We start from the raw sequence: 72,089 nt of genomic DNA, 5'->3' as shown, positions 1-72,089 counted from the left end.
AGCCACAAGAACAGAATGCCAACTTTAACAACAAAAATAACAGGAAGCAACAATTACTTTTCCTTAATATCTCTTAACATCAATGGTCTCAACTCCCCAATAAAAAGACATAGACTAACAAACTGGCTACACAAACAAGACCCAACATTTTGCTGCTTAAAGGAGACACATCTCAGAGAAAAAGATAGACACTACCTCAGAATAAAAGGCTGGAAAACAATTTTCCAAGCAAATGGTATGAAGAAACAAGCTGGAGTAGCCATCCTAATATCTGATAAGATTGACTTCCAACCCAAAGTCATCAAAAAAGACAAGGAGGGGCACTTTGTTCTCATCAAAGGTAAAATCCTCCAAGAGGAACTCTCAATTCTGAATATCTATGCTCCAAATACAAGGGCAGCCACATTCATTAAAGAAACTTTAGTAAAGCTCAAAGCACACATTGCACCTCACACAATAATAGTGGGAGACTTCAACACACCACTTTCACCAATGGACAGATCATGGAAACAGAAACTAAACAGGGACACACTGAAACTAACAGAAGTGATGAAACAAATGGATCTGACAGATATCTACAGAACATTTTTATCCTAAAACAAAAGGATATACCTTCTTCGCAGCACCTCATGGTACCTTCTCCAAAATTGACCACATAATAGGTCACAAAACAGGCCTCAACAGATTCAAAAATATTGAAATTGTCCCATGTATCCTATCAGATCACCATGCACTAAGGCTGATCTTCAATAACAAAAAAAATAACAGAAAGCCAACACTCACGTGGAAACTGAACAACACTCTTCTCAATGATACCTTGGTCAAGGAAGGAATAAAGAAAGAAATTAAAGACTTTTTAGAGTTTAATGAAAATGAAGCCACAACGTACCCAAACCTATGGGACACATAGAAAGCATTTCTAAGAGGGAAACTCATAGCTCTGAGTGCCTCCAAGAAGAAACGGGAGACAGCACATACTAGCAGCTTGACAACACATCTAAAAGCCCTAGAAAAAAAGGAAGCAAATTCACCCAAGAGGAGTAGACGGCAGGAAATAATCAAACTCAGGGGTGAAATCAACCAAGTGGAAACAAGAACTATTCAAAGAATTAACCAAAGGAGGAGTTGGTTCTTTGAGAAAATCAACAAGATAGATAAACCCTTAGCTAGACTCACTAGAGGGCACAGAGACAAAATCCTAATTAACAAAATCAGAACTGAAAAGGGAGACATAACAACAGATCCTGAAGAAATCCAAAACACCATCAGATCCTTCTACAAAAGGCTATACTCAACAAAACTGGAAAATCTGGACGAAATGGACAAATTTCTGGACAGATACCAGGTACCAAAGTTGAATCAGGATCAAGTTGACCTTCTAAACAGTCCCATATCCCCTAAAGAAATAGAAGCAGTTATAAAAAGTCTCCCAGCCAAAAAAAAAGCCCAGGACCAGATGGGTTTAGTGCCGAGTTCTATCAGACCTTCAAATAAGATCTAATTCCAGTTCTGCACAAACTTTTTCACAAGATAGAAGTAGAAGGTACTCTACCCAACTCATTTTATGAAGCCACTATTACTCTGATACCTAAACCACAGAAAGATCCAACAAAGATAGAGAACTCAGACCAATTTCTCTTATGAATAATGATGCAAAAATCCTCAATAAAATTCTCGCTAACCGAATCCAAGAACACATTAAAGCAATCATCCATCCTGACCAAGTAGGTTTTATTCCAGGGATGCAGGGATGGTTTAATAAACGAAAATCCATCAATGCAATCCATTATATAAACAAACTCAAAGACAAAAACCACATGATCATCTCGTTAGATGCAGAAAAAGCATTTGACAAGATCCAACACCCATTCATGATAAAAGTTCTGGAAAGATCAGGAATTCAAGGCCCATACCTAAACATGATAAAAGCAATCTACAGCAAACCAGTAGCCAACATCAAAGTAAATGGAGAGAAGCTGGAAGCAATCCCACTAAAATCAGGGACTAGACAAGGCTGCCCACTTTCTCCCTACCTTTTTAACATAGTACTTGAAGTATTAGCCAGAGCAATTCGACAACAAAAGGAGATCAAGGGGATACAAATTGGAAAGGGGGAAGTCAAAATATCACTTTTTGCAGATGATATATGATAGTATATATAAGTGACCCTAAAAATTCCACCAGAGAACTCCTAAACCTGATAAACAGTTTTGGTGAAGTAGCTGGATATAAAATTAACTCAAACAAGTCAATGGCCTTTCTCTACACAAAGAATAAACAGGCTGAGAAAGAAATTAGGGAAACAACACCCTTCTCAATAGTCACAAATAATATAAAATATCTCGGCGTGACTCTAACTAAGGAAGTGAAAGATCTGTATGATAAAAACTTCAAGTCTCTGAAGAAAGAAATTAAAGAAGATCTCAGAAGATGGAAAGATCTCCCATGCTCATGGATTGGCAGGATCAACATTGTAAAAATGGCTATCTTGCCAAAAGCAATCTACAGATTCAATGCAATCCCCATCAAAATTCCAACTCAATTCTTCAACAAATTAGAAGGAGCAATTTGCAAATTCATCTGGAATAACAAAAAACCTAGGATAGCAAAAACTCTTCTCAAGGATAAAAGAACCTCTGGTGGAATCACCATGCCTGACCTAAAGCTTTACTACAGAGCAATTGTGGTAAAAACTGCATGGTACTGGTATAGAGACAGACAAGTAGACCAATGGAATAGAATTGAAGACCCAGAAATGAACCCACACACCTATGGTCACTTGATCTTCGACAAGGGAGCTAAAACCATCCAGTGGAAGAAAGACAGCATTTTCAACAATTGGTGCTGGCACAACTGGTTGTTATCATGTAGAAGAATGCGAATCGATCCATACTTATCTCCTTGTACTAAGGTCAAATCTAAATGGATCAAAGAACTTCACATAAAACCAGAGACACTGAAACTTATAGAGGAGAAAGTGGGGAAAAGCCTTGAAGATATGGGCACAGGGGAAAAATTCCTGAACAGAACAGCAATGGCTTGTGCTGTAAGATCCAGAATTGACAAATGGGACCTAATGAAACTCCAAAGTTTCTGCAAGGCAAAAGACACCGTCAATAAGACAAAAAGACCACCAACAGATTGGGAAAGGATCTTTACCTATCCTAAATCAGATAGGGGACTAATATCCAACATATATAAAGAACTCAAGAAGGTGGACTTCAGAAAATCAAATAACCCCATTAAAAAATGGGGCTCAGGTCCTCTGGCATTACGATTCCAAAGCCTCCAAAGCCACCAGATAAGCCGCTGATGCCCTACATGAGGTACAGCAGAAAGGTCTGGGACCAAGTAAAGGCTTCCAACCCTGACCTAAAGTTGTGGGAAATTGGCAAGATTATTGGTGGCTTGTGGCGAGATCTCAGTGATGAAGAGAAGCAAGAATATTTAAACGAATACGAAGCAGAAAAGATAGAGTACAATGAGTCTATGAAGGCCTACCATAATTCCCCTGCGTACCTTGCCTATATTAATGCAAAAAGTCGTGCGGAAGCTGCATTAGAGGAAGAAAGTCGACAGAGACAGTCTCGCATGGAGAAAGGAGAACCTTACATGAGCATTCAGCCTGCTGAGGATCCAGACGACTATGATGATGGCTTTTCAATGAAGCACACAGCCACTGCCCGTTTCCAGAGAAACCACCGTCTCATCAGTGAGATCCTCAGTGAGAGTGTGGTACCTGATGTGCGGTCGGTTGTCACAACAGCTAGAATGCAGGTCCTCAAGCGACAGGTCCAGTCTTTAATGGTTCATCAGCGGAAACTAGAAGCTGAGCTCCTTCAGATAGAGGAACGACACCAGGAAAAGAAGAGGAAATTCCTGGAAAGCACGGACTCCTTTAACAATGAACTTAAAAGGTTATGTGGTCTGAAGGTGGAAGTAGACATGGAGAAGATTGCGGCTGAGATCGCTCAGGCAGAGGAACAGGCCCGAAAGAGGCAGGAGGAGAGGGAGAAGGAGGCAGCAGAGCAGGCTGAGCGCACTCAGAGCAGCATCGCCCCCGAGGAAGAGCAAGTGGCGAACAAAGCCGAGGAGAAGAAGGATGAGGAGAGCATCCCAATGGAGACAGAGGAGACACACCTTGAAGACACAGCAGAGAGCCAGCAGAATGGTGAAGAAGGCACGTCTACTCCAGAGGACAAGGAGAGTGGGCAGGAGGAGGTTGACAGCATGGAGGTGAAAGGGACCAGTGACAGTAACATGGGCTCAGAGAGCAACAGCGCCACAGTGGAGGAGCCGCCCACAGACCCAGTGCCAGAAGACGAGAAGAAGGAGTAAATGTTGCCTTGTTTTATGTGACCTAAAACTTTTTTAAATGAAAAAAAATGTGGTTTTTTTTGGGGGGGTTTTAATGGTGAAAAAAAAATGGGGCTCAGAACTGAACAAAGAATTCTCACCTGAGGAATACCGAATGGCAGAGAAGCACCTGAAAAAATGTTCAACATCAGGGAAATGCAAATCAAAACAACCCTGAGATTCCACCTCACACCAGTCAGAATGGCTAAGATCAAAAATTCAGGTGACAGCAGATGCTGGCGAGGATGTGGAGAAAGAGGAACACTCCTCCATTGTTGGTGGGATTGCAGGCTTGTACAACCACTCTGGAAATCCGTCTGGCGGTTCCTCAGAAAATTGGACATAGTGCTACCGGAGGATCCAGCAATACCTCTCCTGGGCATATATCCAGAAGATGCCCCAACTGGTAAGAAGGACACATGCTCCACTATGTTCATAGCAGCCTTATTTATAATAGCCAGAAGCTGGAAAGAACCCAGATGCCCCTCAACAGAGGAATGGATACAGAAAATGTGGTACATCTACACAATGGAGTACTACTCAGCTATTAAAAAGAATGAATTTATGAAATTCCTAGCCAAATGGATGGACCTGGAGGGCATCATCCTGAGTGAGGTAACACATTCACAAAGGAACTCACACAATATGTACTCACTGATAAGTGGATATTAGCCCAAAACCTAGGATACCCAAGATATAAGATAGAATTTCCTAAACACATGAAACTCAAGAAAAATGAAGACTGAAGTGTGGACACTATGCCCCTCCTTAGAAGTGGGAACAAAACACCCTTGGAAGGAGTTACAGAGACAAAGTTTGGAGCTGAGATGAAAGGATGGACCATGTAGAGACTGCCATATCCAGGGATCCACCCCATAATCAGCATCCAAACGCTGACACCATTGCATACACTAGCAAGATTTTATCGAAAAGACCCAGATGTAGCTGTCTCTTGTGAGACTATGCCAGGGCCTAGCAAACACAGAAGTGGATGCTCACAGTCAGCTAATGGATGGATCACAGGGCTCCCAATGGAGGAGCTAGAGAAAGTACCCAAGGAGCTAAAGGGATCTGCAACCCTATAGGTGGATCAACATTATGAACTAACCAGTACCCCGGAGCTCTTGACTCTAGCTGCATATGTATCAAAAGATGGCCTAGTCGGCCATCACTGGAAAGAGAGGCCCATTGGACACGCAAACTTTATATGCCCCAGTACAGGGGAACGCCAGGGCCAAAAAGGGGGAGTGGGTGGGTAGGGGAGTGGGGGTGGATGGGTATGGGGGACTTTTGGTATAGCATTGGAAATGTAAATGAGCTAAATACCTAATAAAAATGGAGAAAAAAAAGCATGTATTTCAAAAACAAATAGGACTTTAATCAAGTAATTATGAAAGCAAATGGGAAGAGGGTAGTAACAAAACTAGACACCCTTGTCTCAGTAGGAATGCTTTGAGTTTTCCTCCACTTAACATGATGATGGCTATCACTTTATCATATATAGCCTTTATTATATTAAGATATGTTCCCTCCAACCCTAGTCTCTCCAAGGTTTTCATCATTAAGGGACATTGAATTTTGTAAAAGGTCTTTTCTAGATCAATTAAGGTGCTCATAACATATCCAACCTAAGATCCATTTGTGTGTGGAATTGCACTTATTGATTTACATACAGTGAACTATCCTTATATTCATGGAATGAAGCCAATTTAATCATGCTGAATGATCTTTAAAATGTGTTCTTTACTTCAGTTTTAAGTATTTATTGAAAATCTCTACCTCGGTGTTCATTGGGGTGTTTGTCCTATAATTTTCTTGATGTTGTCGACTTTTATCTAGTTTGGGATTCAGAGTAATGTTGGCTTATAAAAAGTTTAGAAGTACTCTTTCCTTTTCTATTTTATGGAATAATTCTTTAATGGTCTGGTAGAATAACCCTGGGCTGTGTGTGTGTGTGTGTGTGTGTGTGTGTGTGTGTACATTTAAAATTTCCACCTCATCCTTGTTGCTTGTTTTTAATATCATTTTAAATTATTATTAAATTGTAGATGTGACTTTGATTGCTAATATTGATAGTCCTTGTTAATCTGAGACTTTATATGGTTTTTAAATGGAAATAAATATTTAAGTATACATTCATTACTTGTACATTTTCCAATTTAGTGTAATATGAATTTTTAAAACATGTTTTTATGAATCTCTATGTTTCCTTGGTACCTGTCATAATATCTCCCTTTTATCTAAAATTTTACTTATATGGGTCTACTTCATCCTTTGGTTAATTTTGGCTAAGAGTTAGTTACCTTTTCAAAGAATAAACTCTTTGTTTCATTGATTTTTCACATATTTTTCCTTTCTATTTCATTCCTTTCTGCATTGCTCTTCATTACTTATATCTACCTGCTGCTTTTTGGGTTACACATGGGACAATTGTCCCACAAGGAGCCATAGGTTGCCAAATAACAAGCACCCTAGAGATATGAGAACTGTCCTTTCAGTTGTTGGCAAAGGGAGTTGCAGAGATCCCTCCCCAATCCCCAACCCCCAACCCCAAAATACAGTCTAATGTAATTACTCTTGATTGACTACCCAAACCTGATGGTAAGATCCCATGCCTAAAGCTGACACGCATGTTGAACATGGAAAAATAAAGCTTACTTTAACCTGTAAATTTGCCCCCTGCTGGGTAACTTTTATCACACAACAAAGCTCTGTTCAAGCTACTGGGAGAGAAAGTCATCAGCAGTTTCACCCAGGTGTGAATGCTGTGAATGCTACAAGTTATAATAATAACCAGAATAGCAAGACATGCCATGGGTACAGTAGTGACTTGAACATTATTGGAATAACCACCTACTTTCTAATTGGATTTAATGCATGCTAAGTAGGAGAAAATTCATTCCTGGCACTGCAAATATGGCCAATGACCCATGACAAAAGAACTCAGACACTAAGGGAGAGCCTCCTACTACTGTTTTGCTAAATGAATATAGCATCAAATTGTCTTCTAAATAAATAGGTCTATACTCATACATTAGTGCAACTCTCAATTTTTATAGTGTAAATTTCTTTGTGCAGTGGACAGTGATTACTACAGACACTCACTAGTCAAAGTACAGCCAATAACTATCTTTAGAGTCCTCAGCTATAAAGGGGACATATATATCATGTGCTTCCCACATTGTCTCTGGAAACTTTGTGGAAGAGGAGATGGAAAGAGTGTAAGAGCCAAAGATTGAGAACTAGGTCAGGACACTGTCCTCTGGTTGTGATAAGATCACTGTCCTCATGAACTTAGAACAAATGTACTAGTGCCTGAGACTGCACAAGACCTAGCCAAGTCATCATTCTAGCATGGATAGGGGTGAGATATGTGAGCTCACCCCCTAGATGAGGAGTTATTGACAACTGATGGCCACAAAGGGAGGAAGACTGAACTTTCTTTAGCACCATGGTACCTGTTAGATTGTCCGTAATACAGCAGATGGCTCTGTGCCCACATGTTTATGGGTCATACTATTAGACCATAGCCAACAGCTTCAGAACTGGGTCTCTAGATTTTCATGGAAAAACAAAAAAGAGTCTATTGGATCTAATCTCAGTGTTAGTGTTTGTGTGCTGCATTGCAAGCAGTCTATCTAAACATTCATCATAATGGCTTTAATAAATAATTAAATCTAGTATTTGGCAGCTGGAGGCTACTAAACTTCGTTAAATAATTCTGAAGCTTATTCTACCAGTGTATGGAGATAAAATGCTAATGACTTAACAGATATAAAGCCTATTAGCAACTATCAGGGCTCTGTTATCTCAGAAGACTGTAAGGTGCACACTAAGAACTGGATAGTGTGAAACTGCTTTTCCTCCCAAGCTGTACTAAAGTAATTGACTATTCAATCCATGGAAACTCTCTGCTTTCAAACATTAAAGCACTTTGCCATAACCTGCAGTTTTTAGGATGGCACGTTTCAGATATATACATGCATTAACTACAATCTTCATTTGACAAAGCATTATGAGTAATAGCAGCCTTACAGTCCATTGCAACTCTTTTGCAACACATTTACCTTTTGATTATGTTGGCTTCAATGCACCAACCAAAAAATTCAAGGAAAAAAACCATATACTATAGCATTAACTTATAGCATATTCGATATAATCAAAAGCTTAAAAAGGCAATCTATTAACCTATGATACTGCTATTAAAAGACAAGTTTAGCATCATTGCATTAATAAAAATCATAGTTCTTAGACAGCTGCTAAACTTTGAAGTTATGTTGTTTACCTCCAAGATATAAGCTTACTCACTGATAGAAACAATAATCACATGGACATCTCTGCTAAACTCTGTGTGACCTCCACGTGAAAGAAAACAGAAAGGAGTGGTGGTGTCAAGACGAGGGCATTTTCAATATGATGTCTGGAGTAGGCAAGGGAACACAATTATGGCCCCACCACAGTTCTCATCCACCTATATTGATCATCCAAGAAGACCTATAGTGAAGCAAACTGAAAGTCCTAACAGTGTTTCCTTGGTTGTGTTTTTCTTAGTTTCACACAGAGACACACATCATCACACTGCTGCAGGCAGCACTGCCCAACCGAAGATTTCACATTCTCATGCCATTGGCTCTAAAAGCAAAAGGCAATGCAAGACAACTACTAAAACTGCAAGTACCAAACAAAAGACACATGCTACCTAGGCTGCAAGGACAGTGCCATCCACGACTCTGAGTATCAAAGGCTATATTTGATTCTCCTGAGTTCTCTATGGACTCCATGTTGATTCTCATGTGACTCTAGGCAGAGCAAAAGACAGGACAACCTATAGACTCACTATCAGCCCAGGAGATAGCCTAACATAAAAGGTTCCACACAAACAGAAATAAAATGGACCCCTGGAATGCTCTTCCTTGGCCATTTAAATACAAGTGTATAGAAATACAGCATCTGATGACTGTTGCAACAATATCAGTTAGAGGGAGACTACCAAGGACAACAAGTAAACCACAGTTAAGGCAAGGACATAGTGTTGTTCCAAGTCTAGTGACTGAACAAAACATTCATGGATATAAGCTGTGAATACACTTTACAACTCAGATTAGACATAATATTTTTAATTGTCAACTTCAGAACTATAGATTCCTCTCTCAGACAGAATCTATCAGGGTCAGAGAGAATCCATTTAGAAAATTCACCCCACACACAGATATACATGTATGTACACACACACACACATATATACACACATATCATATACACACTCATATACCACACACACACACATTATACACACAGACATATATATATATATATATATATATATATATATACATCATACACACACAGAGTCATATACCATACACACACACACATATATATACACACACATCTATATAGGCATGCAGTGAAGCAGCACCCAGCTACCTTTTCAGAATGAGAATATCCTTTACAAATTGGCTAACTAACCATTTACATTTAATAATGCACATTAATTATAACTGTGATAAAGAGAAGTGAAGTATGCACATTAGGCAGATACAAAATTACCACATACTCATCAGACCAATGTAGGTCAAAGACAATGGGCAAATAGACTTACACTGATAAAAGAAGATCATGTAGATTAGAGCTTCGTTGTGAACGTAACACTAAAAACTAAAAATGAGCATTTTTTTTCAATCAACAAAATTCTGACAAATAGGCAGACCTACAATTTAGGGAGGGTTAAAAATTGTTCTTCCAGATGAAAGCTAATTTTAAGAGCAGAAATGTGGGTCTTTGCTAGAACATAAAGACCCTGGGATATGGTGAATATTAAATTAATATGATGCTGCTTTCTCACATATATTTGTGTGTACATGTATGTGGGTTACAGGTCAACTCCAGGGCTATATATGCCTGGTAGACAAGCTTCTTACCACTGAGCACAAGCCTTGTTGTCATATACTTTAATTTATTAAAAAGGCAGTTTTTACAAGCAAAAACAATACCTTAAGAAATAAAATAGACAGAGTGTCAGGCATTAGAACAAAGGCTGGGAGAAGCATTGGGAGAACAGAAAAGGGCCTTGCTTTGCACAGTTCTATGATCTCTGAAACAAACTTCTAGATTCTAGAACTGTGGGAAATTAAATTTCTATTGTTTACAAGCCAGCTAGTTCATGGCCTTGTGCTTTAGTGACCCATAGTCTGAATAAAAACAGGACACAAGAAGCCAAACACATAGCAGTTTGAGTCACTCAGCTAACTACGTGAGTCAAAACTGGCACCAATTTATTCTTTGATATTGATTTCATAGTACAGGCTCATTCAAGTCTCCATCAGTAGATGAGGCACTTGAGAGAACACTACAAGTGATGTACAATGAGTATCCTAAAGAAAAACATTTAAATCACAGTAGAGGTGATAATATTATTGTCTCAGAGTACCTGCCTTTGGGGTGTTTAATGTATGAAAGCTTGAATGAAAATGGCTACCACAGGCTCATATGCTCGGTGCCCACCCCCTACCTCCCCTACCCACCCACCCCACCATGGTGGAACTATTTGGGAAGGATTAGGAGGTGTTGCCTTGTTGGAGGATGTGTGTCACTGGATAGAGGGGCTTTGAAGTTTCAAAAATCCCAGGCCATTCAGAGTTAGCTCTCTCCACCTCTCTGTCTGCCTCCTGCTTGTGGATTAGCTGTAAAACTCTCAGCTACTCGTCCAGCACCGTGCCTGTATACCTGTCTCCATGCTCCCCATTAGGATGGCCGTGAGAGATCTTACCTCTCTGGAACTGTGATCTTCTGGTGATGGTATTTTGTCACAGCAATACAAAAAGGAGCTAAGACACAATGTAAGCTGGAAACTACACCATGAAGCCAAGGCAAGGGGAGCCTTTTGCATATTGAAACAATTGCAATTCCCTGAATAGATTTCCAAGAGGGTCAGAAAGCAAATTATCCTACAGATATTAGCTTTATGCTTTGTTAGCTTATGTGTATTCTCAAAAGAGGAGCGATACACAAGAGCTGGGGAAGGGTAAGTTGAGTTATGGTTTTTGCTTGTCTGTCTGCTTGTTTTTCTTTTTGTAATTAATCTTAGAAAAATGAGATGGAGATACAGGAAAAGTAAATTTAAAGGTGCATTACCCAAGAGATCACTATTTATGGGCACTGACATCAATCACACTAAAATACTCAGAAGAGTAGTGTAAAGTAGACTTGATCATTTTCCAACTTGGAGATGTATCTATCCACCAGCTCTCTCCACCACTGGCAAAACACCCAGCTGGGCAGCAATACTCAACCTTGGCTGTTCATTAGAGTCATCTGGGAAGCTTTTAAAAAGCTAATTCAGGCTGCAAAGCAAACCAATTAAATCAGACTATCTGCAGGTGGGACCCAGGATGCGGTATCATTTAGCCATGCCTTGGGGATTGCAATGTTTCATCATTCTTGAGAAGCTGTCCGAGAGAATAAAGTCCGAACACTTTGGGATACAAGTATGTAAGAGTACCAGGAAGGACCCACTATACCAGATTATCAAGAAGCCCTGGGCCCAGTGGGGAAAAAATACCTGTATGCAGCTAGAATATTCTCTGACTATGTGTAGAGGAGAGGCATGAGAGAAGTTTTACACACTGTGTACACATGGCGCTATATACCTAATCCTGTTCTAAATATAACAGAAGCTTAATTGAGGCAAGTTGCTACCAAGGGAGGTCACGGTGAGCAACCTAGAATGTAGACCTGTCCTAATTTGTTCCTGATTTCCCTAGGACTCTTATTATTATAGATATTTCTGCATAATCTTTGAAAAAACTTTACCCAAGAATATTTTAAATATCAGTGTATCTATTGAGGATAATTTATTGTTGCTCTTAATTAGTAGCTCAATTAATGAGGTCTTTTCAAAATTCTGGCTGGATATCAAAGAGTTTAGCAAAGTACATATATATTACTGGCATAGATTCTAAATTTTCTCTCCTCTAGGATTCCAGTGACTTCATAGTCTGTTTGTTCCAACCTTCACATTTTTTTTTCGAAAATTGGTCTGAAGCCACCTGAGTGTAGAGAGCTGAGTCTTGAACAACTTCCCTGCACTCTGTAATGCAGAGATGCACCCAATTGCATTCAAATAGGTTGATGTAAATCATTCAATTGACTGTGACTGAAAGTGACTGACTGTCCTAAGACATAAGGCAAATTAATAGAGATGACTTACTGTAAGGTATGTCTGAGGATGCACACCTGTATCTGCAGCTACTTCCTACATTAAGGAAGGAAGATCACAGGTTCAGATCCTGCCTTGGTTACACCGTGAGTTCCAGATCAAGCTGGGGATGGGTTCAGTGGTATAAGGCTTGCCTGACATGTGCCAGGCCCTGAGTTCAATTCCTAGAGCCACAAAATAAAAGCTTTATTCTTTGTCCAATTCTACATGCCATTCAGCCTACCTCGTAAACAATGTTAGATTCTCAGCATTAAAAGGATCCTCACTACAGAGGCAGATTTTTTTTTTCGCTGAGAAATTTTCAAAAAGAGACATAACAAACATGTCATTAAAATTATCACTTTCCATATTTTGATTATTCTTTGGCTTAAATGAATAGAAAACTATTCGATGCTGTGATGTGGGGTGAGAACATTTGAAATGGGTTAATTATATTAACCACAATGACTTCATTTCAAGTCATTTCAAAGGGATTGTAGTTCTCACCCAAATAAAAAGAGAGGAGGCTGAGCCTGTTTATGTTCAGGTGATCTCAGACAACCAACAACTGAAGATCAGCGATCAGGAAGATTCCCTTAAACCTGTATATGCTCTATTTTAAAATATAACTACAGTTTTTTCTTGTTTACTTACATCTAAGGAGAAAAGAATGCTGCTTGTTTGTTACGACTATTGTTTTCTTACATCATTATCTTTTTTTTCTTTTCATGTTTTTGTTGTTGTTATTGTTTATTTTGTTTTCATTCCCCAGGAAAGAAAGCAAGTCCTGTAAAATTGAGCATGGGGACCCTATAACATGGTTCTGAGATGACCATAAACTTGAGAGCAGATGCTTGTCAAGGGAAATTGTATTTGTTCATTGGGCCATAGAATATGTGTGTAATAAGTAATTGAATTTTCTTCCTTAAGCTGTTAATCAATTTGTCAGCTTCCTTGTGACTCATTCTGCAAACAAATTTACTCTGTACTAATTAATTTAGCCAGTCTTTTCACTTAAGAAACTTTTTATGAATATTTATTCCAACAGACCTACTTACCATTAAGGTTCCTTTAGCTGATCCGGTTTTAACCAAAACTACACAGCTTTCTTTCTTTTATAAAAAGAGAGAGCTTAAGTTTTGTATTAGAAATGCTGACACTATTGCATACACTAGCAAGATTTTACTGAAAGGACCCTGATATAGCTGTCTCTTGTGAGACTATGTCGGGGCCTAGCAAACACAGAAGTGGATGCTTACAGTCAGCTATTGGATGGATCACAGGGCCCCCAATGGAGGAGCTAGAGAAAGTACCCAAGGAGCTAAAGGGATCAGCAACCCTAAAGGTGGAACAACAATATGAACTAACCAATACCCCCCAGAGCTCATGTCTCTAGCTGCATATGTATCAGAAGATGGCCTAGTCGGCCATCAGTGGAAAGAGAGGCCCATTGGTCATGCAAACTTTATATGCCCCAGTACAGGGGAACACCAGGGCCAAGAAGTGGGAGTGGGTGGGTGGGGGAGCGTGTGGGGGTCTTTTGGGATAGCGTTGGAAATGTAAATGAAATAAATACCTAATTAAAAAAGGGAAAAAAGTTTTGTATTAGAGTTCATCTCTGCTATTACAATATTTTTAGGAGCAAAATTAAGCACCATAGGCACCCACTTCATGTGATTTTGTTATTATCAATATTTTATCTTGGAATCTCAAAGTGCTATGAAATTTTCATCTCATCTGACTTTCATAATCATGTGAGTGAAGACTTAGTATTCTAAGCTTACTGATGCAGAAACTGTGACACCCTGAAGTCAATAACATACTGAATTTTCCTCAACTTGCACGTTAAGGGTGACCAAGCAAGTCTTCCTTGTTTGGAACCTCAGTCTGAAACTCTGGACTCTAAGGATTCAGGGCCACTGATGATGGCCACTCCTCTGGCCCCGGATCCATCTCCACCCATGGATCTTGCTTTTCAGTCTCTTTGCCCAATCCTCACCTCAGAGCACCAAACACAACAGAACCTGATCATACAAACCTTACCATCCCCCAGTTCTGCCTCACGTACACTCAGCAGGAGTTTACGCATTGTCTACCCCCAGCTCATTCTTAGGTGCTGCTGATAGACTTCTTTCAAAAAAAGACAAGGTCCACATAACTCTGCCAAGCTAATATTTGACCCCTTGTTCTCTATAACTGACTGAATTTGTTTCTGTCTTCTATAATAAATCCATCAGATCCTTTTGAAGTACAAGCAGTTGAAATAAAAGCTTAAATTGAAATCGTGATCACGCATTGACTTGGTTCTCTTGTAAATTCATACTAATCGTGGTGAATGGTTTTCTTGTATTTGGTTTGGGTTCCAAGTCAGGAGTGATTGTGGATTTTCCTACTCTTCTTTAATAGTGGCGATTTAAATCGCCTGTTTCATGATGTCAGATCCTTGAATGATCAACCCAGAAACATGTTTCACACTAGAATTAAAATGGTTCCCCAAGCTGGGCTTGGTGATGCTTGCCTATAATTTTGGCAATCGGGAGGCAGGTAGTGGGATCATGTATTTCTGTCCGCTTGTACTACGTAGTGAGACCTTGTCTCTAAACCCAAAACAATAAAATACCAATATTTTCCTTCTATTTTTAATGATCCCTCAGACAGAAGTGTGATCAGGCTATCATAGTCAGGGCCCCTTCCTCAGATTCAGAATCTTGAGCAAACAAAATGACTATGAGATCTGAGCTCCCTCAGTCTCCACGCATAAGTACTTATTATGCATCTCAAAGCCCCCATGCTAATCCCTGTATCCTCATGCACTCCTTCCTCCTGCACTGTCACCAGACTGTTCCAGAAATCCACTATCATTACTACAACAAGGACTCCCCACTATACCTGTTAGTCTCCCTTCTCTCTCAGATAAGCCTGGCCATGTCCAGTCTGCTTCTTTTCCCATCAGCTCTGGACTCTTTCAGATGCCTCTGGATGTTTTCTCTCTCCCATCCACACTAAAAACCTTCCTCCGGTCATGGAATGGACATTTTAGTCTTTACTGTGCCCCTAGCATGCAACTTCTGTTTCCAGTTGACTCTTTGAGCCACATTGGCTTCACTATCACCAGTCTTTCTAAAAATATGGTCTCTTCGTTCAGGTTGTCTTCAAATGGTTCCAACCAAAGAATACTAAATTACTCATTAGCAAAACTAAATTGGCCCCTGTGGTCACTCACTTCTTTCACTAGAATGAAAGCTTTGAGTTCTACAAAATATGAAGTTAAGTCTCCATTAGTTACTATTACACACTCAAAATATCACTTTTTAATTTTAGTCAAGTGTGAAAGTATAACACATATTACTTGACAACAGAATCAAAAGACCACATTTATGTGTAAACTATATACAATATACTTTTCATTGGCAAAAGTACAGAAATGTACTTAAGCAAGATACTTACAACAGGAGGGAAGGAGAGAGGGAAGAAGAGGGTGGACAAGATGGATGAATTAAAAGGAACCATACACAAAGAGTTATAGGCTTCTGAGGACTGAGGAAAGCTGGGAATAGAAAAGGTTTTCTTCCCTAGGGAACAGCAAACCAATGGGTTGTCCCAGGCCAAAAGGTCAACCCTGAAAAGATACAGGTAGTGTTATAAAAACTGAACAGGTTATATTTATGAATATATTTTATGCATATACGTGTGCAATAACAATTAATGAAAGGAGGGGTTCACATGAGGATTTGGAGAGAGGAAATGGAAAGCAGAAATGAAATTATAATATCAAAAACAGGTAAAAATTACAGTGGAAAAATGATAAACAATCACATGTGAACATCTCTAGTTAAAAATGAGTTGCAGGTGACCATCAGAACCACCTTGTTCCTATTAGGTAAATGTTAGCTCTTTGAGAACAAATTATAGTGTAGATATTTTATGGGGGAATTGAGGAATATTAGTATCTGAAGGAAATTGAGAGAAACATACGGAAATACAAAATTAGATATATAAATTCAGAAAAGCTGGTCTTAATGAAGTGAAAAATTAGACAAAGCAATAGAACCAGAGAGGGGAGTGTGACTTCAAAACCAGACATGAATAAAATAATTTAATTATCTGGCATTTAATTTAATGGCATATGTGGGATGGAACCTACAAAATTCTTGCATTTCTACTTAAACACTGATTGCTAGTAAAATACATAAAAGAGAAAAGGAGGGTTGAGGACACCAGGGATGACCTTCCGCTTTAAATGAAATTTTATCCAGAGCAGAAGGAAACTTTCTGTATGTGTCTTCTACTGCAGAAATATTTCTCAATAACTGCTTCATGTATCCTTTGATTATTTGCCTAGTTAGATTTCCATTACTTAAAATGAGTTTTCCTCTATTTTGCTATTTGCAAACCGAGATCTCTATTATAGGCAAGCTGCGTGCTTTCATTAGCAATTCCCCATTAATAGAAGGATTCCATCTCTTGACATTGTGACCCCCGGGTTTTATTGATGCTGCTTTTAGCACGCATCAGCTATATAACTTGGGCCTCTGATTTGCTCATCTGTTTTCATTTTGTGGCATAGCAACTTTACATGTTCAGCCACTGCCAAGCAGAAACATGGATAAGCAATTATCTGTTAAATCAATACTTCCCAGATGCAAGGTATTTAATGTTTCTGTTAACCCTTAGAAAGGCACCACTCCTCAGTTCCCACATGAAGTGACCATTCAATAGGAAATGCAGCTACTACACGTATACAAGATTTATTTAAAACTAAAGGAAAAAATATAACACTTTCCTGCAGAAAGCAAAACTTGACAATTTTACATATTATAAAATAAACACATTTGGGTCATTAATACAAAAATTTATCCTGAAATTAGGTATTCAAAATGAATTATTGAGCCATATCTATTCTCTAAACATAGTCAATCCTTCCCTTTACTCTATACAATAAAAGAATATAAATATTGCATTGAGAAATAATTCATCTTTTCTTTCTCAAAAACACACTTAAACACTTCATACTTAACATTCTATGCACAAACCAAAACAAGTACAAAAAAATCTTACTAATTATAAAAACAAGAATGAGTTTTAAGCCTTGATTCTAAAAACCATTCACCTCTTCTTGTTGATGGGAAATATAATTCCCCTCTGTTTTTTCGGTACAATTCACACTGCACTTATTTAAACTGTTTAATTTGTTCTGGATCTTGGAGATTGCTGCTTGCAGGCTAATGGAGGTGCCATGCAAGAAAAACTAGTCAACAATGCCACACTTTGGTAAATGTGGTCACATGGTCTTCCAGGCTCAGCCCCTGAGATGGCTAAACTTGCCTGTAGATATACCTGTGAAAAAGGAAACCTCAATTAATGAATTGCCTCTGTCAAATTGGCCTGTGAGCTTTTTCTTGATTGTCATCAAGAAATGGACTGTTTGGAGGTTTATGACACCTAAGTAGCTGGGTCTATGCTGGATAAGATATGTAGCTGAATATAAACTAGAGAGCAAGCCAACAAGAATCATTCCTCCATGATTTCTGTTTCAAGCTACTGCCTTAAGTTCTTTCCTTAGCTGCCCTCAGTGATGGACTGTAACCTGTAAGAAGAAATAAACCCTTTCCTTCCCAAGTTCCTTTGTTCATGGTGTTTATTGTCATGATAGAAAAGCAAAGAAGAACGGATCTTTGTTCAGCTTTTGGTGCAGAACGGGGTTTTCTTTCATATTCATCAGACTAAGAGACAACAATGCACTGGTTACTAACAGAAGAGTCAACTGACCAGACCCTAATGTTAAACAATGTCTCCACCAAGCCTCGGTACTCAAAACGAGCTCACATGTATCTGTGGAGCATAGGTTCTTACCCTGCTTTCCCCAGATGGCCTGGTAGCAACATGAGAAACCATGTACAGCATGAGAGCCCAGCAGTCATATTCAACTATAGATTCCATACAATAAGACTGCCACATGAGGAGAAATAATTTGTGCCTCTGCCTAATCAACAACAATTGTAGAGCCCAGTAAAGTCAGAGTACAGTTTGTGGTTTTACCAGGGAAGACAATCAACAGTGCTATTTTAACCTCAGAGCACAGAAGGCAATACAGTCTGAGTTGGCAACCCAACATTTAGTCTTCTGCCAATCTAAAGTTGTTATCAGTCGTACTACTCAGAATCCCAGGCCAGACTAAATGATAACCATAATTTAAAAAAATCTTCAAAGTGAGAAAAGGCATTCATCTATTCAAGTGAATACCTATCATTACCATGACACAGCACTATGAAAATTCAGGCAAATATGATATTATCAGAAGTACTAATGAATCAAAATAATAAATAGAAATCTATAAAATTACTAAAAAAAATCGGTTTAAGAATCCTCATCTTAAAGAGATATGGAGAGAGAGAAAAATATCACATTTGGCATTATATAAATTATTCTTACTAAGAGAATTTTAGACTGACTAGATGGCTCAGCAAGAAAAGGCTTTTGCCTCCAAGACTGATAACCTGAATCTGATACATAAGACACACATGGAAAAGGGAAGAATTGACTCTTACTAGTTGTCATCTTACCAATGGTATGTTCATTGGCCAACAAGCATATAAACGTATTCAAATAAATAAATCCAGTTTTTAAAGGCTGTTTCAAAATAAGAATAATTATGACACATTGATAGAGGATACAAATCACAAAAGCAAATAGAGATTTCAAAACCAAAATCAAAGAAGGTGGAGGAGAGGGGGAAATGAGTGTGTAGTTGCTATACTAAGGAGAAGTTGCAGTCCATTTAAAGCAGCCACTTCAGAGATAATATATTTTATGTAAACCTCATGACAATGAGGAAAGAGAATCATGTATCAGGAGTGCAAAATATGTAAAAATTATTCAAAGCTAATCACCATAGTAGATATCAAATAACAAAGGAAACAAAGAGGAACAAAGGAGTTGCAAAATGATTTTAAGGCAAAGTATATAGTGGCCATTACCTAGCTATAATGGTCATAAATATGAATGGGTCAAATTACCTAATAAAATGTCACAGAGTAAATGAACTTTCTAAAGGCCAATCATGCAATTCTGACAAGATACTTTGCTTGAAAAAGTACATACAGATTGGAAGTAAAGAGACAGAAAATGACATCTCAACTCCAGTGGAAAATGAAAGAAAGTAGAAATACCTGTACTTACATAAAAAAAAATAGACTTTAAGTGAAAAACAATAAAAACTGACAAAAAAGATCAGTACATAATGATACATGTGCAAATTCCCTGAGAATATATAAGAATTATAAATATATGCACCCCACATTGAAGCATCTACATATACAAAACCATTATGAAATGACCCGAAGAGGGAGATTGCAGGACCATCATAACAACAGGGGACCTCAAAAGCCTACTTTCAACAAGGGACAGAAAATCTATAAGGAATCATTGACCTTGAATTATACCTTAGGCAAGCAAATGCACCAAACAGATACATACAGAGCACTCAGGCCAACAGCAGCAATGTGCAAAATATCAGAGTGACTTAAAACCACTCAGACCAACAGCAGCAATGTGCAAAAGATCATTGGACTTGCAAACTTTATATGCCCCAGTACAGGGGAACGCCAGGGCCAAAAAGGGGGAGTGGGTGGGTAGGGGATTGGGGGGGTGGGTATGGGGGACCTTTGGGATAGCATTGAAAATGTAAACGAGGAAAATACCTAATTAAAAAAAAAAGGACTGCAAGGGAGAGGAGGAGAGGAAGTGCTGAAAAAAAAAACAGAAATCAATAATAAAAGAAATATTGAAGATACCCAACTACATGAAAATTAACACTATACTCCAGAAAACCTATGAGTCACCAAAGAAATCAAAATGGAAAATAAAAATAACTGGTATAAATCAAAATAGAGATGTAGTAGTCCTTAACTTTTGTGATGTGGCCAAAAGAGTCTTAAGAGAAAGAACTTATTGTGAAAAATGCTTACATCAAATATATCTTTTAAAGTAAGAGAGGTGAAGCAATTGAAACTAATTACTTAATTTTGAAAAAAGTTAAAGATAATAAGCTTTTAACTAAATTACCTACAAAAATAAAAATTTAAATAAAATTAGAAATAAATGAGACATGACTAAAAGCATCAGAATATAAAGGGTTATAAACAATATGCCCAAACTAATAATCTGAAATAAAATAATAAACTCTAGCTACAAACAACCAATCTGGGCTGAATTATAAAGAAATGGGAGTTTTTAATAGACCAAAGTTCAAACAAGTAAAAAATGGAACAATTCTTGCCAGAGTCTGAAAGAATGAAAAGCAGGGAATGGGAGCTATTGATCAACAGGTACAGAGTTTCAGATAATAGGAAGAGTTTTTTGAGAGACAATTACAATATGTTACAGATTTCAAAATAAATAAAAGAGAGTTCAAATGTCTTACTATGGGGGAAAAGCATAGGTAAGCAGCATGACAGATATTGTATTCAACTTGATTTAGTCATCCCATGCTGCATAAATATGTCACAGCATCACACTGCACCCTATAAATAATTACAATCTGCCAATCAAAAACAATGCTGATACTAATTTCTAAAAAAACCTCTGTTCTCTCTGCTGGTGTCTGAGATTTTGGCAAATCATTGTCATGATCACTGACATTTTCAAGGTCAAATATGAATATCTCAGCCCGGCTTCCAAGGTCCTTGTCCTACATGTCTATCATTCAGTCTCTAAGGCCCTCCCATCACGTATTGCATTCCAACTATACGAAAACACTTGCAGATCCCCTAAGAGGTAGGCCTTGCTCCAGACTCTTCTTTTCTGCACATACTATCTGTTCTACCCAGGAACCTTACCCAGGGGCCCATGCAATGTGTCCTTTTTTAAAATGTACAAACATCAAGGCACACATCTCCTCACAACGTACACTGTGACTAGAACAGAATTGTACATCATGGTTGGTGCCTCCTTCCTGCCTGACACGTAGCCTATAACACTTTAGCTTATACCTTGCTGTATCTATTTGCTCATGTATTATTGTAATCTCTTCCTCATTTGCATAGAAACCCTGACTCTGGATTCTCTATTTTGATATGTCTACAGTAAAGCATGGTAACTAGAAAATAGATAAAACTAAATAAAACTTTTTTCCTTTTTTTTTAATTTATTTTTTAATTAGGTATTTTCTTCATTTACATTTCAAATGCTATCCCAAAAGTCCCCCAGACTCCCCCCACTCCCCTACCCACCCACTCCCACTTCTTGGCCCTGGTGTTCCCCTGTACTGAGGCATATAAAGTTTGCAAGACCACGGGGCCTCTCTTCCCAATGATGGCTGACTAGGCCATCTTCTGATACATATTCAGCTAGAGACACGAGCTCCAGGGGTACTGGTTAGTTCATATTGTTGTTCCACCTATAGGGTTGCAGACCCCTTTAGCTCCTTGGGTGCTCAGTCTCATAAATAAAACTTTTTAAATGAGTGAGTTATTGTTCTAAGACAACAACATAATTATCAGCTAAACAAATCCTGTTAGCTCACTGAGTTACCTTTAAATTGTCTCTCTTCTATTGCCCTCTTTTCACCATAATTTGTAAAACAGAAGGATGTGTATTCTTTAAACCTTCCTAGCAAGGATCCTAGTCTTAGTGAGAGTATGACAAATTGATCTGTTTCAGAAATGAAAGAATGGAGACAGAGATAAGCTAAGTAACTCACTCAAATAAACTCTGTTTGTTAAAGTCTACATTCTAACATGCTCCAATACTAATCTAGACACTGAGAGGTCCAGGGGACAAGAGCAAGAAATACTGAACCATGGAAGCAAGAGGGGAACAGGCTGGGAATGGCGCGAGAGACAGCCTGTGTACTGAGCAGGCTGTGAGGCAAACCCTGTAAGATGTAAGGGCCCAGTACCAGGGAAGCAAGCATGGGAGAGGCATTCTGATAGCTGCTCAAGACTGAGTCACAAGTCAGCATGTTCCAGACAGGAACCTGTCAGAGAGGTACAGTGGAGGTTTTGCACGAACCTGGCACTACAACTATTATTCAGCTGATACTGGTATTACTGGATGTGGACTGGCTCTGGTCTATGGCATCTGCACCCGCCAAACGTTCCCTGGAGAGTGATGTTAAATAGTTTACTGAGTATCCACTGCAAGTAGATCCGTTTCCTATTCTTCCTGCTTCCCCAACTAGGTAAGGGCATTGCTGGGCTTTAGTCCTACCCCCAAAATAAAGAACAGACCCTATCAAAAACAACTACACTTAGATTCATTGGAATCAAAATTCCCTCTGAAGCAAGTATGTTAGTATGAAAAGTGGACTGTTTCTAACTAGGTCAACCCAATGGAAACAAAAGAAAAAACTATATTTGTTCTAATTTGTTTATCCAAAGGGCTTATCATTTCTTAAAAGTTAAAAGGAAGCTTTTACATAAAATTTCAATTAAAAAAAGGGCTATTCTACCAAGAAATTGGGTTCTATTAAATTGTTTGTGCATTTGCTTACAAAATTCTCTGGGATATATGCCATATACATCCCAATTTATAATATACATTCTCTTTATACAGATGTTTTGAAAGAAAAGTATGATTAGTATAATTTTTATAATTTTGAAAATCACAAATAATATCATATTAAAATGCGTAACTAAATACCAAGCCAATAGATTGTGCCATTTTTATATTTATAAAGCAAACACTTAACACTTACTATTTCTACATACCTCCAAATGATATATTGAATTTTCTCATTTTCCATCAATATTTCTTGAAAAAAAATGAACCCAAAAGAAACAAGTTATGTTTAAAGACATTTTATAGGCTCCAGAAAACTTACCTAATGCACAAAAAGTCTCAAAATCCATATGGGAAATTTATTGACTTGTAATAAAAGTTATGCTCCACTTTATGTTAATTACTATTAAAAATGAAAACATTAGTAACCATGTGTATGCATGTGTATGTGCATAAGAGTACATGTATATGAGTGAATTCCCATGTGTGAATATGCATGCATGTGTGTTAGTGTTCATCCACATGTGTGTGTGCATGCATATATGTACCTATGAATGTGGATACCAGAGAGCATCCAAGAGTATTAGTAGTAGGTTCAGAAATTCCATTCATTTCCTTTGAGACAAAGTCTCTTGCTGACCTGGAGTTCACCAATGAAGCCGGACAGGCTATAAGCCCTCCTGTCTCCACTTCCCCAGGACTGAGATTACAAATATCCTCCACAGTCCCAGACATTTTCATGGGTTCTTAGATCAAACTCCTGGTCTCTGAGCACTTTATTGACTGAGCTGTCTCTCTAGCCACCAAATATTATATTAACACAGAATCTCACTCCACGGTACAGGCAATCCTAGGTAGCCCAGGCTTTCCTCAAATTCACAAAATTCCTCCTGCCTTAGCCTCCCACAAACTGGGACTACAGCTCTATTGTCCCCAGGTCCTAACTATATTCCCTAATGTAAAACTGAATGACTGTGCAGTAGTTATGTTGACTATATCTTGAGTGTAGCCAGGAGACTGTTCAAATTCTCTTTTAATGAGGTGTGAGGGTAAAGAAAAAAGTTTCGCTGCAAAATAATTAGGATTTCAAGAGCAAGATGATTATTCCATTAGGTCAGAGATCCACAGCTAAATTTATCATTTTCACACATCTCTGTTCATCTGCCACATATAATTGCCTTCTTATTTGCCCTTTTTAAGCCACAGAATAAAGTTCAGCGCACAAATGACAATTCAGCCCAGCTAAACATGTAAAAGTTGTTTTTGCAGGAGTTCAAAGTCGAAGCCACCCTGCCTCACCTTGCTCTTCTCTAGAGCAGGTTTAGTTGGAGCAGAAGGAATGGAAATAGTTAATAAGCCTTCTGAATGAAATACCCATAAAGTGTGAGCTAGAAGGCACTCACCTCCAAAGATCTAATTACTCAGATGTCCAGCATACATGATTACACTTTTTACAATGTCAAGAGAATTACGATAGTTCACAAAATCTTGCCCCGTGAGTTTTAAATCTGACACACGGTATGTAGAAACGTAAAAAGCTAGAGGCCTTCATTGGCTTCCTGCCTTCATCTCCTTAACCTTTCCCTTGCTGGCCCAAAGGATGGAACCTGGGACTCTGATTCCTGTTGTAATAAAATGCTCTGACACTGGCTACTTAAGGAAGGAACGGTTTAAATCGGTTAACAGTAAAGGTTATAGTCCATCATAAGAGAGAAGTCATTGTGGCATAAGCTTGGGGGTGCTGGTCGGACCACATCCATAATCAGGAACAGAGGCCAATGAGTGCAAGCATGCCAGTGCTCAGCCTCCTCTTTATAAATGTGGCTACGCATTCAGTCCAGGGAACAGCCCTTCAAAGGATGCTGCTCACATTTAAGGTATGTTTTCTACCTCGACTAAACTAATTAAGAAAGTTCTCTGACAGGCATGCCTACAGGCCAGCCTGCTCTTGCTAATCCCTCATGGAGACTCCCATCCCAGGGAATTCTAGACTGTTTCACTTGACAACTGAAAGTAATCATCACAGACTCCATGCTCCCACGTATACAGAGATGAACAAGCCTGCGCGCAACATATGGGCTTCTGGAAAAGCAAACTGTGCGGTCCTACTCTGTCCATCACACAGTAGGGTTTTCCATGCCTCTCAAACTCCACTTCAGCCCCTCTTGTTGTAGGTGAGAATGTGGAAACTTTCACAGGGTGAACCAAATTTGCCCAATCCCAGTGCCAAGTGGAGATCTGACCACCATCTATTATTCTAGGAAAATGGGTTTGAAAAGTTCACTGGCATGTACAAGATTCGGAGGGATGCACACAGAATGACCATGAATGAGAGTATCCCCCTCCCCTTGATTGGATGGACAAATAAATAATCCTAATGGAAGAGGGGCAATATATTGCTAGCTATCAAATTTCTGCAGTTGTCTTGGAAGGAGACCCCCACACACACACCCAATTCCTGGTATCATTTGGTTTGATATTTCAAGTGTACACCATCCTGCCTCTAGGATCAAGACTGAAATCATAATGCTAACTCTCACACAGCAACCCTACACATAAGGGCTAGCCCAGTATGCATGGGGGCATTTTCACCAGCTATAAGTAAAGCAATCATTAGAGCCAACAGAAACTCTAGCAGCAAACTGTCAGTCATTCCCTACCATGATCTGAAGTTGAATTCTTCATGTGACTAAAGAGAGAAGGGTTCTCTGCTGCATCCTCTCTTCTCTTTCAGATTTAGGAGTCTCTAAAATGAAATCCAGGTCATACTTAATCCTAGTACCAAACAAGATCACACTGCCTGTCTCACGGCAGTCTCACTGTATGGAGTGGAACGGCCTTGGCAGTGATATTAGCGGCACTAATGTGGAAGAGAGAAGTGATTTGAAGTGCAGCAGCAGCTCTCGAGATGCTTCCAGTCCTTCCAGAGTCACAACGTGTCAGTGATTAGAGACATGCAACCCAATACAACAGCTACCTGTCATGTGTGTGTGTGTTGGCCAGTTGAAGTGGCTACCGCAAACCAAGAAAAGTGGTGAATGTAAAACACACCCTACATTTCCAAGACAATACAAAGACTGCAGTATCTGTGTGTATATAATGTTTACTTTATTGATAAACACTTATCAATCTTATTTGGATAAATTGAGCTAAAAAGAAACCACTATTTACATTACCTTTACCTATTTCTTGTTTTTTTTAAAGCCTGGCTACCCAGAAATTAAATTTTAAATAGTTTCTTTCATATATATATATATATATATATATATATATATATATATATATATATATATATATTCATTCCAAAGAATAGAAGGCAGACTCTAGAGCAGGCATTTGTACATCCATTCTTTTAGTAACATTACTCAAAGAAGAAAATTAGAAACATGAGAGAAGGTTTAGATGTTAAGAACACTGGATGCTCTTCCAGAGGACATGAGTTCAATTCCCAGCACCTACATCAAGTGTCCCACAACTGCCTATAACTATATTTCTACAGCATCCAATGCTTTCTGATAGCCTCCACAGGTACCTGTTCAAACATGCACAAACCCACATACAAATTTTTAAAAGTGAAAAATGGTCCAAATGTTCATCTATTAATGGATGGATAAACAAACTGAAATGTTCATGTAATCAAGTTTTGTTCTGCCATTAAACGAATGAAATGCTACCAATGTGTAATGTGTACCACAACAAGGTTAGACCTCAAGGACATTGTGCTAAGTGAAAGGTGCCAGTCAGAACAGACTACAAATTTCAGGATTTTTCCTTTGTGTAAAATAGTAAAATCCACCAAGATATAAAATATGTCAGGGTTTGTGGGAATAATGAAGAAAAATATGATAGCAAAAGATACACAGCTGGCTTTTGAGGTATTCCAAATATTCTAAAAGTATCTATTTTAACTAAAAGTATCTCTAAATGTATTGAATCATGAAGTTTAAATGGATGACTTGGATAGATGTATGTGAGTGTTTTAGACAGTGTCCTGTGTTTCTGTGAAGAGGCACCATGACCAAAGTAATTCTAGGAAAAAAAAAAGAACACATTTAATTGGCACTTGCTTACAGTTTCAGAGGTTTAGTCCATTGTCATGGTGGGGAGCATGGTGGCATGCAGACAGACCTGGTGCTAGAGAAGTAGCTAAGAACACTTCATAAAAGTCTACAGGCAGCAGGAGAAGAGCCACTGGGCTGGCTTGGACTTCTGAAATCTCAAAGCCTACAGCTACTAGCACACTTCCTTACCTCAATAAGGCCATTCTTCCTCATCCTTCTTAATACTGCCACTCCCTGATGATTAAGCATTCAAATATATGAGCCTATGGGGGTAGTGGGGACATTCTTATTCAAGCCACCACAGTGAATTATATTTCAATAGAGCTTTTCTTTAAAAGTGAGAGTGCCTAGAGAGATTGCTCATCAATTAAGAGCACACTAGATGTTCTTCAAAAAGACCCAGAGTTTGATTCCCTGTACCCTCGTGGCAGCTCACAACCTTCTGAAACTCCTGTTCTGGAAGATCAGACCCTGTCTTCTGACCTCCACAGGCATCAGACACGCATGTGACACATAGAAAACATACAGTCAAAACACCCATATACATAAGGTAAAGTAAAACAAGGGGAATCCACGAATATAGAAAATAGGCTGAAATATGGAGAAGCAAACCCCAGGGGAAGCATAAAACACTGACAAGTAGGCAAAGCCAATGACAGAGCAAATTTTGCTCACCTCTTAGATAGATACTCAGCAAAGCATACTTGGTCGTTAAGACCCAGTTAAGATTTTCACTGCTGCCACATCGCAGGGGTTCAGTCCTTACCAGGTAAACGAGTTTTTCTCTGTCCACAGAGCTGCACCTTTTATTCCACGTGGGCAGCACTGTGCCATTTCACTAAGAAACAGGATATCTGTAAGAAATGGTTAGACAAAGAAAGTACACATCAGAAAATGAAACTTAAAATCTCCCTGTCCTAGTTTGTTTGTTTGTTTGTTTGTTTGTTTGTTTTTTGTTTGTTTTTTGTTGGTGTGATGAAACACTGGCCATAAACAATTTAGAGAGGAAAGGGTCTATTTGGCTTCATGTTATAATACATCATGGTCGGAAGCCAAAGTAGAAACTCAAGGCAGAAGGTGCTTGTTGCAGAAACCATGGAGGACTACTGCTTACCCTTGTTCCTCATGACTTGCTCAACGTCCTTTCTTATACAGCCCAAGCCCGCTGGCCTATGAATGGTACCACCCCATAGGGTTGAGCCCATGTCAATCAGCAGCCATAGGCAAGTTTGATAGAGGCAATTCTTCTCTCCAGGTATACGTAGGTTTGTGTTACCTTGTCATAAGATACAGTAACTCGATACCAAATGTATATAATAGCATTAGACCAAAAGAAAGGTAGCTGACCAAGGTAAGATAGCACATGCATATAGGTTCTAAATGAAAGTAGTAAGGAGTTGATTTTCTTTCTTTTTTTTTAATTTTCTTTTTTTGTTTTTTGGGGGTTTTTTGTTTTTGTTTTTGTTTTGTTTTGTTTTTATTAGATATTTATTTCATTTACATTTCCAATGCTATCCCAAAAGTCACACACCTGCTCCCCCACCCACTCCCACATACACCCACTCCCACTTCTTGGCCCTGGCGTTCCCCTGTACTAAGGCAGATAAAGTTTGCACGACCAATGGGCCTCTCTTTCCAGTGATGGCCAACTAGGCCATCTTTTGATACATATGCAGCTAGAGACAAGAGCTCCGGGGAGTACTGGTTAGTTCATAATGTTGTTCCACCTATAGGGTTGCAGATCCCTTTAGCTCCTTGGGTACTTTCTCTAGCTCCTCCATTGGGGGCCCTGTGATCCATCCAATAGCTGACTGTGATCATCCACTTCTGTGTTTGCTAGGCCCCAGCATAGTCTCACAAGAGATAGCTATATCTGGGTCCTTTCAGCAAAATCTTGTTAGTGTATACAATGGTGTCAGCGTTTGGAGGCTGATTATGGGATGGATCCCCAGATATGGCAGTCTCTAGATGGTCCATCCTTTCGTCTCAGCTCCAAATTTTGTCTCTGTAACTCCTTCCATGGGTGTTTTGTTCCCAATTCTAAGAAGGGGCAAAGTGTCCACACTTTGGTCTTTGCTCTTCTTGAGTTTCATGTGTTTAGCAAATTGTATCTTATATCCTGGGTATTCTAAGTTTCTGGGCTAGTATCCACTTATCAGTGAGTACATATTGTGTGAGTTCTTTTGTGATTGGGTTACCTCACTCAGGATGATGCCCTCCAGGTCCATCCATTTGCCTAGGAATTTCATAAATTCATTCTTTTTGATAGCTGAGTATAGTACTCCATTGTGTAAATGTACCACATTTTCTGTATCCATTCCTTTGTTGAGGGGTATCTGGGTTCTTTCCAGCTTCTGGCTATTATAAATAAGGCTGCTATGAACATAGTGGAGCAAGTGTCTTTCTTACTGGTTGGAACATCTTCTGGATATATGCCCAGGAGAGGTATTGCGAGATCCTCCGGTAGTACTATGTCCAATTTTCTGAGGAACCGCCAGACTGATTTCCAGAGTGGTTGTACAAGCTTGCAATCCCACCAACAATGGAGGAGTGTTCCCCATTCTCCACATCCTTGCCAGCATCTGCTGTCACCTGAATTTTTGATCTTAGCCATTCTGACTGGTGTGAGGTGGAATCTCAGGGTTGTTTTGATTTGCATTTACCTGATGATTAAGGATGTTGAACAAGGAGTTGTTTTTCTATCTGAATTGCATAGACCGTGTTGCATCTGAAAGAAGGGAAGCTGTTTCTCCTGCAGCAACATTTCCAAAAAGTCAGAACTATGACTGACACCATGAAAGCAAAGATGCTTCTCAGTGTTCTGTCGGCAGCCCCCTCCTGTCTCTACTCATACAATGGAAGAAAAAGGACAGCTAAGCTGCCATGGGGGATGGAACTTTTGACCCACCATTCTTGTAACTGGCAGAATGAAGGAAAGGCTGATAGGCTTAGCCTGCGGGCAACTAACAGGAATTCAAAGTGTTGGCAAAGAGCAAAACTATGTGGCTATGTGGCCCCTTGGCTCTGTGTGCTTCCAAGGAGACAGACATGCAGACACAAATACACACACACACACACACACACACACACACACACACACACAAGGAAATGCTACAGTTCCTGCCACAAGACTCTCAAAAATCTGTCTGCAATCATGTACCCACTTCTGTGTTCACCAGGCTCCAAAGCATTGGCCAGATATTTTAGGGCCCTGTGAGGTGCCATGATGAAGTTGGCATATAATTAGAGTGTGTTCTAAAACAACATTTGAGACATGGGGCGTGGTATTTGGGACCCTTCACATCACCTTCTAGAATGGGGCAAGTGACTCAGAGTGGGTCCTGAGGTAAACAAGAACATAAATGAGCACATGTTACAAAAGGTTCTGATTTATACTAAGGTAAACCTACCGCAAACCATTCTCAAGTATGATTATAAAATTTAAATAATTACTAAGTTACTTTGGTTAGTACAAATTTTTAATTCAGTCATCCCTGGGTGTATTATGGAAGCCGTCCCCAAAAGGAATTTCCTACTGCTTTTTACCACACACTGATCTGATCCAACTGTCCAGAATCAGGACATTCCCTCAGATCTGAGACTGGTATCCATCTCTGTCTTCCTGTGGTCCTGCATACCTCTGAGTATATCACAGTCATTCAATAATCATGTAATCAGTCAATCATCTTTATTCTCATATGTCACGCTAACCCAGGTCCAGGATGATAGGAAACAAGTACAAAAGATCGTCAGCTTTTGAGACAGATGGGTGTCCAAGAAAATGCCAGGAGAGCAGCTGTGTCTGGGAAAAGTGATGGAGTGATTAGAACCATAGTGATATGGAAGGGGTGGCCTGCTACAGGTCCACAGACTAATTTCTTTATCTTGGGCTAGTGCCCCAAATCGTCATTCCTTGCCCACCGCTGTATCAGAACTAGCATCCAGTGACCAAGAAGAAAACAAACAAACAAACAATGGCAATTCTATTAAGTAGCAGACCACTAGCTCTTGCCAACCCAAAAGCCAAGAGTGTCAACAGATGGCATCTGAGGCCTAGAGGAGAAGAATGTCCCCCATCTTGCTATAAACACTACTCTGGTGTTTCTACCAATGTATGTGAAAAGTGTTCTGATTTGTGATGTTGTTTTCTTGCTATAAGAGGTTCATGAAGTTGCTTCAGTGCTGAAACACAAAATTTGTGATAGTCTGTATCTATGTTTTCAAGCCATGTGTCTTAGTTGGGGTTTTATTGCTGTGAAGAGACACAATGATTAAGGCAAGTCTTATAAAGGCAAGCATTTTCTTGGGGCTAGCTTACAGTTCATTATTATCATGGTGGGATGCATGGCAACATGCAGGCAGACTTGTGCTAGAGAAGGAGCTAAGAGCTCTATATATGGATCTGAAATCAGCCAGGAGGAAACTTTTTCCACACTGGATGGAGCATGAGCATGGGAGACTTTAAAGCCCGCCCTCCACAATGACACACTTCCTCCAACAAGACCACACCTACTCCAACAACAGCACACCTCCTAATAGTGCCACTCCCAACGGGCCGAGCATTCAAACATAAGAGTCTAAGGGAAGGTCAAACATATTCAGATCACACACCATAAATAAACTATCTTGTTACCTTTGAGGTGAGAGCTTGCGGTTTGGGGGTCAACATGAATCTGAAGTTGAGGGAGTTTAAGACCTATGCCTCAGAATCTATTTAAACTGTACAAGTTGATTTTATTTAATATTTACTTATGTTTGCATTTATTTTTGATGGTAATGTAAACACTTCATCTTTTGGAACAGATTAAAAATTGCTTGGTTCCATGAAGACTTGAATGGCAATGTAGGCTGGGAATGGAATTCAATGGTAAAAGTGCTTATCTAGCATGCTTGAAGCCCTGGGTTCAATATCCAGCACCACAAAATATTACATAACATAAAACAAAATGAAATAATAAAATAAAATAAAATGTGTGGAGGTGCCAGCCAAGTTTTGTATCTCTAGAATGTTATGGAACACCAAGGAAGATACGAACATGGTCTTGATATCATTCCTCAGGTTTGCTTACAGAAAATTAATATTCAGGGTACACCTTTTTCCATAAGTGAAGCAATACCAAGAACTAATTCACGTACCTGAAACACCTATTTTCATCTCAAAATGAGGCAGTACAAGGCTGGAGAGTCTGAGCCATCTCGGGTTATGAGCCTCTGATAGAAACCAACTGATTGGATCCGCACAAAAGTGAAGCCAGAGAATGACACACTGCAGATAGGTTTTACAAAAAGCTGCTGTCTCCAGACCAGAAAAAAAAAATTCTGTTAGCATTCTCAAATGTCAATGTGAAAGTGCAAAATGAAAGCAGGGGTTACCGTGGCAAGCTATCATTTTTACATCAGTTTGTCTTTTTATGCCTGTGTATAGGAGATTTCTCGTAACCTATGACTCAAGCCAAAAGCCTAAGCATCATTCTTTACTCTATTCTCCTTCACAATCTACACCCAATCCCTCATAAAATTCTGCTGGCCCTATTTCAAAGACTTACTGGTATCTGGCTTTTTTTCTAACCACCTCCAATGTTCCAGGGTGGCCACAGTCACCTTTACTTCTTATAGAGATGGAAAGAGAAAAAGAAGAGAATCACCTCTAAAAGATACTATGGTTGATACTATTAGATGCTATAGTCTATTCTGTACACAGTAGTCAGAAGTCACCTTTTAAGACTTCTGTGCCACTCTGCTTTTAATCACTCCGGTTCACTCAGAGTAAGTGCCAGAGTCCTAAGGATGAATTTGGTCGTCACATACAATCAGACCCTGAGGACAATCCATCCACCCTTATTCCCTGCTACAGCCACAAAGAACTCACTTGTCCAGAAGTACGGAGGGCCATCCATCCTTCTGGAAATGTTTGTTCATTGTCTTTTTCCTCGATGCCTTCAAGTCTTTCTCCTCCAGTGTGACTTCAGTGAGGACTGCCCTGCTGCCCTGCCCACAGTACTCAATACAGAAGCCCTGTGAAGTCCCCATCAATGTGCAAAGGCACTCACTCACACACATATATGAGCACTCTCCACTGCCCATTCCGCTTCTCTACTTTTCGCCATGATTTCCATCATCGTCCAGAGTTCTACTCAGTCTATTCCAATGCTTACTGCCTTCTCACTGTATGGTGGTTTGAACAGGTGTGGCCCCCAATAGACTCATGTGTTTGAATGCATGGCCCATAAGGAGTGGCACTATTAGGAAGTGTGGGCTTGTTGGAGTAGATGCGGCCTTGTTGGATGAAGTGTGTCACCATGGGAGCAGGCTTTGATATCTCATATGCTCAACCTATGCCTTCAGTGTGACACAGTCTCCTTCTGCTGCCTGCAGATCAAAATGTAGAACTCTCAGCTCCTTCTCCAGCACCATGTCTCCCTGCATGCTCGCATGCTTCCTCACATGATGATAATAAACTAACCCCCTGAAACTGTAAACCAGCCCCAACTAAGTGTTTTCCTTTAAAAGAGTTTCTCTGGCCATGATGTTTCTTCATAGCAATAGAAATCCTAAAATACCCTGATTCTCTCAGCTAAAAGCAAGTAAATGCTTGTATAGAAAGCAAGGGAATCTTTATATATGCAAAAGCTGGGTTTTTGCCAACTGGTTGAAAACCACCACCCCAGTCTCCCCTTATGAGCATCAAGAAGATTCAAGCAATGATTAAGCATAGACTATAATCATCTGGGTTCATCTCATAGCAGAAGATCCAAAGAAAATCTCCTCATGTACATAATGAGGGTCCTAAGTGTTCAGGAATTTAAACAAAATTAATAGAAGGTAAAAAAAATTTAAAAATCAATTAGTCAGTATTAATATTATTTTCCCAAATACAAAATAATTTCTTTTCATTTTTGTTATTGAAGCTGTGACACATGTTTTTGTACCCTCTATGTCTGTCATTAAACTGTGTTTGGGTAATGTTATCATTCCCATTTATTCTAACTGTGTATCTGGGAATAAAGTACTAATATATTTCTGCTTAAATTTTCCCTTAATCTAAAAGCTCTTCTTCTAGATACCCACATACTCAAAGATTAAACAAAAGGAGGCAGCTAAAAGCAAGGTTATTAGAAACTGAAAACCACAGCCTAAAGGCTAAGCTGGGCCCATTTCTTTTTTTATAAAGATAATTGAAACAGCTCTGTCCATTCATTTAGCCCTTGCCTATGGCTGCTTTTGTACCTCATCAGCAGAGTGGAATAGCTGTGACAGAGACCATACGACCTCAGAACCAAACATATTTACTATCTAGCTGACCCTGTATTAGGTCATCTAAATTCCTATTGACTTTTCCCATGCTGCTGTGGCACGCTGCATAAGGTCATTTATTGAGCACCAACTATGTGTCAAGACTCTGTGAATGGTATATTAAGGTAACATTCTCAAACATCAATGATATTTACCAAAGGTCACCATGAACAATTATCACTCTCTCCCCTTCATTTCAGAGACAAAATAGAAAGACTGTGAGATGAAATTGCTGAGTGGCCAGCAAGTCAACGAACGTCCTTCTCCAAAGGAACATTGCTCAGCCCTTAATGATCAGGGGAATAAAAATGTAGGTTTAGAGCACAAGAAATGGGGATAAGACATAGTTCCTTATCCTTATAAAATTTGTGTCATATCCTTATCATATATATAGCCAGGTTTGGCCAGCATTGCTCTGCCACAGCAATACCTAGTCCAAATCTAAAATTCCTTAGGGTTATCAGACGGCAGTTTGATTCCAATCCTCTACCTTAATCCTCACCAAGTTCTGGAACTGTATTGCAGCCCACATACTGATCAGAGGACAGCAACAGTAGAGTCCTGTCACCCACTACTGCTTCAACCCACACTGCTAAGACATGACCCACAGAATCTGAATAGTGACCATGACCCAGGCTTCAGGCTACACTGTCAGATACCAACAAAATGTGTCCCTTCCCCACCACCATTCTCTTGTCAAACTTGGGGGAGGGAGGTTCACAAAGTGTGTCCCAAGTCAAGTGTGACCATATGTCCCCAGTAGACCTATTAAAAAGAGACAAACTAGAGGTGAGAGTGGGAGGTTGTTCGATGTAGTCATGTTAGGAAGAGGGACAAAGTGATCCAGTGAAACTCCCAAGTCTATCTTTCAGATTCTGCAGTAAGATCAAAGTTCATATAGAGAGCCAAGGATATGTACTTCTAAGTAGTTCTATGAAGGTATTGTCCCACCCACAATGACCCATCATAGCCTGAGCTTCTACCTAATACCATAAAGTGACAGTACAGTTCTTAGAACTGTATGAACTGTTCCCCCTCTGACTGCTTAGTTTTCCCTCTCCCAGCATGTGATTCCTAGGGAAATCCCCATCTCTTTGGCGTCCATTATTTCAGTAGTCTAATAGTCAGATTAAGAGACACCAAGTATCTCATTTGAGTATCTTTATTTCCAACTGGTCTGTTACATCACTTTTGCATACTTGAGATGTCACAAGCTGCATTTCACCAGTGAAAACCACTAGAAATCAGCTAGCATCCCAGGGCCTGACCCCATCTCCAGTGTTTTCTTCTACAGAACAATATCTAATCAGGAAAGCATGTGTTAAGCAGAAGCCAATAGCAATACATTGCTTGAGAGTGTATGCTAAACCACAAGAAAATTTTACAAAGCAGTGACCTTAGTAGCTTCTATTTGGTTAAGTTCATAACATACCCTGTGTTTGCTCCAGTTTGTTTCCTATTGCTATGATAAGACCTTGAACAAAAGCAACTGGGAGTGGGGAAGGGTTTATTTGGCTTATAGTTCCATGACATATCTATCATTGAGGAAGGAAGGAGGGTCAATAATTTAATCAGGAATCTGGAAGCAGGAACTGAACTGGGGACTATGCAGGGACCTTGCTGACTGGCTTGCCTCCCATGGCTCTCTCAGCCTGCTTTCACATACAACATGTGACAGTTGGCACCACTATCAGTGAGTTGAGCCCTCCCATGTCAATCATTAATCAAGAAAATTCTCTGTAGATTTACCTGTGGAGAAATTTGGTAGACGTATTTTCTCAGTTGAGGCTCCTCTTTCCAAATAACTCTAGCTCGGGTCAAGCTGACAAAAACCTAACCAGGACACAGTTATAAAGAAAATAGATATGTTTGGCCTATGAAAAAAGTGTCTGAGCTGGTTTTTACTGTAGTAAAAAAAAATATATATATATATACATACATACATACATACATACATACATACATACATACATACATATCCTGTTTTGATCATTGTAAAGACAAAATTCAATAGCATCAAAAAATTTCCTATTTCTCATACACCATCACCAGATTTTTTCCCATCATCCTATTCTGAAGCTTTTTACCTTTAAAGCCCTCATGCTCTTGTCCCCAAGCCCCTGGAAGCCACCATTCTCCTTCCTATCTGTACGGGATGACTAATGCAGGGATCTTATAAAGGTAGGATCATAGAGTAATTGCCATTCTATGGCTGACTTACTTCAATTAGCATAATGTTGCTGAAGTTCATCCATGTTAAAAAAAAAAAAAGAAGATTCAGAGTAACACGCCACTGCTTGTATATATCGTTCTGTTTATCTTTTCACCCACATATAGACCCTTCACTCATTTCTATGGCAAATCAATTACTAACAGTGCTGCACCAGATGCAGTATACACATCTCTCTTGGAGTCTTTTCATTCTTTGGCTATAAACCCAGATAGAGTTGCTAAAAAATGTAGGAATTCTATTTCTAATGTAGTAAGGAGAATGTAAACTGTTTTTCATAGCAGCCCACACAACCTTACATTCAGCAAGTGGTGCACAAGGGTTCCAATAGCTCCATGTTCCCTTGAATACTATTGTTTCTTTCTTTCCCTTGTGTAATAGCCACAACCACATGACGTGGCATCTCTTTGCGGAACGAATGTTTCCTCACCCTCACAGTTAGTGATACTAAGCACACATAGTTTTGAAGTGACCTCAAAATCCATTTGCTAGGTCATGAAGAATCAACTGATTCGTTTTTCAGGATGGTACTTACTCTGCAGCAAAGTGATTGCATTCACAAGTATTCTGAACATAGAAGAATTTAGAAAGTACATAAACAGATTTTTGTTTTGGATTTTTTAGTTTCTGTTTTACTAGAATTTTATTAGATTCCTATAAGAATTGTAAGGCTAGCAATAGGGTCATTTCCTACCTTCTAATTATGTGCCCCTAATGTTAGCATCTTATGTAGGCTTTTTACATTTGCCAAAGCAAAACAATTAGCCACAGTACAACAGACTCTCAAGATGTCTTTGGACTTTCCTTCTTCAGTTCAAAGATTCTATGCAAAATACCATGTTCCATTCCATTGCCTTCTCTCTCGGCAGTCTGACAGTCTCACTCTTTCCTTGTGCCTTTGACAGTTCCGGTGGGTAGTCATCTGTTATTTTGTAGGGTGAGACTTGGGGTTGATTTATTGATGGCTCCTCACGCTTTGCTTGGATATGGGAGACGTACCACAGACGTAAATTCCCTTCTCGGTGCATCAAGTCAAGGTTACATGATATTCACATGGGTCATTATTATGGTACCAACCTTCATCCACGGCTAAGGTAACATCTGCCAGATGTTTTCATCCCAGACACAGCTTTCCCTTTCACATACCAGATTCATTGGAAGCAAGTCACACTAAGTCTAGCAATCCATCCTCACAGAGAAGAAAATGAAGCTTCTGCAGGTGGGAGGTGTACTGGAGACTTTGTGAATGCGTGTTAAATTCACAGTAGTTAAATATGTAGGAGGAGATATTTAAGGATGAGCAAACACTCTCCTGCTCTTACTGTTTCTGCCACAAATTTTCTCAGTGCTAAGGCAATGAGCTGGACTGGGAAGGAACGGGAACCCATCAGCAAAGCTCCGCCTTTCTTTCCCCAGCACTCACATACTAATTGCTGTGGATCCTAAAGGCTATAAATTCCATGGTTCCAAAGCAAAAACTTCAAGAGCTTCTCTCAGGAATCGCTTGTCCTGGGGTGAGATCACTGTTTCACTTCATCAGAAAATAAATGTAGGCCTTAGAGGATGTCGGCTTCATTTTTGCAACTCTTCTATGGTTGGAGCACTTCCTTTCATTGTGTTGTTAATTTTTCAATGAAACTTTAATGTTTTATCAAATTGCTGTATTAAATAATAAAATATACAGAAATGTCTTCTACTTACATATAAGGGCTACATCATTCTGAAATTAAGCTGTTATTACCTACTGATACCTAAGTCACCAGTGGCCAAGCAGTGTAAAAGACTACAGGAATGGTTATTAACAAGAGAGCTTCACCCTCCCCTGTGAGATGACTCATAGATTAGAAAATGCCGCCCTTCCACTCGACTCTAGACTCGACCCCCGGGCTACCTTGCCAGCAGAGTCTTGCCCAACACCCGCAAGGGCCCACACGGGACTCCCCACGGGATCCTAAGACCTCTGGTGAGTGGAACACAGCGCCTGCCCCAATCCAATCGCGTGGAACCTGAGACTGCGGTACATAGGGAAGCAGGCTACCCGGGCTTGATCTGGGGCACAAACCCCTTCCACTCCACTCGAGCCCCGGGCTACCTTGCCAGCTGAGTTGCCTGACACCCGCAAGGGCCCACACAGGATTCCACACGTGATCCTAAGACCTCTAGTGAGTGGAACACAACTTCTGCCAGGAGTCTGGTTCGAACACCAGATATCTGGGTACCAGCCTTGCAAGAAGAGAGCTTGCCTGCAGAGAATACTCTGCCCACTGAAACTAAGGAGAGTGCTACCCTCCAGGTCTGCTTATAGAGGCTAACAGAGTCACCTGAAGAACAAGCTCTTAACAGTGACAACTAAAACAGCTAGCTTCAGAGATTACCAGATGGCAAAAGGCAAACGTAAGAATCCTACTAACAGAAATTAAGACCACTCACCATCATCAGAACGCAGCACTCCCACCCCACCTAGTCCTGGGCACCCCAACACAACCGAAAATCTAGATCCAGATTTAAAAACATTTCTCATGATGATGATAGAGGACATCAAGAAGGACTTTCATAAGTCACTTAAAGAATTACAGGAGAGCACTGCTAAAGAGTTACAGGCCCTTAAAGAAAAGCAGGAAAACACAGCCAAACAGGTAGAAATCATTAAAGAAAAACAGGAAAACACATCCAAACAGGTGATGGAAATGAACAAAACCATACTAGAACTAAAAGGGGAAGTAGACACAATAAAGAAAACCCAAAGCGAGGCAACGCTGGAGATAGAAACCCTAGGAAAGAGATCTGGAACCATAGATGCGAGCATCAGCAACAGAATACAAGAAATGGAAGAGAGAATCTCAGGTGCAGAAGATTCCATAGAGAACATCGACACAACAGTCAAAGAAAATACAAAATGCAAAAGGATCCTAACTCAAAACATCCAGGTAATCCAGGACACAATGAGAAGACCAAACCTACGGATAATAGGAATTGATGAGAATGAAGATTTTCAACTTAAAGGGCCAGCTAATATCTTCAACAAAATAATAGAAGAAAACTTCCCAAACATAAAAAAAGAGATGCCCATGATCATACAAGAAGCCTACAGAACTCCAAATAGACTGGACCAGAAAAGAAATTCCTCCCGACAAATAATAATCAGAACAACAAATGCACTAAATAAAGATAGAATATTAAAAGCAGTAAGGGAAAAAGGTCAAGTAACATATAAAGGAAGGCCTATCAGAATTACACCAGACTTTTCACCAGAGACTATGAAAGCCAGAAGAGCCTGGACAGATGTTATACAGACACTAAGAGAACACAAATGCCAGCCCAGGCTACTATACCCGGCCAAACTCTCAATTACCATAGATGGAGAAACCAAAGTATTCCACGACAAAACCAAATTCACACAATATCTTTCCACGAATCCAGCCCTTCAAAGGATAATAACAGAAAAGAAGCAATACAAGGACGGAAATCACGCCCTAGAACAACCAAGAAAGTAATCATTCAACAAACCAAAAAGAAGACAGCCACAAGAACAGAATGCCAACTCTAACAACAAAAATAAAAGGGAGCAACAATTACTTTTCCTTAATATCTCTTAATATCAATGGACTCAATTCCCCAATAAAAAGACATAGACTAACAGACTGGCTACACAAACAGGACCCAACATTCTGCTGCTTACAGGAAACCCATCTCAGGGAAAAAGACAGACACTACCTCAGAATGAAAGGCTGGAAAACAATTTTCCAAGCAAATGGACTGAAGAAACAAGCTGGAGTAGCCATTTTAATATCGGACAAAATCGACTTCCAACCCAAAGTTATCAAAAAAGACAAGGAGAGACACTTCATACTCATCAAAGGTAAAATCCTCCAAGAGGAACTCTCAATTCTGAATATCTACGCACCAAATGCAAGGGCAGCCACATTCATTAGAGACACTTTAGTAAAGCTCAAAGCATACATTGCACCTCACACAATAATAGTGGGAGACTTCAACACACCACTTTCTTCAAAGGACAGATCGTGGAAACAGAAACTAAACAGGGACACAGTGAAACTAACAGAAGTTATGAAACAAATGGACCTGACAGATATCTACAGAACATTTTATCCTAAAACAAAAGGATATACCTTCTTCTCAGCACCTCACGGGACCTTCTCCAAAATTGACCATATAATTGGTCACAAAACAGGCCTCAACAGATACAAAAATATTGAAATTGTTCCATGCATCCTATCAGACCACCATGGACTAAGGCTGATCTTCAATAACAAAATAAATAATGGAAAGCCAACATTCACATGGAAACTGAATAACACTCTTCTCAATGATACCTTGGTCAAGGAAGGAATAAAGAAAGAAATTAAAGACTTTTTAGAGTTTAATGAAAATGAAGCCACAACGTACCCAAACCTATGGGACACAATGAAAGCATTTCTAAGAGGGAAACTCATAGCTCTGAGTGCCTCCAAGAAGAAACGGGAGACAGCACATACTAGCAGCTTGACAACACATCTAAAAGCCCTAGAAAAAAAGGAAGCAAATTCACCCAAGAGGAGTAGACGGCAGGAAATAATCAAACTCAGGGATGAAATCAACCAAGTGGAAACAAGAAGAACTATTCAAAGAATTAACCAAACGAGGAGTTGGTTCTTTGAGAAAATCAACAAGATAGATAAACCCTTAGCTAGACTCACTAAAGGGCACAGGGACAAAATCCTAATTAACAAAATCAGAAATGAAAAGGGAGACATAACAACAGATCCTGAAGAAATCCAAAACACCATCAGATCCTTCTACAAAAGGCTATACTCAACAAAACTGGAAAACCTGGACGAAATGGACAAATTTCTGGACAGATACCAGGTACCAAAGTTGAATCAGGATCAAGTTGACCATCTAAACAGTCCCTTATCACCTAAAGAAATAGAAGCAGTTATTAATAGTCTCCCAACCAAAAAAAGCCCAGGACCAGATGGGTTTAGTGCAGAGTTCTATCAGACCTTCAAAGAAGATCTAATTCCAATTCTGCACAAACTATTTCACAAAATAGAAGTAGAAGGTACTCTACCCAACTCATTTTATGAAGCCACTATTACTCTGATACCTAAACCACAGAAAGATCCAACAAAGATAGAGAACTTCAGACCAATTTCTCTTATGAATATCGATGCAAAAATCCTCAATAAAATTCTCGCTAACCGAATCCAAGAACACATTAAAGCAATCATCCATCCTGACCAAGTAGGTTTTATTCCAGGGATGCAGGGATGGTTTAATATACGAAAATCCTTCAATGTAATCCATTATATAAACAAACTCAAAGACAAAAACCACATGATCATCTCGTTAGATGCAGAAAAAGCATTTGACAAGATCCAACACCCATTCATGATAAAAGTTTTGGAAAGATCAGGAATTCAAGGCCCATACCTAAACATGATAAAAGCAATCTACAGCAAACCAGTAGCCAACATCAAAGTAAATGGAGAGAAGCTGGAAGCAATCCCACTAAAATCAGGGACTAGACAAGGCTGCCCACTTTCTCCCTACCTTTTCAACATAGTACTTGAAGTATTAGCCAGAGCAATTCGACAACAAAAGGAGATCAAGGGGATACAAATTGGAAAAGAGGAAGTCAAAATATCACTTTTTGCAGATGATATGATAGTATATATAAGTGACCCTAAAAATTCTACCAGAGAACTCCTAAACCTGATAAACAGCTTCGGTGAAGTAGCTGGATATAAAATAAACTCAAACAAGTCAATGGCCTTTCTCTATACAAAGAATAAACAGGCTGAGAAAGAAATTAGGGAAACAACACCCTTCTCAATAGTCACAAATAATATAAAATATCTTGGCGTGACTCTAACTAAGGAAGTGAAAGATCTGTATGATAAAAACTTCAAATCTCTGAAGAAAGAAATTAAGGAAGATCTCAGAAGATGGAAAGATCTCCCATGCTCATGGATTGGCAGGATCAACATTGTAAAAATGGCTATCTTGCCAAAAGCAATCTACAGATTCAATGCAATCCCCATCAAAATTCCAACTCAATTCTTCAACGAATTGGAAGGAGCAATTTGCAAATTTGTCTGGAATAACAAAAAACCTAGGATAGCAAAAAGTCTTCTCAAGGATAAAAGAACTTCTGGCAGAATCACCATGCCAGACCTAAAGCTTTACTACAGAGCAATTGTGATAAAAACTGCATGGTACTGGTATAGAGACAGACAAGTAGACCAATGGAATAGAATTGAAGACCCAGAAATGAACCCACACACCTATGGTCACTTGATCTTCGACAAGGGAACTAAAACCATCCAGTGGAAGAAAAACAGCATTTTCAACAATTGGTGCTGGCACAACTGGTTGTTATCGTGTAGAAGAATGCGTATCGATCCATACTTATCTCCTTGTACTAAGGTCAAATCTAAGTGGATCAAGGAACTTCACATAAAACCAGAGACACTGAAACTTATAGAGGAGAAAGTGGGGAAAAGCCTTGAAGATATGGGCACAGGGGAAAAATTCCTGAACAGAACAGCAATGGCTTGTGCTGTAAGATCGAGAATTGACAAATGGGACCTAATGAAACTCCAAAGTTTCTGCAAGGCAAAAGACACCGTCAATAAGACAAAAAGACCACCAACAGATTGGGAAAGGATCTTTACCTATCCTAAATCAGATAGGGGACTAATATCCAACATATATAAAGAACTCAAGAAGGTGGACTTCAGAAAATCAAATAACCCCATTAAAAAATGGGGCTCAGAACTGAACAAAGAATTCTCACCTGAGGAATACCGAATGGCAGAGAAGCACTTGAAAAAATGTTCAACATCCTTAATCATCAGGGAAATGCAAATCAAAACAACCCTGAGATTCCACCTCACACCAGTCAGAATGGCTAAGATCAAAAATTCAGGTGACAGCAGATGCTGGCGTGGATGTGGAGAAAGAGGAACACTCCTCCATTGTTGGTGGGAGTGCAGGCTTGTACAACCACTCTGGAAATCAGTCTGGCGGTTCCTCAGAAAATTGGACATAGTACTACCGGAGGATCCAGCAATACCTCTCCTGGGCATATATCCAGAAGATGCCCCAACTGGTAAGAAGGACACATGCTCCACTATGTTCATAGCAGCCTTATTTATAATAGCCAGAAGCTGGAAAGAACCTAGATGCCCCTCAACAGAGGAATGGATACAGAAAATGTGGTACATCTACACAATGGAGTACTACTCAGCTATTAAAAAGAATGAATTTATGAAATTCCTAGCCAAATGGATGGACATGGAGGGCATCATCCTGAGTGAGGTAACACATTCACAAAGAAACTCACACAATATGTATTCACTGATAAGTGGATATTAGCCCCAAACCTAGGATACCCAAGATATAAGATATAATTTGCTAAACACATGAAACTCAAGAAGAATGAAGAGTGAAGTGTGGACACTATGCCCCTCCTTAGATTTGGGAACAAAACACCCATGGAAGGAGTTACAGAGACAAAGTTTGGAGCTGAGATGAAAGGATGGACCATGTAGAGACTGCCATATCCAGGGATCCACCCCATAATCAGCATCCAAACGCTGACACCATTGCATACACTAGCAAGATTTTATTGAAAGGACCCAGATGTAGCTGTCTCTTGTGAGACTATGCCGGGGCCTAGCAAACACAGAAGTGGATGCTCACAGTCAGCTAATGGATGGATCATAGGGCTCCCAATGGAGGAGCTAGAGAAAGTAGCCAAGGAGCTAAAGGGATCTGCAACCCTATAGGTGGAACAACATTATGAACTAACCAGTACCCCGGAGCTCTTGACTCTAGCTGCATATATATCAAAAGATGGCCTAGTCGGCCATCACTGGAAAGAGAGGCCCATTGGACTTGCAAACTTTATATGCCCCAGTACAGGGGAACACCAGGGCCAAAAAGGGGGAGTGGGTGGGCAGGGGAGTGGGGGTGGGTGGATATGGGGGACTTTTGGTATAGCATTGGAAATGTAAATGAGTTAAATACCTAATAAAAATGGAAAAAAAAAAGAAAATGCCTTGTTTTGTGCAAGTCCTGTGGAGAGCACTGGCCTTAAACAGCAAGTCTCAGGAAGCTGTTGTATATCCAGCAATATACAATATCCAGCTGAGTTACCAAGTCCAGCCTCACCAGTTCCAAAGTGAGACCAACTTTACCTAGAGGAACTTCTCCGTCTTCATATGGCTGAGTTGTTAAGTAGCAAGTATTTTCCTCCAAAACTCTTTAAGGAAAATAATGAGCATACATCAAGGATTGCCCCAACTGAACAGTTGAAAACATTGAAGCCTTGCAAGTTATATCCCCAGCAATACTGTTTCTAGCCTGGCTATATTCAAGGGTAGATAACCAGGCTTCATGGAGAGAGGACGTGCAGGAGAGAAGTTACAACATAGATCATCTAGAAATCAACTAGAAGGTTAAACTAAAAATCTCACTGAATCCTTTCCTCTCCCTGCCCCCACAGACAGCTCTAATAATGCATCTGATATGCCATAAGTATATAAAATATTCCAATTGAACAAAAACTAGCAGGCAACAGTACAATTTCATTTGTACCTTGCTTGCCATCCCCAATGCTATTAACAGGGCTTTGATGTCTGTGCACTTTACAGTTCCTGGGGAGGGCAGCCTAAGAGCACAGAGGGCCAGGGGAGAGCAAGGCTGGATGCACAGAGCATACTAAGGCAGTCAGTGAGTTCTGCAGCTTCATCCTAACAGTGGGTTATTGAAATTGAAGATAGGAAACTCACATCAAACACTGTCCCCTCCCTTGAGAGTGACAGATTATGCTGGACAGTAGATTATTTAGCACTTTGTCCCATTCTCTTTTAAGTGGTTCTTCCTTGGAGGCCTATAAGCTCAGACCTGCAAAGATTTTATTTTTTATTACAAACAGAGGTCTTGATGAAAGTTGATCATTTCTTCCACCAAACATACATTCTCCTGTTGTGTTATTAAAAAGTTAAACTTTGCAGCAAGAAAAAGGTATGTACTGTAGAACGAACGGGTGTAAGGCAATAAGCAAAGCATCCCTACCGTGTCCCCAAATGCTCTGTCTGAGACCACTCCTTAGCACTTTGTCACTGGAGTGAGGGGATGTCTCACAGAACACATGGCTCACATCATTTACCCTCTCCCACCCCCCACCCCCCCACAATAACATCCTACAGACCCAGGGTTTCAAGGAAACTTTCATAGATGGCTAACTCCCACATCCAAATTATTTGGTGCTAACACAGTCTGGTTAAATGTCTCTAAGTTTGCTTTCAGGCTTACAGGCTTATAAAAGCTGAGAGACCAACTATACTACCAATTCACGCTACTGCTCAGCAAAGCACCATAGCCCTCATATCTTCCTCATGGGAGAAGGAATGTGTGGGAAATACTTGCCTTCTTCCCTCCCTGTATTTTTTATTTGAGTTTTTGTTTTTTCCAATAACCATGAGTTGTTACTGTGCTCCTCCGTGGCCTGCTGTGTAGCAGTTTCACAGACGGGATCTTCTTAGAGCAATAATAACTGAGGATATCAGAGCCCAAAACTGTGTCAACTATATTCTCAAATACTCATAAGCTACACCAGCGTTTCCCCACCTATCTGCTACAAGCCATACCTATGCCACATTGGGTAGGCTTGTGGTGATGTGATGTAAGTACGTAGGGACACTGGACATATGCTGACACCATTGCATACACTAGCAAGATTTTGCTGAAAGGACCCTGATATAGCTGTCTCTTGTGAGACTATGCCGGGGCCTAGCAAACACAGAAGTGGATGATCACAGTCAGCTATTGGATGGGTCGCACGGCCCCCAATGGAGGAGCTAGAGAAATTACCCAAGGAGCTAACGGGAAATGCAACCCTATAAGTGAAACAACAATATGAACTAACCAGTACCCAGGAGCTCTTGACTCTAGCTGCATATGTATCAAAAGCTGGCCTAGTCGGCCATCACTGCAAAGAGAGGCCCATTGGACTTGCAAACTTTATATGCCCCAGTACAGGGGGATGCCAGGGCCAAAAAGGGGGAGTGGGTGGGTAGGGGATTGGGGGGGTGGGTATGGGGGACCTTTGGGACAGCATTGAAAATGTAAACGAGGAAAATACCTAATTTAAAAAAAAGATGTTAACCACCACCTCTGGTATCAATAGACATAGATGTGAGCAGGCACTCCCTTGAAACGTGAAGGTCATTTTTTAAATTGAGCATATCCTTAAACGTATGTAGTTTGGTGTACTGTGCAGAAATGAAGTTTTAAATCCAAGGTGTAGCTGACAATGAGAAAGTTCTGTGGGCTAGCTACCTCAGTGAGGAAAGAAATCAGTAAGGGCTTCCTCCTGAGCCTGCTACCCAGATGAAAGCCTCAGATGTGTTTGCTGCTCTCTAAGACATCAGCTCTAAAACCACTCACCAAGTCTCTCTGTAGCTGAGACCTTTTATCTCTTGTAAGTACCATTGCTCAGTGTGTTACACAAGAGCACGTGTCAGCTTAAAGAATTAATACTGGAACCCGAAAATGTTAAGTAGGTAAGAGTCAGTGTGGTAGGTGATGTCGTGGTATAAAAACGAGCCTATAATGAAAAGCACAAGGGTACAAGTATTCAAGAAGTTATAAGAGTGTGCCATAATCTGACTGAACAAACACAAGAGGACCTGGCCACTCTTTTATGACCACCAACACTCAGTGCAGAAGCCGGACTACGCAAACTCAGACAGGCAGGAACCACCACAAGGGAACAGAAAAACAAACTCTGAACCCTTGTCCTGTCACCCACTGAAAGCATGCTTTCAGCAGCTTTGTCATCGAACACTAGATAGGCAAGACCAGAACCTTTGCCAAACAGCAACACCTGGTGACTATGCCACGCTTAAACTATTAGAGTTCGGTGGGACGGCACAAATGACAATTTACAAAAGAGGTAATTATTCCTGAGGAAATGTCATTTCCTGTAAAAATTCCTTCAGTGCCCCTACCCAGTCAATTCAGATATATGACCACTTTTTTTTTTGAGCAAAACCACATTTTACTCTTAGTAGACTGAAAAAGATAACCAGTAATATCAGAGGTCACACAGCTGAGCAATGCAGTATTAACATCACCTTAGACTGCCTGGGATAACACCAGACCAAAATAGGGAAAACGATGTTGCATCTTCCTGTCCCCTTTGCTGTCTTAATTCTTCAGTCAGATTCAGTTTAGCATTACAACACAAGCATAATGCTCACTGAAATGTTTTTTTTTTCCCAACACTATAATACAGAGCTGATTTGACCTAGTGTCCACAGGGGGATGTTTTACACATCACCCCTCTGTGTTCTCTCTAAAGTTCAAGCACTTGCAGTTCCTTAGGCTTATCTATCTTAAGACCCAGGTGAAATCACAAGGCCTTCAAGCAAAAGGACAAGCTACTAAGCAATTCTTAGCTTAAGTTGCCACGCCTTATTCTGAAAACACCAAGGTCATTGTGCTTTTACACAAGGAAATTGCACTCATAATGAGTGAAGAATTACCAAACTTTAGCTTACCCCAGACAACCAATAAAAGACTGCTATCCTCTTTGTTAATCCCCTTCCCCTTCACTGTTATGTCCCTTTGGCTCAAGGTGGTCAGCCAGGTAAGGCTGAAACCCAGGTAAAGGAGATCCACTGAGATCTATAGCTACATTTTACTTCTATTCTTTTCATTGCCTACGTTCCCATCATACGGGATGAAGTCCATCCCTCAGCCTCTTAGTACTGCTCCGGTATCTCCAACTATAAGGACACAGAGAAGAAAGATAATAGAGAACCATGAATGTAGGCAGTTTTAAATAAGTTCGTATTGGATGGTAACGGTCTAATTCCTCTCTGCATGTCTGCAGTGCCTTAGCTGAGTTAACACAAAAGCAAGCAACAATGCAAGAACTACTGCTTGTTGAGACTGCAACTGAAAGCTGAGATAGGAAGCCATCCATTAAAGACTGTGTGTATTTTAACTAATCAAACACGCATAAAAGAAGCAACCCTGGCAACACCGCTCAGGCAACATAGTATTTAAAGTCTTTTATTAAGTTAAAAGAGCACTGTATTGTGTTGAATTGGCACACTCATAATAAAACTACATCATGAATAAATTTAAATATCCCAGTTAAAACAAGCTTCAAAATGTGCAAAATCAAAACATAGGAATATGGCTGAAAATGGTATGTCTTAAATTACCTGCACACACACACACACACACACACACACACACACACACACACACACACACACACTGTAGATCCTATGTTCAAAAATAAAATAAAACAGAGTAAGGAAAATATAATTAATAAAATAAAACAAATAGATATGCTAAACCCTTTGTCTTACAAATAGAAATCTTAGATTCTCTTCCATTTTTTTGATCCACAAATTATATATCTACTTCAAGGAATTATTATAGCATTGAGATGATAAAAACTATTTACCCAAATGGCCCACTTGGATATGAAATGACAGAGATGTGCACAGTGACTCAGCTGCCCCTTCCATGCTTTACTGAGCCCCATAATTTAGATGTTTTGTGTTGGAACTTTTACAATCTTTTGGTCTGCTATAATAATTTTATACTCTGCTGTGGAACAACAGCACCAGATCTACACAATCTGCAAAAGTCTTCAAAATTCCACATGTGTGGCTTGTCACTGGCTCTAATATTTGTTCTTCAAATTGCCCCAAATTCTTTAGCGAGAGAAAACAAATATACCATGTGTTGCAGAGCAATGAATGAAAAGGGCCTGTGAGGATACTGCTGGGCTGGCACTCAACACCTCCCGTAATTCTGCACCAGAGACTGTTGTAGACAGCTCCATCTTTCAGACCCCCAATCAACACATTAAACATGCATCCTTTTCAGAAATTATTGTCTGTATACCTTATGAACTTAGATACCAAACCTGTTTTACCAGACGGGAATCTTTTCCAGGTTTGCTGTGAATGACAAAACCATCCAGCTCAATTGATCCATGGATGTACAAATCTATTAGACACCAGAAACAGGGGGGACCCCAAGTGTGTGGACAGGGACTGTAAAACCTACTAAGCTGTGAACTTTTCCCAGAAAGTGAACTCGAGAGATTCATAGATGTTTTCCTTCCCTTTTTTTTCTTCTTGTCTTTCTTCTTTTCTTGTTGACATTTGAAACATATGTTCCTCCATACCCACTGTTGCTGCCCCTGCCCATCCCCAACAGTGAATCAGTTCACTGCATAAGTTGAGGAAGAGAGATCATGTCACTGATTTATTCTCCATCCAGATGTGATTTGCCAGGAGAGCCAAGCACAGTGAGTGCTAAGGGTTATTTATTTTGTGGCTCACTACTGTCTGATATATATGAAAAATAAAGTGGTCCAAGTATTAAAAGTAAGAACTCCAGTGAGTCAGACATGACACTGCACGCTTATAACCCCAGCTACTTGGGATGTTGACATGGAAGTATTTCAAGTTCAAGGACAGCTTAAGCAGCACATCCAAGGCCCCATATCGAGGTATTGCTCCAGTAGAAACAAAAAGTCTGAAAAAGGATTTGACAAAATCCAGCATCCCTTGATGTTAAAAGTCTTAGAAAGATCAGGAATACAAGGCCGCTACCTAAAGATAGTAAAAGCAATATAAAACAAACCAGTAACCAACATCAAACTAAATGGAGAGAAATTTGAAGCAATCCCACTAACATCAGGGACTAGAATAGACTGCCCACTCTCTTCCTATCTATTCAATATAGTACTTGAAGTTCTAGCTAGAGCAATCACACAACAAAAGGAGGTCAAAGGGTTACAAATTGGAAAGGAAGAAGTCAAAATATCACTATTTGCAGATGACCCCCAGTGATCCCAAAAATTCCTAAACTCCTAAACCTGATAACTTCAGCAAAGTGGTTGGATACAAAATTAACTCAAACAAATCTTCCTCTACTCAAAGGATAAACAGGCTGAGAAAGAAATTAGGGAAATGGCACCCTTCACAATAGTCACAAAAATATAAAATACCTTAGTGTGACTCTAACCATGCAAATGAAAGATCTGTATGACAAAACTTCAAGTCTCTGAAGAAAGAAATTGAAGATCTCAGAAGTTGGAAATATATCCCATGCTCATGGATTGGAAGGATTAATCTAGTACAAATGGCCATCTTGGTGAAAGCAATCTACAGATTCAATGCAATCTCCATAAAAATTCCAAATCAAATCTTCATAGAGTTAGAAAGAGCAAATTCATTTGGAATAACAAAAAACCTAGGATAGCAAAAATTATTCTCAACAATAAAAGAACTTCTGGGGAAATCACCATCCCTGGCCTCAAGCTGTATTACAGAGCAACAGAGATAAAAAATAAAAAAATAAAAAAACTGCATGGTATTGGTACAGAGACAGGCAGGAAGATAATAAAATAGAATTGAAAACCCACACACACATGGTCACTTGATATTTGACAAAGGTGCTAAAACAATCCAGTGGAAAAAAGACAGCATTTTTAACAAATGGTGCCGGTTCAACTAGTAGTCAGCATGTAGAAAAATGCAAATTGATTGATTCTTATCTCCTTGTACAAAGCTCAAGTCCAAGTGGATCAAGGATCTCCACATAAAACCAAATACACTGAAACTTACAGAGGAAAAAGTGGGGAAAAGCCTCAAACACATGGGCACAGGGAAATTTTCCTGAACAGAACACCAATGGCTTATGCTCTAAGATCAAGAATCACAAATGAGACCTCATAAAATTATAAAGCTTCTGTAAGGCAAAGGACACTGTCAATAGGACAAAACATCAACCAACAGATTGAGAAAAGATCTTTACCATCCTACATCCAATAGAGGGCTAATATGAAACATATACAAAGAATTTAAGAAAGTAAACTCCAGAGACCCAAATAACCCTATTAAAAATGGGGTACAAAGCTAAACAAAGAATTTCAACTGAGGAATTTTCAATATCGAATGGCAGAGAAGCACCTAAAAAAAATGTTCAACATCCTTAGTCATCAGGGAAATGCAAATCAAAACAACCCTGAGACTCCATCTCACACCAGTAGAATGGCAAAAATTAAAAACTCAGGTGACACCAGATGCTGGTGAGGATGTGGAGAAAAAAGAACACTCCTCCTTTGCTGGTGGGAACCACTCTGGAAATCACTTTGGTAGTTCCTCAGAAAATTGGACATAATACTACCTGAGGAACCAGCATATACCCAGAAGATACTCCAACATGTAATAAGAAAGCATGCTCCACTATGTTCATAGCAGCCTTATTTATAATAGAAGCTGGAAAGAAGCCAGATGCCCCTCAACAGAGGAATGGATACAAAAAAATGTTGTACATTTACACAATGGAATACTATTCTGCTATTAAAATGATGAATTCATGAAATTCTTAGGCAAATGGATGGAACTAGAAAATATCATCCTGAGTGAAGTAACCCAATCACAGAAGAACACACATGGTATGCACTCACTGATAAATGGATATTAGCCCAAAAGCTCCTAATTATTCAAGATACAATTCACAGACCGCTCTCTGCTCCATCTTCTTGTGCAGTGCCAGCCTCGTCCCATAGACAAAATGATGAAGGTCGGTGTGAACGGATTTGGCCGTATTGGGCGCCTGGTCACCAGGGCTGCCATCTGCTCTCCACATGGCAAAGTGGAGGTTACTGCCATCAACGACCCCTTCATTGATCTCAACTACATGGTCTACCTGTTCCAGTATGACTCCACCCACAGCAAATTCAACGGCACAGTCAAGGCCAAGAATGGGAAGCTTGTCATCAATGGGAAGCCCATCACCATCTTCCAGGAGTGAGACCCAACTAACATCAAATGGGGTGGGGCCGGTGCTGAGTATGTCGTGAAGTCTACTGGTGTCTTCACCACCATGGAGAAGGCCGGGGCCCACTTGAAGGGTGGAGCCAAAAGGGTCATCATCTCTGCCCCTTCTGCTGATGCCCCCACGTTTGTGATGGGTGTGAACCATGAGAAATATGACAACTCACTCAAGATTGTCAGCAATGCATCCTGCACCACCAACTGCTTAGCACCCCTGGCCAAGGTCATCCATGACAACTTTGGCATCGTGGAAGGGCTCATGACCATGGTCCATGCCATTACTGCCACTCAGAAGACTGTGGATGGCCCCTCTGGAAAGCTGTGGCATGATGGCCGTGGGGCTGCCCAGAACATCATCCCTGCATCCACTGCCAAGGCTGTGGGCAAGGTCATCCCAGAGCTGAACGGGAAGCTCACTGGCATGGCCTTCCATGTTCCTACCCCCAATGTGTCCATCGTGGATCTGACGTGCCACCTGGAGAAACCTGCCAAGTATGATGACATCAAGAAGGTGGTGAAGCAGGCATCTAAGGGCCCACTGAAGGGCATCTTGGGCTACACTGAGGACCAGGTTGTCTCCTGCAACTTCAACAGCAACTCCCACTCTTCCACCTTCGATGCCGGGGCTGGCATTGCTCTCAATGACAACTTTGTCAAGCTCATTTCCTGGAATGACAATGAATAGGGCTACAGCAACAGGGTGGTGGACCTCATGGCCTACATGGCCTCCAAGGAGTAAGAAACCCTGGACCACCCACCCCAGCAAGGACACTGAGAGCAAGAAAGAGGCCCTCAGTTGCTGAGGAGTCCCTATCCCAACTTGGACCCCAACACTGAGGATCTCCCTCACAATTTCCACCCCAGGCCCCCATAACAGGAGGGGCCTAGGGAGCCCTCCATACTCTCTTGAATACCATCAATAAAGTTCGATGCACCCCCCAAAAAAATTCACAGACCACATGAAACTCAAGAAGAAGGAAGACCAGAGTGTGGGGGCTTCAGTCCTTCTTAGAAGAACAAAATACTCACAGGAAGAAACATGGAGATAAAGTGTAGAGCAGAGACTGAAGGAAAGGCCATCCAGAGACTGCCCCACCTGGGGATTCATCTGATAATAGTTACCAATCCCATACACTATTGTGGATGCCAAGAAGTACATGCTGAAAGAAGCCAGGAATGGCTGTCTCTTGAGAGACCCTGCCAGAGCCTTACAAATACAAAGGCAGGTGCTTGCAGGCAACCATTGGAATGAGCGCAGGGTCCCCAATAGAGGAGTTAGAGAAAGCACTGAAGGAGTTGAAGGGGTTTGCAACCCCATAAGAAGAACAAAAATATCAACCACCCAGACCCCCATGCCAGAGCTCCCAGGGACTAAGCCATCAACCAAGGAGTACACATGGCACCAGCTGCATATGTAGCAGAGGATGGCCTTGTCAAGCATCAATGGGAAGAGAGGTCCTTGGTACTATGGAAGGCTCAATAGATGCCCCAGTGTAGGGGAATCAAGGGCGGGGAAGTGGGAGTGGGTGGGTGGGTGGGTGAGTGGGTAGGTGGAGGCACACCCTCATAGAAGCAGGGGGAGGGAGAATGTAAAAGGAGGCTTCTGGGGTTTTGTTTGGTTTGATTTATGGTTCCATAGAGAGAATTTTTAATGACAGGGGAGCCATTATAGTAGGTGGCTGGAACAATCAACCTACAAGATCGCATCTTCGTCTGTAAACGCAAAGCAGAGATGTGCCCAAGCCTATAAACTCTCAAGCCTGCCCTCCAATGATGTACTTCCTTCAGAAAGGCACACTCCTAACAGGAAGTCAAGAATTGAAATACATGAGCCTATGGGAGACATTTCTCATTAAAGTAACCACAATTACCTTACAATAAAAATTCTTATCTGTGAATATCTCCTAAGTTTTCTAGATATAACCACTGACTGTGCAGAGGGATATGAATCAATAATCTATGGATTTGTGTTCAGCATTCCAGAGAGATGGGGTAAAATAATAGAAAGCCCAGTGGACCCATAGACCCACTTCTTTGGCCAGAATGTCCGTTGCTTCTGAGATGAGGGGTCAGTAAGAACTCTTCCCACATTTGTCAATAGATAAACTAGAAACTCTCCAAGATGCTGCATTTATCCAGTGTTTGTTGCTTGTAGCTCATTACCACATTGTTGACAGAACTCTGTAGTTTGTCCATTGGACAGAAAGCCACACAAAGGGCATAGAAAATGGTACAGTCAACAGGACAGGTGACCAAGCCCTTCTTTGCTGATTGACTCCATCATCCTCTCTTCATCGTGTGTATCAGATTCATTGGAAGAATTAGAAACTTATAGGAGGGAATGTGTCCATGTTCTACCTCTCTTCAACAGAGAACTACACCTTCTATCCTAACATTTCTCATGCTCAAAAATTTATGTCCTGACACGCAGGTGCTATGTAAAAAAGCATAAACCACTCATTCCAATGACAGACCACACCTATTACATGGCCTTTACTTAATCGCCTCAAAAACAAATCATTAACTTAACACCATAATTTATGCACCTGTTAGCACATGTCATCCATCCTAAATCACAGACATTTTGCTAGTACTACAATTGACTTGAACTTCCAAACTAGCATAGAGACAAGACAGATACATTGGTTTGTTATGATTGTGATAATTAAAGGGCTTGGCTGGGTCTGGGCAGATGGGAAGGACCTGTGCTGTATCATTGATCCAGTCAGGGGCTTACAGCAAGGTAGGTATGGCTTTGGATAATAACTGTGACTTCACCACCATTTCAACTTCAGCAGACAAATCCAACCCTTTTATTCATAAGTAGAAAAAATCATTTTGTTTATTATATGAATCATTGGTCTTTACCTCAAAGCAGGCTAGACATTTTTCTGAGAACTGTGGAATAGTATCCCTAAGGCACCCAGCTTCTGAGATATATCTCAGAGCTTTACATTCTGGGTTTTCACAGGTTATCAGTCTTCAAATGCAACGTTTTAGAACTAAGAGATGGCTTGCTGAATAAGAGCATTTGCTGTGGGCCTGAGTTTGGATCCCCAAAACTGATGTAAAAGGCCAGACATAGACACACATACCTGCACCCCCACCACTTGTGGGGAATTGCAGTCTGGTCTCCAGTCGAGCTGAGGTCTGAACCCCAATGGTCATAATTCACCTTCATGGCACGGTAGGCGTTCCCTCATGCTCCCCCTTGCTCTCTCACTCTTACTCCTTTGTTCCTTTACGTCTTACTTCTCTCACTTCTCTCTCCTCTTCCCTTTCTCTTTGTCCTCTCCTCTCTTCTCTCCTCTCCTCTCCTCTCCTCTCCCCTCCCCTCCTCTCCTCTCCCCTCCCCTCCTCTCTCCTCTCTTGTCTCTCTCTCTCTCCTCTCTCTCTCTCTCTCTCTCTCTCTCTCTCCCTCCCTCCCTCCCTCCCTCCCTCCCTCCCTCCCTCTCCCTCCCTCCTCTCTTTCCCCCTGCATTTCTATAATAAAGCTCTGCTCCTTCAAGTTCTGCTGCGCACTCTGGTCAGTGTTGGGAACTTCTTCCCCCACTCCTTCTCTCCCACAACTCTGAGGAGCTAGCAAGGTAGCTCCGGGAGGGTCCCTGGTCAGGGGCTGCCCCTTTACCACCCCCACCACGTGGGTCAGGCATACTCACCAGGGGCCCTGTGGAAAAGCATCAGGCAGCTCTGGCCGGACATTAGGCAACTTTTCCTTTCCCCCTCTTTCCCTGAGCCCCAGGCCCCCCTTTATTTTGTACCCAACAATCACTCTGGAGAATGGAGACAAAGGGGTAATATGGGAGACAAAGGGGTAATATGGGCCAACAGTATAGTTCCTAGCTCAGCAAGTTCCTGTCTCACAGAATAATGTAGACATGTAGACAGTGATACACAGGACATTCAACATCCTCTTCCACTTATCTCCTATACGCAAAAAATGCACACACACACACACACACACACACACACGCGCGCACACACACACACTGACATACTCCACATAAATATACAAATAAAATACTTCTCAGGTCCCACTGAAGCAAGGAACTCTGATCAAATGGGACACAATCCTGTTTTGCACATTAAATTGTAATTAATCTTTAAATTATTATTCAGTTTTTTATAATATTATTAGTCTTGTTATGACTTGAAATTCTCAGAGATATCTTTCTAGTGAATATAGTTCTGGGTTCATTATATCCTATATAAACAAACTATTCAAAACCCAAACTAAAGTTGTATCAAATAGCATTATTCTTGACGTTGATATGAATAATCAAATTTTGATTTCACCCTACATCTTAATCTGTGCAAGTACATTAAAGCAAAAATCTAACTTTTCTACAAATAAATCAAGTTTGATGTTAAAATTATAGCAATCTTCTGGAAGTTCAAGTATTTAATAGTATGGAATATTTATAATTATGTGATAGACTCTCAAAAAATTAGAACCATGGTTCAATTCTGTATATCAAATGCAGTCACATAGCAAGTGCTATGAGATGTCTTTGGGTGACAGATAATAAGAAACTTTAATTCACTAAACAAGAAAAACAATTATCAAGCAATTGTTGATTTCCCTGAGAAGCTTACAGTCCCCACAGCATCCTGGAGAGCAAGGTCCTTAAACATCCACACTTCCTCCAAGTCCTTCCATTATCATCCCCATCAGTGAGGGCGATAAGGGTGTGTCACACAACTATTCTGAAAATGGTTTGATTTCCTACCTGTTTGTTACACCTTCTTTTTCCTCTTGATAATTCCAAGTTAACAATCAACATAATCACACAGCCACCTGAAAAACCTGTTAAAAGCCCCGTGCAAATGTTGCTGCTTCTATCCTTCAGGACACCACTGGGTGGCCATGACTAATACTTGAACTGAATTGTGTCACTGGCTCTACTCCATCCCCCTACCCTCAACCCCTACTCACCCCAGACCCTACCAATTGGCTTTCTTTGCCTTCTGACATCATGTAGCAACTAAACATAAGATCATTGAGTTAATTGCAAAGGAAATCAGTCTTCATATAAATGCATCACACACTTCCACAAGAGAGATAACTAACATTTAATAAGTATGCAGTAAATGTGTGGCAGTGTGCCATTATTAATTACTCAAGTAATGCTAAGAAGACACCAGAAAGGGGGTGTCTTAGTCAGGGTTTCTATTCCTGCACCAAACATCATGACTAAGAAGCAAGTTGGGGAGGAAAGGGTTTATTCGGCTTACACTTCCATGCTGCTGTTCATCACCAAAGGAAGTCAGGACTGGAACTCAAGCAGGTCAGGAAGCAGGAGCTGATGCAGAGGCCATGGAGGGATGTTACTTACTGGCTTGCTTCCCTGGCTTGCTCAGCCTGCTCTCTTATAGAACCCAAGACTACCAGACCAGAGATGGCACTACCCAGAATGGGCCCTCTATCTCTTGATCACTAATTTTAAAAATGCTCCACTGCTGGATCTCATGGAGGCATTTCCTGACCTGAAGCTCCTTTCTCTGTGATAACTCCAGCTTGTGTCAAGTTGACACACAAAACCAGCCAGTACAGGGGGAAACAGTAACATATTCACTTTTTTAAAGAAGTTGAGACATGGAAAAGGGAAGTAACCTCTCATAATTACAGAAACAAAGAACTGATCAGAAGAAATTTTGCTCTGAAATTGCCTCTCTTGACCACTGAGCTACCATAAAAAATGATACAAATGTTGTCAGGCTAGATAATGGAATGACACAGACTTGGTCTTCATCCCCAGCCTACCACTAACTATCTCATATCCAAAACAAATGTTCTGATTAGGCAAATCACTTTGCCTTGATTTCCTTGATCTAATATCTAACTAATATGATTGTGTAAGAACTAATAATGGGTACAAAGTGCTCGGTGAGTGTGAGTGGGTCTTAAAGTGCCTATACATGGCACTATACAATATCTATGCATACTTTCTAATGCAAGCCTTACCCTTCCTCCACCATAGAGAAAGAAGCATCTGGAATGTTTACAATGAGATATCTGTGAGGAGAAAGGCACACTCCTTGGTTTTATGGCTGAAGAAGAGTCCAAGCCAAGAGTTAGTGATGGATGGAAGGTTTTGTTGATCTCTAAGGAGCAGCACTTTCTTCTACATTTTTATTATTAAGGGTACAGGAAATACCCTATTGGCATGTTTTAAAACTCCTTTTTATTTTTTGCCAAAAAGCAGACACACAAACAACACATGGCTTATAATCCCCGCCTCAAGAGATCCATGAACAAAATGGAGAAACAAAGAACTGCTAAAGGCTGGACCAGTTCAATACAATGCTGCTCTGGGGGATAGATGAAAACTAGCAACGGGTCTGTTCTTCCATGAGAATGGCCAGTGTGTATTATCCCAGTGAAGGAACTCAGACACACACAGCAGAGACTTTTAAAAAAAATTTTTTTTGAATTTTTTATAAAAAAAAAGAGCAACAAATTGCTTTAAGAAGAAAAAAATCAACTCCTAGAAGGAAAAATGATTTTGTTCAATTTTGTGCCTACCAAGTAGAGACGAAGGCTGAGGGGGAGTATGTAGCACAAGGCCCAGTGTCACAGGCAAGGAGTCCGATAACACTTGCTAGATGAGCAATAGAAGGACAGCAGAGGAATTTTCTATACAACAGCCAAAGCTTCCTTCCAGGAAAATGACTACTGGCCTTGATTGACTCTGGTGTAGCATCCAGCTACACACAAAAGAGAAAAGAAGCTTTGCTTAAACATTTTAAACTCTGCCTCAGTCTCCTGAATGCTGGGGTTCCAAGCATAACTCACCATGCCTGATTCATATTAATATATTTCAAGAGCCTAAAATTTAATAAAGACAGAAGATTATTGTGGCTTTTGGAATCAGTAAACTTTGAAATTTGGAGCTGAATGCTTTTTTTTTATTATTTTAAATCCCTGTGTCTATAGAGTTAGAAGCCAAAGGGAATCATGTTTACTAAAAATAATCAGGTTTTCTTCCTTAATTGACCATCCCAAAGTTGTTGGTCTGAGGAGTTAATGTTATGTTTCTTTGGCTAGGCCATGGACCCAGGTTATTTAAATCAAATACCAGTCTTAAGGTCCTGTGAAGGAATTGAGGAATGAGACTAATATTTAAGTCAGTAGAGCATCTGTAAAGCAGGTGCCCTCTGTAATGTTCACTAGCCTCAGACGGACAGTTGCAGACCTGAAGGGTAAAGAACACTGAGATTCCCTAAGGAAAAGGCAACTCTTCCCCCAGACTATCTGGCTGGAGCCTTTACCTGCCGTATCAGCTCTATACTGGGTCTCCAGCCACCATGGAAGAATGTAGACATTCTTCTATAATACCCCTTATATTTTCTGTTGGCTTTCTTTTCCCCTCTAAAGAACACTGGCATACACAGTAGCTTACACAACAAGTTTAATTAGCTCAAAACTTTGTAGTTTTGCCATTGGACGTGACTTCATCAGGGCAGTTCTATCTGGTCCTGGCTTAGTTGAGCTAGGATGCCTCTCTTGTGCATTTGCACTTCACTGTCATCTTTCAGTCAGAAAATTAAAAGATTTGCCAGCATGTAAAAAAAATCTGCAGCTTCTCACTAAATACAGTTCTTTTCAAATGTGTATTTACATATTTAAATATATGTTAAAATGTTCGGCTTCATATCCTTCTTGGTTGAGTTAACAAGTGTTTTTAACGTTCTGTTTGCTTTCTTTTATTGTTTTGGCTTTTCCGAGTTTTTGGACCAGGGTCTCACTCTGTAATTCAGTCCAGCCTGGACTCACTCTGTAATTCAGTCCAGCCTGGACTCACTCTGTAATTCAGTCCAGCCTGGGCTCACTCTGTAATTCAGTCCAGCCTGGACTCACTCTGTAATTCAGTCCAGCCTGGACTCACTCTGTAATTCAGTCCAGCCTGGGCTCACTCTGTAATTCAGTCCAGCCTGGACTCACTCTGTAATTCAGTCCAGCCTGGGCTCACTCTGTAATTCAGGTAAGCTTCAAACTCCAGGAAACCCTTCTCTGTCAGCTTCCCAAAATCTGAGATTGGAGGCATTAGACAATGATTGCTCTATATCTTTTTAATTTCCGAGTTCAATTGTGAATATTGTAATCACAGGTAATCCAGCCACCACAAACAAATGCTCTTGAGACTCCTTCGTTATGTTTTTTTGTTTGTTTGGTTGGTTGGTATTTTGTTTTGTTTTGTTTTGTTTTGTTTTGTTTTGTTTTGTTTTTCGAGACAGGGTTTCTCTGTGTAGCCCTGGCTGCCCTGGAACTCACTCTGTAGACCAGGCTGACCTCGAACTCAGAAATCCGCCTGTCTCTGCCTCCCGAGTGCTGGGATTAAAGGCGTGCGCCACCACCGCCCAGCTTCCTTCATTATGTTTAACTGCAAGAGCATTTGTGAATCCCTGCTCAAAAACCCATCAATATGCAGGAAAAGATAGTTTCTATGGTGGCACTGATTTTCTGGTCATGATTACAGGAACAGGCCTGCTTTTAGTAGTCATTTGAGGTCACTGTGTCAACTACTTTTAGGAGTACGTTAAAATCACTGCATTAACTACATCTGCTATTTGCTGTAAGAAAAAAAAATGAGCTTTAGAGTTAGTGTACTGTCAGGGGTCAGAACACAGAAAGCTGTAGGTGCTTAACTAAAGTTCTGACTTTTCTCTGGAAGAAAAAAAATAGTGCCAAAAAAATTTAAATGGAAAATTATTTATGTTTTAGTAAGAGTCCACGTATGGCTCTTTTTTTTTCCTCTAGAGGACACTGTATACAGTAGCTTAGACAACCAATTTTATTTAACTCTAAGATGGAAAGAAACAAGCAGGCTGATAAAAAATCAGTTCCTCCTTTTAGCATGAATTAAAGAGAAAAGCTTAAGGCCTTCCTGGCTAAAGAATCCTGTAAGAAGAAAAGACTGCTGAGAGGAAGCAGGACATGTGATCCACATGATCCCATGTGACCGGCATGTCTGGGTGACTACAGAAATATGCAAACTGAGTGTCAAAGCCTTCCTCTAAAATAGCTCCTGACACTTCCTCAAATCAGGTCCCTGAATAATAAGTTGGTGACACTCCCTCATAACAGATGGCTGATCCTGATATTATTCCTAGCATATTTAGAATTTTTAATCCAAGGAAGAAAAGAATTACCAAAGGATTGTCATATGGCTACAAAAAATTCCTGAGAAAATCAGTTACTCTATTTTCTTTTCTGTTCTCACAGCTGAACTCTAATTGAAAGTCTTAATTCTAGGTTAACCAGATGTTGGACAGTCAGAATGATTCTGCTCTCCCAACAATGAAGATAAAATACTCCCCTAAGACCATCCTTCGGGTGGTTCTGACTGAAACAGATGCACTCACGTTGCATATCTTGGCTCATTAGAGGCTTGTTCCTAAAACTCAATGCTGTGGAAGAAAACTAAAGAGATGAAAGTAGAACACATGGAGAGAAACCTCAGTATTAAGTGGCCTTTCCATGTTCAAATCCCATGAAGTTGGTGGAATGTTATCAAATATACATTGGCTACAACACCACTCTTGTGTTAGTCTTTTCACATAAGAATCTAACTAGCAACATCGGCACACACCAGAGCAGAGCGAAGAGAATGCCTGTTGGATCAGGAGCTCTTAGAAGCTGCTACACAGTCTTCATCCTGGCTGTCATCATTCAACTAGGAATTTGGTCCTTTTATACAGACATGCCAGGGGTCTTGCCATCAGCATTTGCCACGTGAATCTCTCATCTCCCTGGTGACTTCTTCCACCTAAGATTTCCTGGGGTCATTTCACACATCATTCTGTTTTCTTTAACAGTAGCTGGCTTTCAACTGTAGGAGGAAATAGTTGTTTGTTCATATTTTGTTTACCAGTGAGCAGTTCTGTGTTCTCGTTTCCAAATCAAAGGTAAGTAATATATAATGTTTACTATATACAGAATGAGTGAGAAAGACACAGAAAGAAAGAGAGGAGAGAAAGAAGGGAGGCTCTACTTCACCTTCAATTAACTCTTCAGAAGTTAACTCTTGTCTGTGCCTCACAAACGTAAAAGCAAGCAGAATGAATACATGTTTTTGTAAAGGAGCTCCTGAAAGCTTAAATATGGGCCCACAGAGCTAGCTGCCTTTGAGATTTACCAAGAGTACAATTATCCTAGGATTACACAGAACAGAAAACAGACTGCTAAAGAGATGTTAGAAATTAGCACTTCCAACTAGATTGACGTTAAAGAAAAAGGTCTGTAAATATGAACTAGCTCAAGCTATAAAAAGACAGCCCTTCTCTGCATACCCAGACTTCGTTGTCCTCTGCAAGGGGAAGTCTACAGAAGAAAAGGAACAAAGTGACAGACAGAGAGAGAGAGAGAGAGAGAGAGAGAGAGAGAGAGAGAGGGTGGGAGAGGGAGAGGCAGAGGCAGAGGCAGAGGCAGAGGCAGAGGCAGAGGCAGAGGCAGAGGCAGAGGCAGAGGCAGAGGCAGAGGCAGAGGGAGAGAGAGCCTCTGCTTCTCTACAGGAGTCCTTACTCATTCCTTAACAAGAGTAGAAAATGGCAGATCACAGAACTCAGCTCCATTTTACTGGTCACTGGGTCTCAGAAGCAAGAACCAGGCTATGGGTTTACTTTTCTTTAACATCTGTCAAACAGAGCAATGCTTCTTGACATTGTCTTTATTTCTTTCTGGGATGATTATTGTGGGCAATTGTATTCCTCTCGCCTCTCAGGAAGTCCATTTGGGCAGATCTCAAGTGGCTTTCGGTCAGCTGCCCCATGTGAAGATGGTGAGAAGCAGGCTAGCATCTTTCTTGGCCATACTCATAACTTTGAATATGAATAAACTAGGAAAGTCACGTCAGGTCATCACACAGTATATACACAAACATAAATTCTATATCTCTTTTGTCATTGATTTCTGTGAGGTTTGCAGATAAAGAAATGAGATTTAAGAGCTGCTGTGTATTTAATTGTGCCCCTCACCCTGAATACGCACATGGAAGTCCCACCCTCATTTTCCAGAAATAAAGTATTTAAAAGATGTTCCAATTAAAATAAGGCCATTAACATGGGCTATAATGCAGAATAACTCTGTCAGAAGGGATATGTGGACACACACACACGGAGAACACAATGGGAAGATAGATGATTTGAGAAAGCTATTTAAAAGCCAATCAGACCAGGAATTTCCAGGAATCTGAAAAGCAGCTAAAGAAGAAGCAAGGAATTATTTACCTAAGTTTTGGAGGGAACGTAACCAAGTATGCACATGGTGCACATATATACGTGCAGGTGAACACTCATACACACAAAATAAACTTAAAACTAACTGTAAGCTAGTCAGTCCCATAGTCTACACTCTTCTCTTTGTACATTTCCTCTTTCACTATGGCCCAATAATAGTGCTCACAAATATGTTCACAAGAATTATTTCATAAATATTATAGATAAGATCTTTTATTTAAAAGGAAGGAATGTTATGTGGTAAAAAATATGGGCTTATTAGTCTTTTTTTTTCAGTTCTATTATTTCTAAATCCAGGAGGTAGTCAGTATGGTTCATAATGCACTTCATCTCAACTAGCAAAAATTTTAAAATGTTAAGGTTGTTTAAGGGTAACTTTAACTCATCTGAAAAAATAATTATGTAAAATCCCCAAGTCCCACTGTTACTGGTTAAATAAAACATTGCTGTGCACATAACAAAGAGAAAGGCTTTTATTTAGATTTGAGGAGTTTCAATCATGCAATATAACACTCTACTTTCAACATCATTCAGGCTAACCTCTACAGGAAAAAAAAATGACAAAATTTTGAAAACTTTGTTATATTCTATATCATATTGATTTATTGTATCATTTAGCATCAACATATTTATGTATAATGAATTAAATTTATGAATATTTTAATAGTCACATGACAAAATTTCAAAATCCAGTACCAAAGAAATAGGAAGGGAGGAATTGCGTATCTGCTTAGACTTTTAGAAGAGAGTATGCGTACATGAAGACACCATGTGGAAATGTGTTGAAGCAGGAGCCATGTCTCAGGTCTTTCCAAAACTATTAAGGTCAGCCCAGAAAATTTTGACTTCATGCTAAATTATAGCGTTTCACATCAATATTTTATTAACAAGAGTTCTTAACTTAAGAGGTAACAAAATTTAATTCTAACACCTACATCAATGGTCACCATTCCTACCCATTGATCTTTTAGTTATTATCATGAAAAGTAACTTTATAACTTCCATCTTAAACTCAGCATGGATCTCATTATATGCATATTCCTGTGGGAATGTTCTCAAAATACAGAGTTCAAATGTATACTCAGAATTAAGCCAGAACTTAATGCTATAAATGGTACTAAATTCTAGTGCATATTATTGGTTTGTTGTGGTTGTTATATTCAGATTTTATCCATCTGGTTTATTTATTTCACTAGTCTGTGTGTACTTGGAATTTTATCCTAAAAGAAAGCACTTAAATTGAATAAATACTAGACTCACAATAAATAATCTAAACAAATTATAATGTAAGCTTATATTTTGTTGTGTCTTCTGAAACTTTATTAATAACATTTTGTTGAATCACCATCTAAGCACACTTATTCAAATATATCACATCCATATTTTTCCAGGAATCTTTTTTCTATATTATTTGAGTGTGTGCACTTTAATTCCTTTAATGATATAACTACAGGGAGCTAGTCTTAACTCCCATTTCTGCATGTGTGATTATCAGGATAAGCAGGAGGAATATAATGGGAATATTGGATGTTTTTAAATGTTTTGAAAACATGTTGATGAGGTGGTTTTCTAAAGTGGCATAAAAGCAAACAATAATAAGAAATTTAAATCTAAGTTAAATCAGAAACCTGGATCAGGAAGGAAAGCACAAAAATCAGTGCATCACCGTTGGGCATCTGCCAAGCTTGATGAATTTCTACTACAGCCTTTAAAACATAAAGGCTACACCAAATAGCACATCCTCCAAGTGGGACTCCTGAAGGTTATAGCAAAGATTAAGCTTTTTCTTTTTAAGTACCAACCTTTGTAGATTACAATGTAGCAGGAGCCAAATAAAGAACAGATATGTGATCTCTCTGCTCCTCCCCAGAAGTTAGAGTGGATAAAGTAACAAAGACTTGGCAGCCAGCACTCTGACCAGATCTAGGGTGGAAATAATGTGAAGTCATTGAAGTTAGTGTTTGGCATTGTTATGATCACTGTGTCAATGACTATGTTGTCAGCTACCAAATTCCCCTTACTTCCCCCATATGATTCTCTAAGCTTGAGACTGACTCTTCTAAGTATAATTCTAATGGAAATAACTACCTCTGTATTATCTACGTACATTATCCAGAGTTGACATCTATTATTTACAACTAAGTACCTCATTGATAAAATCTGTAGTCCATATTCAGAGATCTTCAGTGATGAAGTCAGAGAATTCTCTCTGTGGGAGAGGCCACTCAATAAAGCTTCAATGTAAATAAAAGAAGATTACCTGAAAGAAAAATGTTTTCTGTCTTAGACCTGGGAGCTCAAGGATCTATCCAAGGTCCTGACTTCCATACTAACACCACAACCTCAAATGTAGCCTACCATCACAGTTTCTCCCTTATATCTTCTAAAATCCCCATCCAAATGATTATGACTCCCAACCACCCCAATAACCTGCCTTGAATATGCATGGATTAATCACACCCCAATTCACATCAAAAAGGGAAATGACGTTTTTGTTCAAATCATGAAACAAATGTATTTGGTAGTTTGAGAAAGAACTAAAAACTGAAAACTCCCATTGAAAGTGCACCCAACTCATATTGTCAGGTAGTATTAATAATGGGTCTCATTTCATTTCCTAGAGGTCAATTCACCTCTCATTTGTTTTCAAACAAATATATATAAAGTAGCTCCTAGTAATGCCAGTACTTTGCCAGGACAACCACAGCTCAAACCAAATTTGTCTTATGCTAATTTAAATTTTTATCAATTTCTTTGGCATGTCAAATATCTATTATTGTTATTTTTATTGATTTCCATAGTTTACCTATCAAGAGAAACTAGGCACACATATCTTTAGCACACATATTTATGTTACATAGTCTAGGAACACAAGTCTGTGACAACTTTCCACAGGACTCAATCTAAATGAAACATTTTACATTCCAAAATTGCTTGACATTCTATAACAACAATTCTCAACTGGTGGGTCATGACGTCTTTTGTACCTGAATGATCCTTTTACAGAGGTCACCTAAAATCGTAGGAAAACACAGATATTTATATTACAACTCATAATAGTTGCAAAATGAAAGTTATGAAGTAACAATGAAAATAATTTTAGAGTTGGGGGGTCACCCCAACATGAGGAACTGCATTAAAGGGTCACAGCATTGGGAAGGTTAAGAACCACTGTTTTATAAGATACTAACCTTCATTGTCTCCTTGTATTCTTTCATAGATTTAAATTTCCTACTGAAATCTGCTTGTGTCTTTCTTCGTGGTTCAGTTTTGGAAAACTTACTGAAATTCACAAGCCTCAGAGACATACGGATACTCCAAGAACATAAATGCGTGGATTGTTGTTTGGAAACGCTGTGCCTGATGTTTTCTCGTGAAGGCCATGCTAGCAAGGGTCCCCACTGCCAACGTGCTCTCTGTTCTCTGAAAATCAAAATTCATTCGTGTTCCAGTTACTCCTTGAGGGTCAAAGTACAGAACCCAATGTTTTGATGACTGGAATTGTTAATTGTCCATAATTAGTTGACACTTCATCCCTCTTCTACTCAATGTTGTGTGTAAATAGTCTTCAATGCCATCACAAAGTAATGGACTTAGACAGCATGTGACTCTGTCCAGGAAGAAGGACTTTATGTCACTCTCCTTCAGACATATCATTTCTTCTCTCTGCCTAGTACAAATTCTATGCACAAGTATGTAGACTATTGTCAAGGGAGACATTCAAATACATGCTTACTCATCTGCTCACTATATTGTGCCCACATCACCTGCCCAGACCCAATTTGAACGGTCCAGAATGTACCGCTCATGAACAAAGAAATTCAGTTTTTAACTCTGAGGAGGAAATGCTTAGATGACTTCATATTCCTTACTACATGTCACTTTCTATCTTAAAGTCAAAACAAATTAGGCAAAAAGCAAAAGAAACATTTTCTAAAAAGCAGAAAACCAAAGACATAAACTCAAACATGGGAGGGAAGTTATTCAAGAAGGAATAATTAGCAGCAGTTTCACAAAACCTTATCAATTTTCAACCTGGGTTATGTTTAAGAATAAAAACTCAATAGCATTTTTAAAGCATTAAAAAAGTTCTATCAAGGTCTGTATTTTGTTTGAGAGATAAAACAACTTAAATATCCCACCCATCTAAAACAAAGCAAACGAATAAATGAAAAGAGTAAAAAATGATTGGAGCAGTTTCCCTGAGCTGTTTGAAAGCAGCAAAGGATAAAATTAAGCAACTGAGTTATGGTGTTAATGAGCATCAATTTGCACATCGCCTCAAGATAATGAGGCCACCTTGTTGTGGTGTATGATGGGTAATTAATGTGACCAATTATCAAGAATTTCCAGTGGAAACTGGTTAACTGCCACAAGCTATGTTTTACAGATTGCAGGAACCAACAGTGAGCTCTCTGTCTGGAAACTTTACATTGCTATCTTGCAAGAAGACACAACCTATTCTATTTAGAAATATATTTTTATGGGAAATTCCCATTACATGGGGAACAAAGGTTGTTTGTTTGTTTGTTTGTTTGTTTGTTTGTTTAACTAAAATAACCAAATTCAGAGCATCCACTGGAGCGAAACAAAATATTCTGTAAACTGTCTGGCCCCTTGTGGTGAGTCTGTTCTCTACTAATCTGATCCATCCACACACAACTCCAGAGTCTTTCCAAGAACTGCCTCCTAATTCTACACAATCCAAACCTAAAGCCATAAGGAATTCAGACCGGGCATAGAAGGTTCTGCACTTCAGTCACTGAAGAGGATGTGGCCTTGTTAATCTCAAAGGATTGGCAGAGCAATTTTATCACGTTTTCTGGGGGGGAAAATCTATACAGATTTAAGGTCGCATTCTGGATTTAATTGAAGTAACCTTTTGTACAATCTTGCTTTAATGAAGTGCAATGAAGTTAAACTCCACGGGGGCCATTAATCTGAAACACTCCATTTTAAAACTACAAGGGGAGTTTTTAATAAACAGTGTGAAGTAAGGTCCAGGTGCAAAGGTAATTGAGAGGGAGCTGGTGTCTGGGCCAGGTTGTTATTAAACTCTTATCGCAGGTAAAGCTAAACCCCAATGGCAAGCTGCTCTGTGATTTATGATGCCCTTCTCATCCTAACTTTAAAGGAAAAGCTACATTTAATAATGAAAAAATCCTGTGACTAAGCTATAAAATAACTGAGCAATTACTTAGAATAATTTATACAGTGCAATACACTGACCTTGCTTTAAGCATAAAATCTACAAAATAACTTGGGCAATAAAATTGTGAACTACTAAAAGGACCAAAGGCTTTTGCTATTTTTATTGGGTGGTGCCTGGGGGGACCATAAATAAGTATTGTGCTCTAATCACTGGACTTAGGAAAATTCATAATTTTTTTTAATCTTAAAACAGCTTTCTAGAGAAAAGTGTGCTCATTCTAGCCAACTGTAAATCAGGAAGTCTAACGTTCTTAATTTTAAAGGATTACATGTAATTCTGACAATATTCTTTCTTCGTGTGTGAATTCTGTTTCAGTTCCTCTTTAAACTCTCAGCCCTGGGTCTGCAGAGGGAAACTGGCAATAATTCCTGTCTTAACTGTTTAAATATTTACTCTTTTGAAATTAAAAATAAAGATGGCAATGGGGCTCTGCAGCAGTAAGAATGGCTGAGGTGATCTTCCCAGGCTGTTGAGACGAGAAAGATTTTATTTCTAAGGAGGTAGTGCTCCACCACCCAGCACTTCATGACAAATGTGTCTACTTTACACGGTGGCTTTCAACAACAAACTCTGCTTCTCCCCTCCAACTGGCATGTGGCAGCATATAACCGAGCGTAGCCTAGCTCTCTGGCCGCCTTCAATTCCTCTCAATCAGCGTGCCTGAGCAAACACTTTGCTCCGAATGCTTGGAATTCATGAAATGATTCCAGCAGACCATCTTACAATTGACTTCAAGTTCCGTGAAATCCAGTCAATTTCTGCAAGATTGGAGTATCAGCGCATCGAAACCCTGGAGAGACGACTTTCGAGACAGCATTTTCTCTTTGGGCCACAAAATCGCTGTACTTAGAGGTGTATAACCTTACCTCACCTTCAGCAACCTATCAGTTTAGCTCTGAGAACAAAGTCACAAAGATGTTGTGCTTAGACTAGCTTTATATAAACAAAGTAAATCTCTCCGTTTATAATAACTTCTAAGTATTGCACCTTTCCCACTCCTTGGGTAAAAAAGCATAAAAACAATTATGTCCTGGAAGCAAAAAGTCATGAGTTATACTTTGCTTGGTCATTATTAGTTACAGGATACATTTAGTCCTGTAGCTTTCTTTCTGGAGAGGACTACTAAATGCATAAATGCTTAGCCGAGCAGAAGAAATGTTTTGGAAGTCTCGGGCCCAGGAAATGTGCCCTGTGAACCTCTTGAAGCTGTAGAGCCACTGAGATAATGACAGGGAACTGACCAGAGTGGAATACAGTCAAGGAAAAGATGTGTGGGTTGTAGGTAGGGCCACGGTGCAGAACATGTGCCTGGGTATTGAATTCTTTGTCCTATCCCTAGAAAGTAAACTGTTTCAGAGTAAGACCACAGCCATGAATAAAAGCCTAATCCTCCAGTAGCCCTGAGACAATAACCAAATGCATAAATAAAGCCTACAAAACTACAGGATCGAGTAGCCCTTCCCCTTTCAAGTCTGAGAAGTTCCTTCAGGAAGGAGACTAACATTTCTACGTCTGAGTTGACTCCTCATGTGCGTCTTCTAAAGCATCCTAAGGAGACTAGAGCTACAAAGATGAGAGATTCAAAGAAGGCCGAGCTAGGAAGCCATTGCTTGTGTGAGCTGACTTGATCAAGCAAAGAAAACAGCAATTCAGCAGTGAACTCTAAGGAAGGCTAAGAGCCAACATGATCTAAACTAAAGAGCCTTTTTTCCTTTTTTATATTTTTATTTATTGTAAGTATGTGAGTACACTCCCTTTAGGCACACCCCATTGGCATCAGATCTCATTACAGATGGTTGTGAACCACGATGTGGTTGCTGGGAATTGAACTCAGGACCTCTGGAAGATCAGTCCGTCTTCTTAACCACTGAGCCATCTCTCCAACCCTAAACTAAAGGACCTTAAGTCTGGAAAACAAGATACAAGTCCAAGGGTGTTAGAAAGTCTATTCAAAAAACATATGGGTTTCCAGACAGCTGTTCTAGAAGGGAATGAAGATGTGCTCTCGTGAGGTTATTGAATGCAATGTTTAAGGAGCCTTCTTCCACAAGGAGCAGTAGGAGGCCATAATGAAAAGCAGAGCAGGAAGTAAAACTTTTGAGTCCTGAGTTCTAAGACCGGTAATCTTCTCCCCTTGAGTTCCACATCATGGACCTTCACCTCTTCAGAAGATTGGAGGGCTTTTCTCCAAGCACTCTGACTTGCTCCCAGTAAAAGCTGATGAAAGTTACTCATGACAGGTTTTCCCAATGCATCGGCTCAATGATATCACTCTATGTGAGAGCCAAATCAGAAATCCGTGGCTTCCAACAAACTGTGTGTGTGTGTGTGAGTGTGTGTGTGTGTGTGTGTGTGTGTGAGAGAGAGAGAGAGAGAGAGAGAGAGAGGGAGAGACAGAGAGGCGGAGAGACAGAGAGACAGAGAGAGACAGAGAGACAGAGAGAAAGGGAGAGAGAGAGAGACAGAGAGACAGAGAGAGAGAGAGATCATAAGTTCATATGTATGGGGGCACACATGCAAAAGTTCATACTCAAGGATGATGCCTGGTATCGTCCTTAATTGATCTTTACCTTATGTATTGAGCAGAGTCTCTTGTTTGAATCTGGACTCACCAGTTCAGCTGCTCTAGGTAATCAGTTTGTTTTAGCTATCTCTTACCTCACCTCCTGGACACAGAAATATTGGCAGATATTTAAAGTAATAAATGTGACCATAAAGTCAGAGTGAGATCAAGTATAAAAAGGTTCTAGAAAACAAATTTGCTCAAGATGAAGGTCTCAGAACTCCTGACATACGGGAACTTTGAGTAAGATTTGGACAACTCCCAGGGGCGTTGGATCAGAACTGGTGACAAAACTACATAGTAGTGAACAGCTAATAAAAATTATTTCTCTAAAAAAGACAAATCATGTAGGACAAAAAGCAATGGTAATTTGCCATAGGCTTAGCATTGGATGGCAGTTACATAAGTCACAGTAATGAAAACAATGAATACTGATCTAACTAAATGCATAACGTGATGGGGAGAATACTTCTGAGGGGTGGCAAGGAAATGAAGAGAGAGAACCCTCAATCCTATAAATAATGCCGAACACTGATTACTGCTAGGGGACAG

At 39.9% G+C, this 72,089-nt stretch overlaps 2 pseudogenes; both read left to right on the top strand.

Moving 5' to 3' along the window:
* Smarce1-ps1 (SWI/SNF related, matrix associated, actin dependent regulator of chromatin, subfamily e, member 1, pseodogene 1) lies at positions 3,261-4,417 on the top strand (annotated as a pseudogene).
* Positions 52,244-53,461, top strand: Gapdh-ps14 (glyceraldehyde-3-phosphate dehydrogenase, pseudogene 14; annotated as a pseudogene).

The sequence above is a fragment of the Mus musculus genome, chromosome 8, assembly GCF_000001635.26.
Source record: "Mus musculus strain C57BL/6J chromosome 8, GRCm38.p6 C57BL/6J".
In the NCBI taxonomy this organism is placed as follows: Eukaryota; Metazoa; Chordata; class Mammalia; order Rodentia; family Muridae; genus Mus; species Mus musculus.
This window is presented reverse-complemented; position numbering and strand designations above follow the sequence as displayed.